This window comes from Vicia villosa, unplaced genomic scaffold (assembly GCF_029867415.1).
Source record: "Vicia villosa cultivar HV-30 ecotype Madison, WI unplaced genomic scaffold, Vvil1.0 ctg.001408F_1_1, whole genome shotgun sequence".
Classification (NCBI taxonomy): Eukaryota; Viridiplantae; Streptophyta; class Magnoliopsida; order Fabales; family Fabaceae; genus Vicia; species Vicia villosa.
The window spans coordinates 425,948-498,036 of record NW_026705606.1 but is presented as its reverse complement, the minus strand read 5'-3'; the positions used below and the strand labels follow the sequence as shown (position 1 = coordinate 498,036).

At 33.0% G+C, this 72,089-nt stretch overlaps 14 non-coding genes across 14 annotated transcripts; all 14 read right to left on the bottom strand.

Moving 5' to 3' along the window:
- Positions 1-1,777: 1,777 nt before the first annotated feature.
- Positions 1,778-1,859, bottom strand: TRNAS-GCU (transfer RNA serine (anticodon GCU)). The gene has a single exon. It is a non-coding gene; the product is annotated as a tRNA-Ser (tRNA).
- A 1,912-nt stretch (positions 1,860-3,771) lies between these two features.
- TRNAS-GCU (transfer RNA serine (anticodon GCU)) lies at positions 3,772-3,853 on the bottom strand. Its single transcript has one exon. It is a non-coding gene; the product is annotated as a tRNA-Ser (tRNA).
- Positions 3,854-5,765: 1,912 nt separating this feature from the next.
- TRNAS-GCU (transfer RNA serine (anticodon GCU)) lies at positions 5,766-5,847 on the bottom strand. Its single transcript has one exon. It is a non-coding gene; the product is annotated as a tRNA-Ser (tRNA).
- A 1,912-nt stretch (positions 5,848-7,759) lies between these two features.
- On the bottom strand, positions 7,760-7,841 carry TRNAS-GCU (transfer RNA serine (anticodon GCU)). Its single transcript has one exon. It is a non-coding gene; the product is annotated as a tRNA-Ser (tRNA).
- Positions 7,842-9,753: 1,912 nt separating this feature from the next.
- Positions 9,754-9,835, bottom strand: TRNAS-GCU (transfer RNA serine (anticodon GCU)). The gene has a single exon. It is a non-coding gene; the product is annotated as a tRNA-Ser (tRNA).
- A 1,912-nt stretch (positions 9,836-11,747) lies between these two features.
- On the bottom strand, positions 11,748-11,829 carry TRNAS-GCU (transfer RNA serine (anticodon GCU)). Its single transcript has one exon. It is a non-coding gene; the product is annotated as a tRNA-Ser (tRNA).
- Positions 11,830-13,741: 1,912 nt separating this feature from the next.
- Positions 13,742-13,823, bottom strand: TRNAS-GCU (transfer RNA serine (anticodon GCU)). Its single transcript has one exon. It is a non-coding gene; the product is annotated as a tRNA-Ser (tRNA).
- A 30,970-nt stretch (positions 13,824-44,793) lies between these two features.
- On the bottom strand, positions 44,794-44,875 carry TRNAS-GCU (transfer RNA serine (anticodon GCU)). Its single transcript has one exon. It is a non-coding gene; the product is annotated as a tRNA-Ser (tRNA).
- Positions 44,876-46,787: 1,912 nt separating this feature from the next.
- TRNAS-GCU (transfer RNA serine (anticodon GCU)) lies at positions 46,788-46,869 on the bottom strand. Its single transcript has one exon. It is a non-coding gene; the product is annotated as a tRNA-Ser (tRNA).
- Positions 46,870-48,780: 1,911 nt separating this feature from the next.
- Positions 48,781-48,862, bottom strand: TRNAS-GCU (transfer RNA serine (anticodon GCU)). The gene has a single exon. It is a non-coding gene; the product is annotated as a tRNA-Ser (tRNA).
- A 7,021-nt stretch (positions 48,863-55,883) lies between these two features.
- Positions 55,884-55,965, bottom strand: TRNAS-GCU (transfer RNA serine (anticodon GCU)). Its single transcript has one exon. It is a non-coding gene; the product is annotated as a tRNA-Ser (tRNA).
- A 6,607-nt stretch (positions 55,966-62,572) lies between these two features.
- Positions 62,573-62,654, bottom strand: TRNAS-GCU (transfer RNA serine (anticodon GCU)). The gene has a single exon. It is a non-coding gene; the product is annotated as a tRNA-Ser (tRNA).
- Positions 62,655-64,567: 1,913 nt separating this feature from the next.
- Positions 64,568-64,649, bottom strand: TRNAS-GCU (transfer RNA serine (anticodon GCU)). Its single transcript has one exon. It is a non-coding gene; the product is annotated as a tRNA-Ser (tRNA).
- Positions 64,650-71,257: 6,608 nt separating this feature from the next.
- On the bottom strand, positions 71,258-71,339 carry TRNAS-GCU (transfer RNA serine (anticodon GCU)). The gene has a single exon. It is a non-coding gene; the product is annotated as a tRNA-Ser (tRNA).
- Between the last annotated feature and the right edge of the window lie 750 nt (positions 71,340-72,089).

Genomic DNA, 72,089 nt, shown 5'->3' with positions numbered 1-72,089 from the left:
TTCCATAATATCGTATTAATAGTTCACATCTTGAAATATATTAAAACGTTGCATATTCATAACTTCTTCACGAGAATGTCGTCGAAACCACCTGACTGTAAAAATGTGGTACCACTAAAATTCAATTTTGATATTTTTATAAAAATCTACATTATCCACAAAATTTTTGTTCGAAACCAAAGAAAACACCAACGCACAAACTTTTACATTTATTTGGATATCGTACTACTATATGCTAAATTGTTGAAAATTCATATCTTGTCGCATTGCTTAGTAACACGGATCACAACACTTGTTTTTTGAAATATGAGGGAAACAATGTTGAACTTGAGCCTTCTCTCTTAAGAGCTTATTCAAGGACAAGAGGATTATTTAGTATGTCTATTCAGTTTTAGTTTACTATGGATTGAAGAAAGACTGAACATGATGGTTTGTTCCTTCAAAATGTAATTTCACATGTCAAGGTGGTGGCAAAAACTTCCTTTCCATAACTTAGATAACCCTTTTGCAAAAAGAACACCTTCAAAATTGGTTATATTCTTCCTTAACATGAATTTTAGTGCCTTCCATTTTTTAAATACTCTTCCCTGCACATTTTATTTGAATAGAATTGTATTAGAATATTTGAAAACAATTTCTACTCTAATTAAGATGTGTTTCTCAACATGTATTTTGTTTAACAAGCTGAAAAACTTCATCCAATTGGGGCACTCTTCAAAACATTCATTCCAAAATCATTAAAATAAGAATTGCCCGACCTTCATTTCTTTGTTGTTATACACTTAAATTTTTAGTTTAGGATATCTCGTGGCTCAATAGATAAAAACAAAAAGATGGTTTAAATCCAAATAACTTCATCATGAATGCGGTGTTGAGTGTCTTTTAAAACTTAGAAGCTTTGTGACTTGGATAGAAATTTCACACGTCCATAATTAGCTTGATGAAAGTAAAATCATTTCATGAACAATTAGTAAACAATGCATAACATTAGTAGTATGTGTAATATTTCTAGATATAGTGATCACTCAAATGCTTGCTTCAATTCCAATAGTAAAGTTAAATCTATGGAGTTTGAGGATACCATTTCAGAGGATTTTGTTGCATTTGTTCTTATTTCAATCAGCAAGCACACAAATATGGACTCACATGATCAAAGAAACTTTGTCATTGGCACAACTACAAAACTCAATCAAAGAGTGACATTAAGTGTTATGTGGGAGTGTGTTTTGGAGTGATACAAGACAAAGTTATTTTAAAACTTAATAGATTTGCTCTAGCCGTACCTAAACCTGATGTACTAAAAAAAACAGATTTCAAAGAAGATTCTAGATAGTAGATTTAAATTGATAGTTCTCAAAGAATTCTGAGTGTAATGAGGCTTGTGTAGCCAAAGCACAAAAGAAATCATCAAGAATTTTGGAATTTGGAATAATCTACGCAGAAGGGTATGTAAGTGATACTAGCTCTTCTGAATCATCTCTTTGAAACCATATTTGAGTAGTATGTTCTTAAACAAATGGTAAAATAAAGGATGATTTGAAAAGGATGGGAATTTTATATATGGTATATTTCATATGGGTGGTTTGTTTTTATGGCACGTAATGACTAATTAAGTTCTATGAGATTGAGTAGTTGATATAAACAACCACTCCAAGGCTCAAGATAGAAAACCATTGTAATGATAGGATTTAGTCAGTATTTTTCCGATTTTATGGTTGGTTTGAAAATTGAGATGGCACACTAGCGTCAATTTTTATATGTAATAAAAAGTAATACCCGTCGCCTGAGAGATTCGAACTCTCGCGGGGAAACCCCATGTACTTAGCAGGCACACGCCTTAACCACTCGGCCAAAGCGACTGCTTGTATTGTTGTGAAAATCATTTTCTTAAAATTTCTACTCAAAATGATTAAGTTGAACAAATATTATAATTTTATAAAATTTGAGTAAGTTTCACATTCATAAAAGATGTCAATTTAAGAAATTGGTTTTTTTTCCATAATATCGTATTAATAGTTCACATCTTGAAATATATTAAAACGTTGCATATTCATAACTTCTTCACGAGAATGTCGTCGAAACCACCTGACTGTAAAAATGTGGTACCACTAAAATTCAATTTTGATATTTTTATAAAAATCTACATTATCCACAAAATTTTTGTTCGAAACCAAAGAAAACACCAACGCACAAACTTTTACATTTATTTGGATATCGTACTACTATATGCTAAATTGTTGAAAATTCATATCTTGTCGCATTGCTTAGTAACACGGATCACAACACTTGTTTTTTGAAATATGAGGGAAACAATGTTGAACTTGAGCCTTCTCTCTTAAGAGCTTATTCAAGGACAAGAGGATTATTTAGTATGTCTATTCAGTTTTAGTTTACTATGGATTGAAGAAAGACTGAACATGATGGTTTGTTCCTTCAAAATGTAATTTCACATGTCAAGGTGGTGGCAAAAACTTCCTTTCCATAACTTAGATAACCCTTTTGCAAAAAGAACACCTTCAAAATTGGTTATATTCTTCCTTAACATGAATTTTAGTGCCTTCCATTTTTTAAATACTCTTCCCTGCACATTTTATTTGAATAGAATTGTATTAGAATATTTGAAAACAATTTCTACTCTAATTAAGATGTGTTTCTCAACATGTATTTTGTTTAACAAGCTGAAAAACTTCATCCAATTGGGGCACTCTTCAAAACATTCATTCCAAAATCATTAAAATAAGAATTGCCCGACCTTCATTTCTTTGTTGTTATACACTTAAATTTTTAGTTTAGGATATCTCGTGGCTCAATAGATAAAAACAAAAAGATGGTTTAAATCCAAATAACTTCATCATGAATGCGGTGTTGAGTGTCTTTTAAAACTTAGAAGCTTTGTGACTTGGATAGAAATTTCACACGTCCATAATTAGCTTGATGAAAGTAAAATCATTTCATGAACAATTAGTAAACAATGCATAACATTAGTAGTATGTGTAAAATTTCTAGATATAGTGATCACTCAAATGCTTGCTTCAATTCCAATAGTAAAGTTAAATCTATGGAGTTTGAGGATACCATTTCAGAGGATTTTGTTGCATTTGTTCTTATTTCAATCAGCAAGCACACAAATATGGACTCACATGATCAAAGAAACTTTGTCATTGGCACAACTACAAAACTCAATCAAAGAGTGACATTAAGTGTTATGTGGGAGTGTGTTTTGGAGTGATACAAGACAAAGTTATTTTAAAACTTAATAGATTTGCTCTAGCCGTACCTAAACCTGATGTACTAAAAAAAACAGATTTCAAAGAAGATTCTAGATAGTAGATTTAAATTGATAGTTCTCAAAGAATTCTGAGTGTAATGAGGCTTGTGTAGCCAAAGCACAAAAGAAATCATCAAGAATTTTGGAATTTGGAATAATCTACGCAGAAGGGTATGTAAGTGATACTAGCTCTTCTGAATCATCTCTTTGAAACCATATTTGAGTAGTATGTTCTTAAACAAATGGTAAAATAAAGGATGATTTGAAAAGGATGGGAATTTTATATATGGTATATTTCATATGGGTGGTTTGTTTTTATGGCACGTAATGACTAATTAAGTTCTATGAGATTGAGTAGTTGATATAAACAACCACTCCAAGGCTCAAGATAGAAAACCATTGTAATGATAGGATTTAGTCAGTATTTTTCCGATTTTATGGTTGGTTTGAAAATTGAGATGGCACACTAGCGTCAATTTTTATATGTAATAAAAAGTAATACCCGTCGCCTGAGAGATTCGAACTCTCGCGGGGAAACCCCATGTACTTAGCAGGCACACGCCTTAACCACTCGGCCAAAGCGACTGCTTGTATTGTTGTGAAAATCATTTTCTTAAAATTTCTACTCAAAATGATTAAGTTGAACAAATATTATAATTTTATAAAATTTGAGTAAGTTTCACATTCATAAAAGATGTCAATTTAAGAAATTGGTTTTTTTTCCATAATATCGTATTAATAGTTCACATCTTGAAATATATTAAAACGTTGCATATTCATAACTTCTTCACGAGAATGTCGTCGAAACCACCTGACTGTAAAAATGTGGTACCACTAAAATTCAATTTTGATATTTTTATAAAAATCTACATTATCCACAAAATTTTTGTTCGAAACCAAAGAAAACACCAACGCACAAACTTTTACATTTATTTGGATATCGTACTACTATATGCTAAATTGTTGAAAATTCATATCTTGTCGCATTGCTTAGTAACACGGATCACAACACTTGTTTTTTGAAATATGAGGGAAACAATGTTGAACTTGAGCCTTCTCTCTTAAGAGCTTATTCAAGGACAAGAGGATTATTTATTATGTCTATTCAGTTTTAGTTTACTATGGATTGAAGAAAGACTGAACATGATGGTTTGTTCCTTCAAAATGTAATTTCACATGTCAAGGTGGTGGCAAAAACTTCCTTTCCATAACTTAGATACCCCTTTTGCAAAAAGAACACCTTCAAAATTGGTTATATTCTTCCTTAACATGAATTTTAGTGCCTTTCATTTTTTAAATACTCTTCCCTGCACATTTTATTTGAATAGAATTGTATTAGAATATTTCAAAACAATTTCTACTCTAATTAAGATGTGTTTCTCAACATGTATTTTGTTTAACAAGCTGAAAAACTTCATCCAATTGGGGCACTCTTCAAAACATTCATTCCAAAATCATTAAAATAAGAATTGCCCGACCTTCATTTCTTTGTTGTTATACACTTAAATTTTTAGTTTAGGATATCTCGTGGCTCAATAGATAAAAACAAAAAGATGGTTTAAATCCAAATAACTTCATCATGAATGCGGTGTTGAGTGTCTTTTAAAACTTAGAAGCTTTGTGACTTGGATAGAAATTTCACACGTCCATAATTAGCTTGATGAAAGTAAAATCATTTCATGAACAATTAGTAAACAATGCATAACATTAGTAGTATGTGTAATATTTCTAGATATAGTGATCACTCAAATGCTTGCTTCAATTCCAATAGTAAAGTTAAATCTATGGAGTTTGAGGATACCATTTCAGAGGATTTTGTTGCATTTGTTCTTATTTCAATCAGCAAGCACACAAATATGGACTCACATGATCAAAGAAACTTTGTCATTGGCACAACTACAAAAATCAATCAAAGAGTGACATTAAGTGTTATGTGGGAGTGTGTTTTGGAGTGATACAAGACAAAGTTATTTTAAAACTTAATAGATTTGCTCTAGCCGTACCTAAACCTGATGTACTAAAAAAAACAGATTTCAAAGAAGATTCTAGATAGTAGATTTAAATTGATAGTTCTCAAAGAATTCTGAGTTTAATGAGGCTTGTGTAGCCAAAGCACAAAAGAAATCATCAAGAATTTTGGAATTTGGAATAATCTACGCAGAAGGGTATGTAAGTGATACTAGCTCTTCTGAATCATCTCTTTGAAACCATATTTGAGTAGTATGTTCTTAAACAAATGGTAAAATAAAGGATGATTTGAAAAGGATGGGAATTTTATATATGGTATATTTCATATGGGTGGTTTGTTTTTATGGCACGTAATGACTAATTAAGTTCTATGAGATTGAGTAGTTGATATAAACAACCACTCCAAGGCTCAAGATAGAAAACCATTGTAATGATAGGATTTAGTCAGTATTTTTCCGATTTTATGTTTGGTTTGAAAATTGAGATGGCACACTAGCGTTAATTTTTATATGTAATAAAAAGTAATACCCGTCGCCTGAGAGATTCGAACTCTCGCGGGGAAACCCCATGTACTTAGCAGGCACACGCCTTAACCACTCGGCCAAAGCGACTGCTTGTATTGTTGTGAAAATCATTTTCTTAAAATTTCTACTCAAAATGATTAAGTTGAACAAATATTATAATTTTATAAAATTTGAGTAAGTTTCACATTCATAAAAGATGTCAATTTAAGAAATTGGTTTTTTTTCCATAATATCGTATTAATAGTTCACATCTTGAAATATATTAAAACGTTGCATATTCATAACTTCTTCACGAGAATGTCGTCGAAACCACCTGACTGTAAAAATGTGGTACCACTAAAATTCAATTTTGATATTTTTATAAAAATCTACATTATCCACAAAATTTTTGTTCGAAACCAAAGAAAACACCAACGCACAAACTTTTACATTTATTTGGATATCGTACTACTATATGCTAAATTGTTGAAAATTCATATCTTGTCGCATTGCTTAGTAACACGGATCACAACACTTGTTTTTTGAAATATGAGGGAAACAATGTTGAACTTGAGCCTTCTCTCTTAAGAGCTTATTCAAGGACAAGAGGATTATTTATTATGTCTATTCAGTTTTAGTTTACTATGGATTGAAGAAAGACTGAACATGATGGTTTGTTCCTTCAAAATGTAATTTCACATGTCAAGGTGGTGGCAAAAACTTCCTTTCCATAACTTAGATACCCCTTTTGCAAAAAGAACACCTTCAAAATTGGTTATATTCTTCCTTAACATGAATTTTAGTGCCTTTCATTTTTTAAATACTCTTCCCTGCACATTTTATTTGAATAGAATTGTATTAGAATATTTCAAAACAATTTCTACTCTAATTAAGATGTGTTTCTCAACATGTATTTTGTTTAACAAGCTGAAAAACTTCATCCAATTGGGGCACTCTTCAAAACATTCATTCCAAAATCATTAAAATAAGAATTGCCCGACCTTCATTTCTTTGTTGTTATACACTTAAATTTTTAGTTTAGGATATCTCGTGGCTCAATAGATAAAAACAAAAAGATGGTTTAAATCCAAATAACTTCATCATGAATGCGGTGTTGAGTGTCTTTTAAAACTTAGAAGCTTTGTGACTTGGATAGAAATTTCACACGTCCATAATTAGCTTGATGAAAGTAAAATCATTTCATGAACAATTAGTAAACAATGCATAACATTAGTAGTATGTGTAATATTTCTAGATATAGTGATCACTCAAATGCTTGCTTCAATTCCAATAGTAAAGTTAAATCTATGGAGTTTGAGGATACCATTTCAGAGGATTTTGTTGCATTTGTTCTTATTTCAATCAGCAAGCACACAAATATGGACTCACATGATCAAAGAAACTTTGTCATTGGCACAACTACAAAAATCAATCAAAGAGTGACATTAAGTGTTATGTGGGAGTGTGTTTTGGAGTGATACAAGACAAAGTTATTTTAAAACTTAATAGATTTGCTCTAGCCGTACCTAAACCTGATGTACTAAAAAAAACAGATTTCAAAGAAGATTCTAGATAGTAGATTTAAATTGATAGTTCTCAAAGAATTCTGAGTTTAATGAGGCTTGTGTAGCCAAAGCACAAAAGAAATCATCAAGAATTTTGGAATTTGGAATAATCTACGCAGAAGGGTATGTAAGTGATACTAGCTCTTCTGAATCATCTCTTTGAAACCATATTTGAGTAGTATGTTCTTAAACAAATGGTAAAATAAAGGATGATTTGAAAAGGATGGGAATTTTATATATGGTATATTTCATATGGGTGGTTTGTTTTTATGGCACGTAATGACTAATTAAGTTCTATGAGATTGAGTAGTTGATATAAACAACCACTCCAAGGCTCAAGATAGAAAACCATTGTAATGATAGGATTTAGTCAGTATTTTTCCGATTTTATGTTTGGTTTGAAAATTGAGATGGCACACTAGCGTTAATTTTTATATGTAATAAAAAGTAATACCCGTCGCCTGAGAGATTCGAACTCTCGCGGGGAAACCCCATGTACTTAGCAGGCACACGCCTTAACCACTCGGCCAAAGCGACTGCTTGTATTGTTGTGAAAATCATTTTCTTAAAATTTCTACTCAAAATGATTAAGTTGAACAAATATTATAATTTTATAAAATTTGAGTAAGTTTCACATTCATAAAAGATGTCAATTTAAGAAATTGGTTTTTTTTCCATAATATCGTATTAATAGTTCACATCTTGAAATATATTAAAACGTTGCATATTCATAACTTCTTCACGAGAATGTCGTCGAAACCACCTGACTGTAAAAATGTGGTACCACTAAAATTCAATTTTGATATTTTTATAAAAATCTACATTATCCACAAAATTTTTGTTCGAAACCAAAGAAAACACCAACGCACAAACTTTTACATTTATTTGGATATCGTACTACTATATGCTAAATTGTTGAAAATTCATATCTTGTCGCATTGCTTAGTAACACGGATCACAACACTTGTTTTTTGAAATATGAGGGAAACAATGTTGAACTTGAGCCTTCTCTCTTAAGAGCTTATTCAAGGACAAGAGGATTATTTATTATGTCTATTCAGTTTTAGTTTACTATGGATTGAAGAAAGACTGAACATGATGGTTTGTTCCTTCAAAATGTAATTTCACATGTCAAGGTGGTGGCAAAAACTTCCTTTCCATAACTTAGATACCCCTTTTGCAAAAAGAACACCTTCAAAATTGGTTATATTCTTCCTTAACATGAATTTTAGTGCCTTTCATTTTTTAAATACTCTTCCCTGCACATTTTATTTGAATAGAATTGTATTAGAATATTTCAAAACAATTTCTACTCTAATTAAGATGTGTTTCTCAACATGTATTTTGTTTAACAAGCTGAAAAACTTCATCCAATTGGGGCACTCTTCAAAACATTCATTCCAAAATCATTAAAATAAGAATTGCCCGACCTTCATTTCTTTGTTGTTATACACTTAAATTTTTAGTTTAGGATATCTCGTGGCTCAATAGATAAAAACAAAAAGATGGTTTAAATCCAAATAACTTCATCATGAATGCGGTGTTGAGTGTCTTTTAAAACTTAGAAGCTTTGTGACTTGGATAGAAATTTCACACGTCCATAATTAGCTTGATGAAAGTAAAATCATTTCATGAACAATTAGTAAACAATGCATAACATTAGTAGTATGTGTAATATTTCTAGATATAGTGATCACTCAAATGCTTGCTTCAATTCCAATAGTAAAGTTAAATCTATGGAGTTTGAGGATACCATTTCAGAGGATTTTGTTGCATTTGTTCTTATTTCAATCAGCAAGCACACAAATATGGACTCACATGATCAAAGAAACTTTGTCATTGGCACAACTACAAAAATCAATCAAAGAGTGACATTAAGTGTTATGTGGGAGTGTGTTTTGGAGTGATACAAGACAAAGTTATTTTAAAACTTAATAGATTTGCTCTAGCCGTACCTAAACCTGATGTACTAAAAAAAACAGATTTCAAAGAAGATTCTAGATAGTAGATTTAAATTGATAGTTCTCAAAGAATTCTGAGTTTAATGAGGCTTGTGTAGCCAAAGCACAAAAGAAATCATCAAGAATTTTGGAATTTGGAATAATCTACGCAGAAGGGTATGTAAGTGATACTAGCTCTTCTGAATCATCTCTTTGAAACCATATTTGAGTAGTATGTTCTTAAACAAATGGTAAAATAAAGGATGATTTGAAAAGGATGGGAATTTTATATATGGTATATTTCATATGGGTGGTTTGTTTTTATGGCACGTAATGACTAATTAAGTTCTATGAGATTGAGTAGTTGATATAAACAACCACTCCAAGGCTCAAGATAGAAAACCATTGTAATGATAGGATTTAGTCAGTATTTTTCCGATTTTATGTTTGGTTTGAAAATTGAGATGGCACACTAGCGTTAATTTTTATATGTAATAAAAAGTAATACCCGTCGCCTGAGAGATTCGAACTCTCGCGGGGAAACCCCATGTACTTAGCAGGCACACGCCTTAACCACTCGGCCAAAGCGACTGCTTGTATTGTTGTGAAAATCATTTTCTTAAAATTTCTACTCAAAATGATTAAGTTGAACAAATATTATAATTTTATAAAATTTGAGTAAGTTTCACATTCATAAAAGATGTCAATTTAAGAAATTGGTTTTTTTTCCATAATATCGTATTAATAGTTCACATCTTGAAATATATTAAAACGTTGCATATTCATAACTTCTTCACGAGAATGTCGTCGAAACCACCTGACTGTAAAAATGTGGTACCACTAAAATTCAATTTTGATATTTTTATAAAAATCTACATTATCCACAAAATTTTTGTTCGAAACCAAAGAAAACACCAACGCACAAACTTTTACATTTATTTGGATATCGTACTACTATATGCTAAATTGTTGAAAATTCATATCTTGTCGCATTGCTTAGTAACACGGATCACAACACTTGTTTTTTGAAATATGAGGGAAACAATGTTGAACTTGAGCCTTCTCTCTTAAGAGCTTATTCAAGGACAAGAGGATTATTTAGTATGTCTATTCAGTTTTAGTTTACTATGGATTGAAGAAAGACTGAACATGATGGTTTGTTCCTTCAAAATGTAATTTCACATGTCAAGGTGGTGGCAAAAACTTCCTTTCCATAACTTAGATAACCCTTTTGCAAAAAGAACACCTTCAAAATTGGTTATATTCTTCCTTAACATGAATTTTAGTGCCTTCCATTTTTTAAATACTCTTCCCTGCACATTTTATTTGAATAGAATTGTATTAGAATATTTGAAAACAATTTCTACTCTAATTAAGATGTGTTTCTCAACATGTATTTTGTTTAACAAGCTGAAAAACTTCATCCAATTGGGGCACTCTTCAAAACATTCATTCCAAAATCATTAAAATAAGAATTGCCCGACCTTCATTTCTTTGTTGTTATACACTTAAATTTTTAGTTTAGGATATCTCGTGGCTCAATAGATAAAAACAAAAAGATGGTTTAAATCCAAATAACTTCATCATGAATGCGGTGTTGAGTGTCTTTTAAAACTTAGAAGCTTTGTGACTTGGATAGAAATTTCACACGTCCATAATTAGCTTGATGAAAGTAAAATCATTTCATGAACAATTAGTAAACAATGCATAACATTAGTAGTATGTGTAAAATTTCTAGATATAGTGATCACTCAAATGCTTGCTTCAATTCCAATAGTAAAGTTAAATCTATGGAGTTTGAGGATACCATTTCAGAGGATTTTGTTGCATTTGTTCTTATTTCAATCAGCAAGCACACAAATATGGACTCACATGATCAAAGAAACTTTGTCATTGGCACAACTACAAAAATCAATCAAAGAGTGACATTAAGTGTTATGTGGGAGTGTGTTTTGGAGTGATACAAGACAAAGTTATTTTAAAACTTAATAGATTTGCTCTAGCCGTACCTAAACCTGATGTACTAAAAAAAACAGATTTCAAAGAAGATTCTAGATAGTAGATTTAAATTGATAGTTCTCAAAGAATTCTGAGTGTAATGAGGCTTGTGTAGCCAAAGCACAAAAGAAATCATCAAGAATTTTGGAATTTGGAATAATCTACGCAGAAGGGTATGTAAGTGATACTAGCTCTTCTGAATCATCTCTTTGAAACCATATTTGAGTAGTATGTTCTTAAACAAATGGTAAAATAAAGGATGATTTGAAAAGGATGGGAATTTTATATATGGTATATTTCATATGGGTGGTTTGTTTTTATGGCACGTAATGACTAATTAAGTTCTATGAGATTGAGTAGTTGATATAAACAACCACTCCAAGGCTCAAGATAGAAAACCATTGTAATGATAGGATTTAGTCAGTATTTTTCCGATTTTATGTTTGGTTTGAAAATTGAGATGGCACACTAGCGTTAATTTTTATATGTAATAAAAAGTAATACCCGTCGCCTGAGAGATTCGAACTCTCGCGGGGAAACCCCATGTACTTAGCAGGCACACGCCTTAACCACTCGGCCAAAGCGACTGCTTGTATTGTTGTGAAAATCATTTTCTTAAAATTTCTACTCAAAATGATTAAGTTGAACAAATATTATAATTTTATAAAATTTGAGTATGTTTCACATTAGTAAAAGATGTCAATTTAAGAAATTGTTTTTTTTCCATTATACCTTATTAATAGTTCACATCTTGAAATATATTAAAACGTTGCATATTCATAACTTCTTCACGAGAATGTCGTCGAAACCACCTGACTGTAAAAATGTGGTACCACTAATATTCAATTTTGATATTTTTATAAAAATATACATTATCCACAAAATTTTTGTTCGAAACCAAAGAAAACACCAACGCACAAACTTTTACATTTATTTGGATATCGTACTACTATATGCTAAACTGTTGAAGATTCATATCTTGTCGCATTGCTTAGTAACACGGATCACAACACTTGTTTTTTGAAATATGAGAGAAACAATGTTGAACTTGAGCCTTCTCTCTTAAGAGCTTATTCAAGGACAAGAGGATTGTTTAGTATGTCTATTCAGTTTTAGTTTACTATGGATTGAAGAAAGACTGAACATGATGGTTTGTTCCTTCAAAATGTAATTTCACATGTCAAGGTGGTGGCAAAAACTTCCTTTCCATAACTTAGATAACCTTTTTTGCAAAAATAACACCTTCAAAATTGGTTATATTCTTCCTTAACATGAATTTTAGTGCCTTCCATTTTTTAAATACTCTTCCCTGCACATTTTATTTGAATAGAATTGTATTAGAATATTTGAAAACAATTTCTACTCTAATTAAGATGTGTTTCTCAACATGTATTTTGTTTAACAAGCTGAAAAACTTCATCCAATTGGGGCACTCTTCAAAACATTCATTCCAAAATCATTAAAATAAGAATTGCCCGACCTTCATTTCTTTGTTGTTATACACTTAAATTTTTAGTTTAGGATATCTCGTGGCTCAATAGATAAAAACAAAAAGATGGTTTAAATCCAAATAACTTCATCATGAATGCGGTGTTGAGTGTCTTTTAAAACTTAGAAGCTTTGTGGCTTGGATAGAAATTTCACACGTCCATAATTAGCTTGATGAAAGTAAAATCATTTCATGAACAATTAGTAAACAATGCATAACATTAGTAGTATGTGTAAAATTTCTAGATATAGTGATCACTCAAATGCTTGCTTCAATTCCAATAGTAAAGTTAAATCTATGGAGTTTGAGGATACCATTTCAGAGGATTTTGTTGCATTTGTTCTTATTTCAATCAGCAAGCACACAAATATGGACTCACATGATCAAAGAAACTTTGTCATTGGCATAACTACAAAAATCAATCAAAGAGTGACATTAAGTGTTATGTGGGAGTGTGTTTTGGAGTGATACAAGACAAAGTTATTTTAAAACTTAATAGATTTGCTCTAGCCGTACCTAAACCTGATGTACTAAAAAAAACAGATTTCAAAGAAGATTCTAGATAGTAGATTTAAATTGATAGTTCTCAAAGAATTCTGAGTGTAATGAGGCTTGTGTAGCCAAAGCACAAAAGAAATCATCAAGAATTTTGGAATTTGGAATAATCTACGCAGAAGGGTATGTAAGTGATACTAGCTCTTCTGAATCATCTCTTTGAAACCATATTTGAGTAGTATGTTCTTAAACAAATGGTAAAATAAAGGATGATTTGAAAAGGATGGGAATTTTATATATGGTATATTTCATATGGGTGGTTTGTTTTTATGGCACGTAATGACTAATTAAGTTCTATGAGATTGAGTAGTTGATATAAACAACCACTCCAAGGCTCAAGATAGAAAACCATTGTAATGATAGGATTTAGTCAGTATTTTTCCGATTTTATGTTTGGTTTGAAAATTGAGATGGCACACTAGCGTTAATTTTTATATGTAATAAAAAGTAATACCCGTCGCCTGAGAGATTCGAACTCTCGCGGGGAAACCCCATGTACTTAGCAGGCACACGCCTTAACCACTCGGCCAAAGCGACTGCTTGTATTGTTGTGAAAATCATTTTCTTAACATTTCTACTCAAAATGATTAAGTTGAACAAATATTATAATTTTATAAAATTTGAGTATGTTTCACATTAGTAAAAGATGTCAATTTAAGAAATTGTTTTTTTTCCATTATACCTTATTAATACTTCACATCTTGAAATATATTAAAACGTTGCATATTCATAACTTCTTCACGAGAATGTCGTCGAAACCACCTGACTGTAAAAATGTGGTACCACTAATATTCAATTTTGATATTTTTATAAAAATATACATTATCCACAAAAATTTTGTTCGAAACCAAAGAAAACACCAACGCACAAACTTTTACATTTATTTGGATATCGTACTACTATATGCTAAACTGTTGAAGATTCATATCTTGTCGCATTGCTTAGTAACACGGATCACAACACTTGTTTTTTGAAATATGAGAGAAACAATGTTGAACTTGAGCCTTCTCTCTTAAGAGCTTATTCAAGGACAAGAGGATTGTTTAGTATGTCTATTCAGTTTTAGTTTACTATGGATTGAAGAAAGACTGAACATGATGGTTTGTTCCTTCAAAATGTAATTTCACATGTCAAGGTGGTGGCAAAAACTTCCTTTCCATAACTTAGATAACCTTTTTTGCAAAAATAACACCTTCAAAATTGGTTATATTCTTCCTTAACATGAATTTTAGTGCCTTCCATTTTTTAAATACTCTTCCCTGCACATTTTATTTGAATAGAATTGTATTAGAATATTTGAAAACAATTTCTACTCTAATTAAGATGTGTTTCTCAACATGTATTTTGTTTAACAAGCTGAAAAACTTCATCCAATTGGGGCACTCTTCAAAACATTCATTCCAAAATCATTAAAATAAGAATTGCCCGACCTTCATTTCTTTGTTGTTATACACTTAAATTTTTAGTTTAGGATATCTCGTGGCTCAATAGATAAAAACAAAAAGATGGTTTAAATCCAAATAACTTCATCATGAATGCGGTGTTGAGTGTCTTTTAAAACTTAGAAGCTTTGTGACTTGGATAGAAATTTCACACGTCCATAATTAGCTTGATGAAAGTAAAATCATTTCATGAACAATTAGTAAACAATGCATAACATTAGTAGTATGTGTAAAATTTCTAGATATAGTGATCACTCAAATGCTTGCTTCAATTCCAATAGTAAAGTTAAATCTATGGAGTTTGAGGATACCATTTCAGAGGATTTTGTTGCATTTGTTCTTATTTCAATCAGCAAGCACACAAATATGGACTCACATGATCAAAGAAACTTTGTCATTGGCACAACTACAAAACTCAATCAAAGAGTGACATTAAGTGTTATGTGGGAGTGTGTTTTAGAGTGATACAAGACAAAGTTATTTTAAAACTTAATAGATTTGCTCTAGCCGTACCTAAACCTGATGTACTAAAAAAAATTAGATTTCAAAGAAGATTCTAGATAGTAGATTTAAATTGATAGTTCTCAAAGAATTCTGAGTGTAATGAGGCTTGTGTAGCCAAAGCACAAAAGAAATCATCAAGAATTTTGGAATTTGGAATAATCTAAGCAGAAGGGTATGTAAGTGATACTAGCTCTTCTGAATCATCTCTTTGAAACCATATTTGAGTAGTATGTTCTTAAACAAATGGTAAAATAAAGGATGATTTGAAAAGGATGGGAACTTTATATATGGTATATTTCAAATGGGTGGTTGCTTTTTATGGAACGTAATGACTAATTAAGTTCTACTGAGATTGAGTAGTTGATATAAACAACCACTCCAAGGCTCAAGATAGAAAACCATTGTAATGATAGGATTTAGTCAGTATTTTTCCGATTTTATGTTTTGTTTGAAAATTGAGATGGCACACTAGCGTCAATTTTTATATGTAATAAAAAGTAATACTCGTCGCCTGAGAGATTCGTACTCTCGTGGGGAAACCCCATGTACTTAGCAGGCACACGCCTTAACCACTCGGCGAAAGCGACTTCTTGTATTGTTGTGAAAATCATTTTCTTAAAATTTCTACTCAAAGTGATTAAGTCGAACAAATATTATAATTTTATAAAATTTGAGTAAGTTTCACATTCATAAAAGATGTCAATTTAAGAAATTGGTTTTTTTTCCATAATATAGTATTAGTAGTTCACATCTTGAAATATATTAAAACGTTGCATATTCATAACTTCTTCACGAGAATGTCGTCGAAACCACCTGACTGTAAAAATGTGGTACCACTAAAATTCAATTTTGATATTTTTATAAAAATCTACATTATCCACAAAAAATTTGTTCGAAACCAAAGAAAACACCAACACACAAACTTTTACATTTATTTGGATATCGTACTACTATATGCTAAACTGTTGAAGATTCATATCTGGTCGCATTGCTTAGTAACACGGATCACAACACTTGTTTTTTGAAATATGAGAGAAACAATGTTGAACTTGAGCCTTCTCTCTTAAGAGCTTATTCAAGGACAAGAGGATTGTTTAGTATGTCTATTCAATTTTAGTTTACTATGGATTGAAGAAAGACTGACATGATGGTTTGTTCCATCAAAATGTAATTTCACATGTCAAGGTGGTGGCAAAAACTTCCTTTCCATAACTTAGATAACCCTTTTTCAAAAACAATAACTTCAAAATTGGTTATATTCTTCCTTAACATGAATTTTAGTGCCTTCCATTTTTTAAATACTCTTCCCTTCACATTTTATTTGAATAGAATTGTATTAGATTATTTGAAAACAATTTCTACTCTAATTAAGATGTGTTTCTCAACATGTATTTTGTTTTACATGCTGAAAAATTTCATCCAATTGGGGCACTCTTCCAAACTTTCATTCCAAAATCATTAAAATAAGAATTGCCCGACCTTTATTTCTTTGTTGTTATACACTTAAATTTTAAGTTTAGGATATCTCGTGGCTCATCAGATAAAAACAAAAGGATGGTTTAAATCTAAATAACTTCATCATGAATGCGGTGTTGAGTGTCTTTTAAAACTTAGAAGCTTTGTGACTTGGATAGAAATTTCACACGTCCATAATTAGATTGATGAAAGTAAAATCATTTCATGTACAATTAGTAAACAATGCATAACATTAGTAGTATATGTAAAATCTCTAGATATAGTGATCACTCAAATGCTTGCTTCACTTCCAATAGTAAAGTTAAATCTATGGAGTTTGAGGATACCATTTCAGAGGATTTAGTTGCATTTGTTCTTATTTCAATCAGCAAGGACACAAATATGGACTCACATGATCAAAGAAACTTTGTCATTGGCACAACTACAGGAACTCAACAAAAGTGTGATATTAAGTGTTATGTGGGAGTGTGTTTTGGAATGATACAAGACAAAGTTATTTTAAAACTTAATGGATTTGCTCTAGCCGTACCTAAACCTGACGTACTAAAAAAAATCAGATTTCAAAGAAAATTCTAGATAGTAGATTTAAATTGATAGTTCTCAAAGAATTCTGAGTGTAATGAGACTTGTGTAGCCAAAGCAAAAAAGAAATCATCAAGACTTTTGGAATTTAGATTAATCTAAACAGAAGGGTATGCAAGTGATACTGGCTCTTCTGAATCATCTCTTTGAAACCATGTTTGAGTACTATGTTCTTAAACAAATGGTAAAATAAAGGATGATTTGAAAAGGATGAGAATTTTATATATGGTAAATTTTAGATGGGTGGTTGCTTTTTATGGCACATAATGACTAATTAAGTTCTACTAAGATTGTGTAGTTGATATAAACAACCACTCCAAGGCTCAAGATAGAAAACCATTGTAATGATAGTGTTGTACCCCAAAATTTGCCCGCATCTTTTTTTCAAACAGAAGGTAACAGACTTCTGTCTAAAATTTGGAGTTTCATATAATCTTGGATTTTATTTCATGAATATCCTGATTTTATGAATACTCAGTTTTTTAGAATATTCTTATACGGTATTTTGGTTGGCTGTTGAGTTTATTCTTACACAAACGCCAAGTACTGTTTATCACTTCACACATGCTGTTTATTTGAGATTTATTTGCAGATATATAGTACTGATGCAATTGGTACAGAATTAAATTTTGCAGGCACAGAGTCCGGGGATTCAGACTGTACTGGTAACAATTAAATTATTATTGTTTATTGTTTCCCACTAATTTTTGTACTATATTAGTGTTTTCAAATCTCTTTATTTCAAATCAAATCCTAACTTTATTCCATACATCTTTCTTTTCAAACCCTACCATACACTTTCTTTCAAAACCTACTATCATTCAAACTTTCCTTTTTTGTACGGTATCACTTCATTTCCCAACGTCTCCATCCTTCTTTTCTCTCTATAAATACCCCTCATTTTTTCCATAAAATCTCACATCAAATTTCACTCATCCCCCAAATTTCTATCATACTATCTCATAATTATTTTCTCTTCTTCCCCGACAAAAAATGGCAAAGTGGGTGGATACGTTTTTTCTTATGGTCATCACTGTTTTTACGGTGATCATGTCTTTCTTCTGTCTGCATAGTCCTGAGAAATGCGGACCTGGGATGCTTACACTTCTGTGCATCTATTTTCTGTTGTTTATAGCATGGGTCTTTAATCGTCATATTTAGAATTTGTCGTATCCTTCGCTTTCAAATAATGTACCGTTCATTATATTTGTCGTACTGTTCGCTGTATTTTTATGAAATATTCGTACTGTCAGTATTAAATATTATACTATTTGTTATACTGTTGTTTAATTATCGAGATAATATTACGTGTGTTTATTGCTAGTTAAATACTTATTTCTGTGCATTAAATCCTTTTCAATTTCATTATCGGTAATTTCGTTCGCGTACGGTATATTTTTATTATTTATTATGTTTGTGTTTTTCTAACAAATCATGTAAATAATTTTTCACCATTAACACAACAAAAACAAAAAGAAAAAATTAACTTTAACTGTTGAGTTTTCACTTTAACTATTACGTTAATGCCCGGACAGCTAGTTAACAGTCAAACCCGCTGACAGCACGATTCTCCGTGTTTTGTATCATCATTCAAATCAATCTTTCACATTTAAAAATTCCAAGATTTTTGTTCTAGAAGTCTTCTGATAATCACATGATCAGCAGAGACTCAACACTGCACAAAAATCAGGTACGCTTAACTGCCTCCTACACAAACAATCCCTAACTAGGGTTTTTGTTTTTTTTTTCAGGAGAACAAGTTTTTTGAGACCTCAAATGGATTTCATGGATCTCCATATGTCTCAAAGTACCACCAGACAAATTTTCAAACTTCGATGCGCTCGGACGCACAGTCAGCAGCTCAAACAAGCAACAGACGACCAGTTTGACCGAAAAGTCAACAGACAGTTAAAAATGCAATTTTTTGTCAACATCCATATTTTGTCAAAAGATTCATAGTTTGATCAATGGTTGATCATAATTCATCAAGAAACGTTCAGAAATCAACAAAACCCTAAGTTTCAAAATTAGGGTTTTCTCCTAAAAAGTCAACTGAACTTTGACCGGCCATAACTCTTTCCTCATTCATCCAAAAAATCCCAACCAAAGCTTATTTTGAAGGAAATTCAATTATCTTTCAAATGAAGTTGGTCCCATGGTCATTGGATTTACCATTTGGAAAATATGAGCTCAGGCATTACAGGTCATTTTCAAAGTCAACAAAAAGTGGTTTTTTGTCAAAGCCCATAACATCAAGATAACTTCTCCAAATGCAAAAAGGCTTCCAAAGTAGCTTGTAGAGGACATCTTGAGGTTTCTAAAAAGTATAAGAACTCCTTCATATGATCAAAATTGAGGGATTTATGCCTTGTTGAAGTTGGCTATTTTTTGGGAAAATGCATGAAACTAGCATTGACCAAAATTGTTTTTTTCCATAAGAGGCCAAGCATTCATGATCCAAACATGTTTCTAATGATGTTAAAGGGCTCCCATGACCAACATTAGGCCCATGACATTTTTGTTTCTTTTTTAATTTAATTTTATTACATTTAAAGTAAAATTAAAAAAGAAACGGTTCAAGACAATTATCCAAAGCTTTTGTCCTTAGCTTGAGTCACCAAGTTAGCTTAACTTCTGCAGCATAGAGGCACAGAGGACCTATGGCAAGAGGGGTGAAGAAAATTAAAGCCATGGCCAAGAAATTCAAAGCTTTTATATTAAAAAATTCAAAAGTTCAAAGACAATCAATGCTTGTTAGCTTAAGTTTGCAGCACCGCTATTGCCTATAAAATGCTTAGAATACTTCAGCAACAAGGGAGACACGAATTCAGAACCAAACATATGCTTGTATCACTCTTGTACCAACTTGAAAATTTCAAAGAAATTGAAAATTCGAATTTTTAGTTTGAGTTAGATTCAAATGCAAATAATTGTCCAAACACGACCCTCAAGTGATTCTAAAACTATTCCAATAGTTTCCATCAACCAAAACACCTTAAACCGAGCTCCATAGCTCACGGTTTGTTCAAACAAAAAGCTATAAAAATATAATCATACATGCATATTTAATAAGATGTAATCCCATATTTAAGTTTAGTTTGATGTTCTGATCATTTCTGGAAGTTTAATTGAGGTTTGGATGCTTGTACACGAAGTTGCCATTCTAGGGTTCTTGAGCTCCATTTTAGGATTATTCGATTTAGGCAAAATTAGGAGAAACTAAGGGCATATTTGAACTCAGGGGACAATTTTAAGTTGAACTATGGCCTCCTAATTAGTTTATATTGCTTGTGTAAAGTTTTGATTGTTTGCAGGTCTACAGCTACGCAAAAAAACCGTAGCTAAAAGCTTTAGCCACAGTTGCAGAAGCTTTAGCAACGGAAGGGAGGAAGAAGACGAAGCGTGGCAGGCTCTGATTGGCCAGAAAACGCGCGTCAGCAAGTTTAAATTCCTTGGATCCAGTGTTTGCGCGCTCATCATAAGCCATGCTTCCTTGCTTCAGCAGCCACATGATCAATCCTGCCAGCTCATCCAACGCATCTGAGCACGCATCCATACCATAGACCCTCCCATCAACCACACCAGATCGTATATTTAATATATTTTCTATTTTATTTGATTTTCCTTGTAAAATTAATTTAAAATAGTTTTAAAAATAAAAAAAATTATATATTATAAATATTTTTAGGGTGATAAAATGTTTAATTAATTTTTGACACAAAAATATTTTATTTTTCTTCATAATTAAAATATTTTGTTTAATTAATAAGTTAATATTGTTATATTTATCTTTTAATTAATTTTTAACCTATCAAAATATCAAAAAAATATTTTCTTTTATTTAAATTAGATTTATATATTATAAACTAATTTCCCACATATTTAGAATATTTTTATCTTTAAGTTTAATTTATGTGTATAATTATTTGTATAATTATATGTTAATTAACTTAATAATCTCCAAAACAATCTCAAAAATCCCAAAAAAAATTAATTTTATTTTAAAATTAATTAACAAACAATTTGGACATATTTTAGACTTAATTTTTTTAGGTTTAAATTTTATTTCTAAATTTATTTCCTTTTTAATTAAATTAATTATGCATTAATTTTAATTAAAATCAACCATCCAAAAATCCAAAAATATTTTCCCTTTATCTTATTGCCATTTAAATTCATAGATAAGTGTATAGGTTGTCAAGTTCATGTAAATAGCGTAGTTTACATTTCTCGCACAATCGATGTAATAGCGTAGATTTCCTTTCCGCATTTTACATTCCCGCACTTTAATTTCTGTACATATAAAGCTGCGTGTATGTCAAGAATAATAACTGAATCGCTAGATCACTAATTTCAAAGATAAAAAATATCTGAAAATAAAACACAATCACACTTGCACCTCTTAGGGTAATCCCTCTGTTACTCTTTTCAAAATCAAAACTTATTGTTTCAAATACAATTCAAATTTCTTCTGTACCCAGTCAAGGAAAGTTTTCTAAAGAAATAGAACCTTATAGACTTAGGCTATACCTCCTAATTGCTTGCTCAATCAAAAATAACAAAAGCTTTTCAACATCACTGTTTTTCAAAACAAACATTCAAAAGACTACACTTTGTATATATCCAAACAAGGATCATTACGAAGTTAAAAATCTTATTTAAACCATCAAAATATCTTTCGAAAGATAAACACTTTGTATACATCCGCACAAGGTTCATTACAAAGTTAACTCTCTACAAAATATTTAAAACCATATACAAGCATTTCAAAGCAAGACAAACGATTCAAACAAGTGAGCTAAGCAATTAAGAGCCCATGGATAACCATGGATACAAAGGGGTGCTAACACCTTCCCTTTGTATAACCTACCCCGAACCCAAAATCTCTTTAAGGTCTTTTTTTGTTTCTTTTATAAACCTTTCCTTAATTGGATAAAATAAAAGTCGGTGGCGACTCTCTGATTTTCACAATTCAAAAATAAAAAGAAGAGTCAGTTCGCATCCCACAAAAAACCGAGGACGACAGAACTGGCGACTCTGCTGGGGATTTCAAAAACAAAATGTTTTTAAAGGGGTTACCTTAGAGTTTAGATCACTTTGATGTTTTCAATTGCTTGTCTTGTTTGCTCTATTTTTCAAAGGTTTGTTTGGGTATTTACTTGTGTGAAAGATTCTATCCCGAATCTCGAGATACCTTAAGTATGTGACAATAGACCAAGGAAACTGTACGGCATGTACCGATACGGTTGATCTGGTAGTCACCGTTAGTGCGACACTTTGGTCTGTACTGATATCCCTTGAAAACGATCAAGGAGTATGTTAGGCTTCCAAAATGTCATCAAGAACTAATTTGCCTTAGAACCTTTAGTTGAACTTGACTTGTGGCCTATTAAGTGACTGACTTTGAAATTGATCGAAGTTAGTTATCCTCGAGGAATGTTTTGATCGGCCGTCCGAGTGCCGTATTCAGATGTTGTCTCCAAGGATCATAGAACCCGAATATCATTTTAAGACAGGTTTAAACCAACTAAACTTCAGTGGGGAGGGTATCACCTATGAACCTCATGCAAGCCTTTAAACCTAAGGCTACTGTGTGATTTGTGTGTGTTTGCCACATGTTTGACATCATAACATCATAAGCATATAATTTCTCACTAATCATTTCAAGGATCGAAAAGTTTATTTTTGTTCTGCTGATTGCAGGTAATGGCTCCCGCTACCAGAAATTATATCTGGATCAACATCTCAACAGTACCGTCTGAACTAAAGGACTTAATATCAGAATTTCCCAGAAATGCTCAATTCACCGAGAGGCACGGTCTCCTACTCCATTTGGTTACCTCAAAATTTGAAGAAGACATGATACGGGTTCTGTTCCAATTCTTTGATCCCGAACATCATTGTTTTACATTTCCCGATTACCAGCTAGTACCCACCTTGGAGGAATTCTCCGAACTAATTGGGTTACCTGTTCGAGATCAATTACCTTTCACTGGTTTAGAAAAGGTCCCAAAGCCTGAAATCATTGTCGCTGCCTTACATTTACGAAAGTCAGAAATCGAGTCTAATTGGGAAACAAGGAGTAGAGTTGAGGGTTTGCTTGCTAAATTCTTGATGGGAAAGGCTCAATCACTATTAAAGGATAAGAGTTACCAAGATTTTGAAGAAGTTGTGGCTCTTTTGATTTATGGGTTGGTTTTATTCCCTAATCCCGACCAATTCATAAGTGTGCACGCTATCAACATTTTCTTAACCCGCAATCCGGTACCTACTTTGCTGGGAGACATTTTACATTCTCTACACACTCGTACCATGAAAAAGTGAGGAACTCTTATGTGTTATGTACCACTACTGGCTAGATGGTTTACATTACACCTTCCCCGATCCGTGTTGAGAAACGAGCAAAGGATGCAATGGTCTCGCAGAATTATGTCTTTATCTCATTCAGATATCCGGTGGAACAACTTTTTTCAAAAAAACATCACTCTCATTGACCATTGTGGGGAGTACCCTAATGTGCCACTCCTTGGCATTAGCGGAGGCATATGGTCCTCACGACATGATCATCTGCGGCATTGTGTTCGACTATGAAGATGATTTCCAACGATATCGACGGAGGTTTATACATGCTTGGGGCAGTGTCTACAAAGTAGAAAGCAAGACTTTAGGACAATGGAATTCTATTCCCATGGAGCCTTACCTCAAATGGGTGCGTGCTCGTGCTCAGAAGTTCATCATGCCATATCCCGCTATCCTACCTGTGACCATTGAGCCAGAAGTCGAAGGGGAGGAACCTCGAGTTATTCTACATCCGGACATGCCAACTGACCTGGAAGAGTTGCAAAAATCTTGGGTTCAACTAAAAGGAGAAAGGGACACCTTCAAAGCACACTGTCAAGACTATGAGAGGAAAGTGTTGGAGCTCACCAGACAACTCCATGAAGAACAGCAGATCAACATGTTCCTGGGTGCAAAGAAAAAGCGTCCATGGGAGGCTTGAAGAATCCTTTATTTTCTTTATTTTTGCTTTATCTTGTAAGCCCGAAAGAGGCAAAGAAAAAGAGAAAAAAAATACAAAAAAAAAAAAGAAATAAAATGTTTGACTAATAAATGTTTGTTTCTCTTTTTTAAACAAATTTAAATTCTAAGATCCTTGAAAACATTGCATATACATTTCATTCATAAACATTGCATAACAGGTCCACATAACAGGTTTCTCATCTCCTCGCTGTTTATTTCAGTTAGAAGGGATGGATTCCGAAACAAGCATCAAGAATCTCGAGGCACAAAACGCCCAAGTTCAGATAGCAATTTTGGAGCTAGCAAAGGGGCAACAGGAACTGAAAGCCCTGATGACCAAGAAGAAAAAGAAGTCTAAGGGATCTGTAGGTTTAAGCCACCTCGTGAGGAAAGTCAGAGTCCCAGCCAGAATGCCTAGAAAAGCGCCAATCCCTGAAGTAGTCGGTGAAGGTGATCAAGAAGACAACCACAGCAACCAGGGTTCTGCCAAACTCTCTCTCTCTCCTGATGAAGAAGATTATCACTCCGAAGACGAACAGGGTAATAGCAAATACCAGCAGTTGGAAGAACGCATGAAAGCTATGGAGATATAGAAAATACCTGGTGTTATACCCCAAAATTTGCCCGCATCTTTTTCAAAAAAGAAGGCAACAGACTTCTGTCTAAAAATTGAGAATTTCATATAATCTTGGATTTTATTTCATAAATATCCTGATTTTGTGAATACTCGGTTTTTAGAATTTTTCTTATACGGTATTTTGGTTCGCTGTTGAATTTATTCTTACACAAACGCCAATCACTGTTTATCACTTCACACACGCTGTTTATTTGAGATTTATTTGCAGATAAATAGTACTGACGCAATTGGTACAGAATTAAATTTTGCAGGGGCAAAGTTCGGGGATTCAGACTGTACTGGTAACAAGTAAATTATTATTAATTTTTTGTTTCTCACTAATTTTTGTACTATATTCTATTATTTTCAAAATCTTTTCCTTTCTTTTCAAATCTCTTTCTTTCAAAATCAAATCCTAACTTTATTCTACACATCTCTCTTTTTCAAACCCTACCATACACTTTCTTTCAAATCCTACTACCACTCAAATTTTCCTTTTTTTGTACGGAATCACTTCATTCCCCAACGTCTCTATCCTTCTTTTCACTCTATAAATACCTCTCATTTTTTCCACAAATACTCACATCAAATTTCAACTCATCTCTCAAATTTCTACCTCATATTTATTTTCTCTTCTTCCCCGGCAAAATGGCAAAGTGGATGGATACGTGTTTGCTTATGGTCATCACTGTCTTGGTGGTGATCATGTCCTTTTTCTGTCTGCATAGTCCTGAAAAATGCGGACCTGGGTTGTTTACGCTCCCAATCATCTATACGTTATTATTCATAGCATGGGTTTTTAATCGTCATTTTTAAAGTTTTTCGTATCTTTTGTTCTCAAATAATGTACCGTTTATTTGTCGTACTGTTCATTATATTATGTAATATTTGTACTGTCAGTATTAAATGTCGTACTATTTGTCGTACTGTAGCTTAATTATCCAGATAATATTTTGTGTGTTTTCTGCCAGTTAAATAATTATTTTTCTGTGCCTTAAATATTTTTCAAGGTTATTATCGGTAATTTCGTTCGCGTACAGTATATTTTATTTATTTATTATTTCTGTGTTTTTCTAACAACTCATGTAAATAAATTTTCACCATTAACACAACAAAAAAAAAACAAAAAGAAAAAATTAACTTTAACTGTTGAATTTTCACTTTAACTGTTACGTTAATGCCCGAACAGCCAGTTGACAGTCAAACCCGCTGACAGTGCAATTCTCCGTGTTTTGTACCATCAATCAAATAAATCTTTTTGCATTTAAAAATTCGAAGATTTTTGTTCTAGAAGTCTTCTGAACATCACATGATCAACAGAGACTCAGCACTGCACAAAAATCAGGTACGCTTAACTGTCTCCTACACAAAGTCCCTAACTAGGGTTTTTTGTTTTTTTTCATGAGAACAAGTTTTTTGAGACCTCAAATGGATTTCATGGACCTCCATATATCTCAAAGTACCAGCATACAAATTTTCAAACTTCAATTCGCTCAGACGCACAGTCAGCAGCTCAAACAGTCAACAGACGACCAGTTTGACCAAAAAAGTCAACAGACAGTCAAAAATGAAATTTTTTGTCAACATCCATATTTTGTCAAAAGATTCATCATTTGATCATTGGTTGATCATAATTCATCAAGGAAAGATCAAAAATCAACAAAACCCTAAGTTTCAAAATTAGGGTTTTCTCCTAAAAAGTCAACTGAACTTTGACTGACCATAACTCTATCCTCAGTCATTCAAAAAATTCCAACCAAAGCTTGTTTTGAAGGAAATTCAATTATCTTTCAAATGCAATTGATCCCATGGTCATTGGATTCACCATTTGAAAAATATGAGCTCAGACATTACAGGTCATTTTCAAAGTCAACAAAAAGTGGTCTTTTGTCAAAGGCCATAACATCAACATAAATTCTCCAAATGAAAAAAATTTTCCAAAGTAGCTTGTAGAGGACATCTTGAGGTTTCTAAAAAGTACCAGAACACCTTCATATGATAAAAATTGAGGGATTTATGCCTTGTTGAAGTTGGCTATATTTTGGGAAAATGCATGAAACCAACATTGATCAAAAGTGTTTTTTTTCCAAAAGGGGCCAAGTTTTCATGATCCAAACATGCTTCTAACAATGTTAAGGGCCTCCCACGACCAACCTAAGGCCCATAGCATTTTTATTTCTTTTTTGGTTTAATTTTATTACATTTAAAGTTAAATTGAAAAAGAAATGGTGAAGGATAATGGTGCAATGCTTGATTCTTAAGATAAGGCCACCAAGAATGATTCAACTCTGCAGCAAGAGAGGTACAAAGCAGGCCTAAGACAAGAGGTTGAAGAAAAATCAAGCCATGGTCAAGAATTCAAGCTTTTTTATATTAAAGAATTCTAAAGTTCAACAAAGATCATCAATGCTTCTTAGCTTAGTTTTGAAGCACTTCATTGCTTATAAATGAAGTAGGATACTTCAGTAACATAGACACACAAGTTCAGCACCAATACTATGCATATACCACTCTTGTAACAACTTGTAATTTTGAAGAAAATTTAGAATTCGAATTTTAAATTTCAGCTAGTTTCAATCCAAACCAAGTATTCAAACATCATCTCTGAACTTCATTGAACATATCCAAACAAATTCTAAGCATCAAAACCTCACAAACCGAGCTACACAAGCCACGGTTTGTTCAAACAAAAATCAACTCGTATCTGATCATTCATGCATGTTTAACAAGATGTAGACATATATTTGTGTTTAGATTGGTGCTCTGGTCGTTTCTGGAGCTCTAATTGAGTTTTAATGGTCGTTTGTAGAATATACCATTTTAGGGTTCTTAAGCTAAAATTTGGGATTTTTCGCTAGAGGCAAAATTAGACAAAACTAATGGCATATTTGAACTCAGTGGATCAAGGCTAGTTGATTACATAGGTCGCGAAATTTTTTTGCATGAGTTTACCCCTATTCGCTATTTTGCGGGTTTGAGACTCACTTATTACAGCGCTTTTTTTAAGAAAACGCTGTTAAAAGTGGTGGCGAGAGGTTGAAGACGAAGACGTGGCCTCTCCCTATTGGCCAGAACGCGCGCGTGTTTTTTTAAATTGATTTGTGATTCAGTGTTTTGCAGGTGATACACGTGCCATGCACCTTCGCTTCCAAGCCATCTGATCTCGTTAATTCCATCATCTAACGCTTATGACCTGCCAGTCCATACCATAGACTCTACCATCCACCACACATGATCATATTATTATATAATAAAAATATTTTTAGGTTTATAAAATAATCTATTAATTTTTGACACAAAAATATTTTATTTTTCTTAATAATTGAAATATTTTGTTTAATTAATTAGTATATATTTATATATTTGCTTTTTAATTATTTCAACCAATCAAAAAATCAGAAAAAATTTGTTCTTTTTATTAAATTAGGTTTATATATTATAGATTAATTTTGTACATATTTAGAATGTTTTTCTCTTTAAGTTTTAATTATTTGTATAATTATTTGCATAATTATATGTTAATTAACTTAATAATTTCAAAAACATCTTCAAAAAAACCAAAAAAATTAGTTTTACTTTAAAATTAATTAATAAGAAATATGAACATATTTTAGACTTAATTTTTAGGTTTAAATTTTATTTCTACCTTTTCTCATTTTAATTAAATTAATTATGCATTAATTCTAATTAAAATCAACCATACAAAAAATCCAAAAAATTTTCTTTTATCTTATTGCAATTTAAAATTCCTAGATAAAGTGTATAGGTTGTCAAAATTATGTAAATAGCGTAGTTTACATTTCCCGCACAATCGATGTAATAGCGTAGATTTATTTTCCGCATTTTACTTTCCCGCACTTTAAATTCTGTACATATAAAACTGCATGTATGTCAAAGATAATAACTGAAGCGTTAGGTCACTAACTTCAAAGATAAAAATATCTGAATCAGAACACAATCACATTTGCACCTTTGTTACTCTTTTCAAAATCAAATTCTACTGTTTCAAATACAAATTCAAACTTTTGTTTACATCCGGTTAAAAGAGAATTTTCTAAAAGAAATAGGAAAGGACCTTATAAACTTAGGGTAGATCTCCTAATTGCTGCCTCAAATCAAAACAACAAAATGTCTCATATATCATTGTTTTTCTAAATAAAACTTTCAAAAAAAAGACAACACTTGGTATATATCCAAACAAGGATCATTACGAAGTTAAAGCTCTTTTTCAAAACATCTTTCAAAAGATGTAAATGCAAGCTTCTCAAGTATAGTGTGTTTCGATGAAGACAATATGGACATCAAGCTTTTATAAAGGATGTGCAAAAAGAATTTCAAGTATCAAGCAAAAATACATCATTTCAAAGTCTTGAAGAAATTGTGAAGATTCAAGAATCAAGCTAAAATGTCAAAGGTATAAACAATACTTACTTTGACATATAATTGTTCACAAATATATTTCCATGCATATCATAAACATACTACAAAGTGTCATCCTTCAAAAGTTCATTTAAAACCTTTTTCAAAGTTAAAATTCAAAATAAAGGTTTTAGGAACCGGGTTGTCCCTATGGGAGAACCGGTTCCCAGCATTCTAAGTTTTCAGTTCTCTGTGTTTTACTATGGGGAACCGGGTTGTCCCTAGGTGGGAACCGGTTCCTCAGTTCAAAATTTGAAATTTCTGCTGTAACGTTCAGCAGGAACCGGGTTGTCCCAGGTAGGAACCGGTTCCTACTGAACCAGTGTGTTTTTTCATTGCATGATCTTATTCAAACGAATCCATTTTCTTACCACTTGATCATTGCATTGTTTCATGGAAAAATAACCATTCAAAGAGGTGTTTGACACATTATAAATACTACATATTTCAGAATCATTATTCAACTTCTTCATTAACAATTCATACTCATAAATTTCATTATTTTAAAGTGTCCACAAACCAGAATTTTTATATGAAACTTTCTACACACATTTTCATTAAGAATTCATTTAAAGTTTCATGCATACATTGTGAACACTTATATTCATTTTGAGAATTGTTTATTTGAAGAAGAAGATCAATACAAGATTGATAGTGCTATACAAACTTCATCTAAATCTCTTGTAAAAATTCAAAGAAAATTATCTCCTTACTATCCAGGATTGTTGGAAGTAAGTGGTGTGTTTGAAGAGGATTGTTCTTCATTCACATTAGTGTTGATTGATCTTAAAGGTGTTAAGAACCTTTGATCACCCTATAGGTTAGATAGTAGGCATAGGCTTGTACAATAATTCTAACTATAGTGAAATCTCTTTCGTGTTTGAAAGGGGACTGGAGTACTCTCGGATTGTGAGGGGAACCAGTATATATCGTTGCGTTCTTTACTTTTCCGCACTTTATCGCTTTCATCACCATTACCAAAGAAAAGAAAAGAACCTTACAAAAACCTTCAAACACTTAACCAAAAATTATTAGAAGTATTCTCATAAAACCGATTAAATTTTTGAAAACCTAATTCACCCCCCCTCTTAGGCGCACTCTTATACTTACAATAAACACTTTGTATACATTCGCACAAGGATCATTACAAAGTCAATTTACAAAATGAATTTTAAAACCACATACAAGCATTTCAAGGCAAGACAAATGATTCAAACAAGTGAGCTAAGCAATTAAGAGCCCATGGATAATCATGGATACAAAGGGGTGATAATACCTTCCCTTTGTATAACCAACCCCCGAACCCAAAATCTCTTAAAGGTCTTTTTCTGTTTCTTTTATAAACCTTTCCTTAATTGGATAAAATAAAAGTCGGTGGCGACTCTGATTTTCAAAAACTCAAAAGCAAAAGAAGAGTCAGTTCGTATCTCTCATGAGAGATATAAAAAACTGAGGGCTTACACCTGGTTTAGACTTCAATGATCTTGGACTTGTCTCAAATGTTGTTATCCCTCCAGAGTTTAAAGTTCCTGTCTTTGCAAAGTATGATGAAGTCTCTTGCCCAAAGCTGCATCTAAGGTCCTATGTGAGGAAGATACTACCTCATACGGCAGATAACAAATTGTGGATTCATTTCTTCCAAGAAAGTCTGTCGGGTACTCAACTCGAGTGTTACTACCAACTGGAAAGTGCAAAAGTTCACACTTGGGAAGATCTGGCTGCTGCATTCTACAAGCAGTATCAATACAACGCTGACCTTGCACCAACCCGTACTCAACTACGAGGCATGACCATGGCACCAAAAGAAAGTTTCAAAGAGCATGCAAAAAAGTGGAGAGATCTAGCTGGAAGGGTTCAACCTCCCTTATCTGATCGCGAGCTGGTCGACATGTTCATGGGCACTTTAACTGGCCCTTTTTACAGTCATTTGCTGGGAAGCTCATCGTCAGGTTTCACTGACCTGATATTAACTGGAGAGCGTGTCGAAAGCGGCATACAAAGTGGAAAAATTCAAGTAGGCTCCTCCTCTGGTACTACAAAGAGGCCCATCAGTGGGAGAAATAGTCAATACAGTGCACAGTCAGAAAAGTCGCAAAAGTGAGCATCACCAATCTGTAGGGGCTGTTCCGATCTTTGCATCTGCACCTCAAAAAGATCAACCACCGAAGTATACGCGTCGACCTGACGCACCGAGAAGAAACTTCACCAAAATCAACATGCCGATCTCTCAAGCATTGCAGCACTTGTTAAAAGCAAATCTAATTACATTGAAAGATCCTCCAAAGAATGTCAACACTTCCTCTCCTAGTTATCGCCCCGACGCAACATGTGCATACCATTCCAACTGTCCAGGACATGACGCAGATCACTGTTGGGCCTTGAAAAATAAAATCCAAGACATGATAGATGCTGGGGAAATTGAATTTGATCCTCCAGAGACTCCAAATGTCATCACTGCGCCTAGGCCAAAACACGACAAGACCGTTAATGCTATCATAGACACTGTTTATATCTATGATGTGAGAGAACTGTCAACTCCGCTCCTTGAAATCAAAAGAAAGCTAATACAAGATGGTTTATTTCCAGGTTGTAACCCTGATTGCTTTTATTGCGCACACCTACCCAATGGTTGTGAAGATCTGAAAAGAGGAATTCAAAAGTGGATGGATCGTCGTATCATTATGTTTGAGAAACTTCCTTCTATAGACAATTTGTGCGAAGTTTTTTCAAATGGGATGAAGATAGAGGATGTCTCAGTGGTTTCTAACATACCATTGAAAATCCCTACCAAGGCTCCCTTCAAGATTTCTGCTGCACCCAGAGTAGCATCTGTAATCATTACCAATCCGGCTCCATTTCCATATTCCTCAGATAAAGCTGTCCCGTGGAGTTATGGCACTAATGTTTATGTCCATGGAGTTAAACAAGACACCTTAACTGAAGAGGCCGTGAATTTTACTAATCCAGCTATTGATAATATTGTTGGAACTAGTAAGATTACAAGAAGTGGAAGGATCTTTTTGCCAGAAATTTCTCCAAATGTTACTACTACTCCAGTCTAGGTCCCGATTCCTAATCAAAATGTTAATGCTCGAGGCAAAGAGCCACTAGTTGAACCAGTTCAAGTACCTGTTGAAGTCACTATTGAAGATCCTTCGAGGCAAGAAATGGAGGAGATATTGAAAATCATCTGCAAAAGTGATTACGATATTGTTGAACAACTGGGGCACACTGCTTCGAAGATTTCAATGCTATATCTGCTAAGGTATTCAGAAGCTCATGCCAAAGCTCTGATGAAATTCTTGAAAGCTGCACATGTACCACAGGAGATTTCAGTCGACCAATTTGAAAATTGTGTTGCCAGTCTAACATTGGATATAGGTCTCGGTTTCTCTGACTCTGATTTAACCCCTGCTGAGGAAGATCACAATAAAGCCCTGCACATCTCTATTGAATGTAACGGCACCACTTTATCTCATGTGCTGGTAGACAATGGTTCCTTGTTAAATGTGTTACCAAAAGTAGTACTGGAAAAACTTAACTTCGAAGGAGTTGTGTTACAACCAAGCGATGTTGTGGTAAGAGCCTTCGACGGGTCAACAAGGACAGTATACGGAGAAGTTAAGCTCCCAATCAGAGTGGGCTCTCAGATCTTTGATTCTACCTTTTATATGATGGAAATTCATCCAGTGTACTCCTGTTTACTAGGACGCCCTTGGATACATGGGGCAAGCGCTGTAACTTCTACCCTACATCAGAAGTTAAAACATCCGGTAAAAGGCAAGGTCGTCACAGTTTATGGCGAAGAAGAATATGTGGTTAGCCACCTGAGTAACTCCAAGTATGTTGAGATGGATGGTGAATTCATCGAAACCCCCTGCCAATCTTTTGAGGTAGTCCCTCCAGATGTCTCTACTGCCAAACATACTTCTGCTACTCCTGCTACAAGAATAACTCCAACTATGGCTTCTCTCAAAGATGCTAAAGGTGTGATCGAAGAGGGTGGTTGCACAGTATGGGTACAACTCCTTGACGTACCTTACAAGTTCGATAAGCTAGGTCTGGGCTATGCTAATGGAACTCAGAAGAATGATCAAAGTCCTCGTTCTGGAGGATTAATGTCACATTTCATCAGCCAAGGAGTGAATGCTATTGAAGACGACAAAGTTCCACCCGTTTCCAAGGAGGTTTGGGATACTTTGGGAGAACCAAGCGGTAAGTACGACTTTCTAGTGAAGTACACTGCTCCTCAGAGTTCTTTGATTGCCATTGAAGACATTGTCCCAACTGGATGGGATGATCAGTTCGAAGATGACATAAGTCTCACAAGTTCCATTACTGAGCAATACCAAAGTCCACCTAAAGAAGTATGGGATACACTGGGAGAACCAAGTGGCAAGTATGACTTTATGGTGAAGTATTCCGCTCCCCTGAGCTCGCAAATCGCTATCGAAGACATTACCCCAACTGGATGGGATGAACATTTCGAAGACAATATGACAATCACAAGCCCTGTCACTCCTGAAGAATTCTGGGAAACACCAAATGGCGAGAATGATTTTCCGGTGGAATACACTGCTCCCCAGAGTGCACAAGTCTCTATCAAAGATATCATTCCAACTGGATGGGACGATCTTATCGAGTATCTCTCTCAGCCAACAGAGGTATCTCAGCCTGGGCTCTCATATCCAGCAGAGCATCTTGCTCGTCCTGTAGGATCAACAGCTCATTTCATCACCAAAGAAGTCAATGCTGTGGAAGAAGAAGAAGACAACTGCAACTGGAGCAACTGGATATTCCCTACTCACAACAATGGATTGAACAAGTGGGAAGCTGAAGATGTTATCTCCTTTGATCAGGAGTAAATGCAATTTCCTATTTTCGTTGTTTATATGTTCAAAAATAAAAATGGTTCCTGTACTATCAAACCATGAACTTAAAAGCCAGGTGCCTTGCCCGGAGTACACTGGTCCTTTTTATAAGGGTTTGTCATATCATGATCATATGTTCATTCAATAAAATCATGGGACGTTTGCATATTCAAATTTTGCGATCCTTTTTGTTTCTTCCTTTACTTTATTCATTTTCAAATAGCTATGTGTTCTTACACACACCCACATAATAAATGCAGATTCACATTTACTCTAGATCCTGTTGATAACGATTCTGCTATTGCCAGTCATGACTTTGAAAATCCGATCTACCAAACTGAGGACGAAAGTGAGGAAGATTGTGAAGTACCTAGGGAACTTGCAAGGCTATCAGAGCAGGAAGACAAGACCATACAGCCACATGAAGAGCCAATTGAGGTTATCAACCTGGGCAATGACGAAGAAAAGAAAGAAGTCAAGATAGGGGCTGATTTAGAAGACAGTGTCAAGCAAAGACTGATTCAAATGTTACAAGACTACGTTGAGATATTTGCTTGGTCCTATGAAGATATGCCTGGTCTCGACACAGATATTGTGGTCCATCGCCTGCCAATCAAAGAAGGTAGCACTCCAGTTAAGCAGAAGCTGCGAATAAGTAGGCCCGACATGTCCAAGAAGATTAAAGACGAGGTTGAGAAGCAATTCAATGCTGGTTTTCTAAAAGTTGTGAGTTATCCTCCATGGATAGCTAACATCGTGCCTGTGCCTAAAAAAGACGGGAAAGTCAGAATGTGTGTAGATTACAGAGATCTAAATCGGGAAGGCCCCAAAGATGATTTCCCTTTACCTCACATCGATGTACTGGTTGACAATACTGCACAATGCAAGGTATTTTCCTTTATGGACGGATTCTCAGGTTACAATCAGATCAAGATGGCGCCAAAAGACATGGAAACGACAACCTTCACAACACCCTGGGGAACCTTTTGTTACAAAGTGATGCCCTTTGGTTTAAAGAATGCAGGAGCAACGTATCAGCGTGCAATGGTAGCTTTGTTCCATGATATGATTCATCAGGAAATAGAGGTTTATGTGGATGATATGATTGCAAAGTCCAACACCGAAGAAGAACATTTGGGTCATCTGCACAAGCTATTTAACAGACTCAAGAAATACAGATTGCGACTGAATCCTAACAAGTGTACCTTTGGAGTAAGATCCGGTAAACTCTTAGGTTTCATTGTCAGTTGCAAGGGTATTGAATTTGATCCTGCCAAGGTCAAAGCCATTCAAGAAATGCCCATACCCCGTACCGAGAAACAAGTCAGAGGATTCTTGGGACGTCTGAACTACATCGCCAGATTTATTGCCCATATGACTACTACTTGTGTGCCAATATTCAAATTGTTGAAGAAAGATCAAGTAGAAAGATGGAACGACAAATGCCAATTAGCCTTTGACAAAATCAAAGAATATCTTCAAAAACCACCAATCTTGTTACCACCAGTGGAAGGAAGACCTCTGATAATGTACCTAACATTGTTAGAAGATTCAATGGGGTGTGTACTAGGGAAACATGACGAGTCTGGCCGAAAAGAGCATGCAATCTACTATCTTAGAAAAAAATTTACCGATTGTGAAACAAGATACTCACTGCTCGAGAAAACTTGTTGTGCCTTGGCATGGGCGGCTCGCCGACTAAGACAGTATATGCTAAAGCATTCCACTTTGCTGATCTCCAAAATGGATCCTATCAAATATGTGTTTGAAAAACCTGCTCTCTCTGGAAGAATAGCAAGATGGCAAATGATCTTAACAGAGTATGACATTCAATACATTTTGCAAAAGGCGATCAAGGGAAGTGTGGTAGCTGATCATCTGGCTCATCAAGCAGTGGATGATTATCAAGCATTGAACTTTGACTTCCCAGATGAAGACATTATGCTAGTTACTGACTACGAACAACCCGGTCCGGAGGAAGGACCCGAGCCAGGGTCTCGATGGACTATGGTTTTTGATGGAGCCTCTAATGCGCTTGGCAATGGCATCGAAGCTGTGATCATTTCTCCTGCAGGAGGACATACACCATTCACTGCCAGATTAGGTTTCAACTGCACTAACAATATAGCCAAGTACGAAGCATGCATTTTGGGTCTCAAAGCTGCAATCGATCTGAGAATCAAGTTCCTGGAGGTTTACGGAGACTCGGCCCTTGTAATTTATCAAGTTAAGAGAGAATGGGACACAAAGCACCCGAATCTAATTCCTTACAAAGAACATGTGCTGAGTTCGATTCCTTACTTTGAAGAAATCACTTTTGAACATATCCCGCGAGAAGAAAATCAACTGGCTGATGCTTTAGCTACCATGTCATCTATGTTCAAATTCAGGTGGGACAATGAGGTGCCTATGATCACCACATACCGACAGGATGAACCAACCTATTGCAATGAGATTGATACCGAAGGAGTGGAAGAAAAACCATGGTTCCATGAAGTAAAAAGATATCTCGAAGCCCAGGAATATCCTGAAGGGGCATCCATTAATGATAGAAAGTTTCTAAGAAGATTTGCTGCCAAATTCTTTCTAAGTAATGGAATCCTGTACAAGCGCAACCATGACTCGACTCTGCTTCGTCGTGTGAACAAGAAGGAATCGGAACAGATTATGGAAGATATACACGATGGTGCCTTTGGTACTCATTCAAGTGGACATACAATGGCTAAAAAGATTCTGAGAGCAGGTTACTATTGGTTTACCATGGAGACAGACTGCCATCATCACTCCAGAACTTGCCACAAATGCCAGATATATGCCGACAAAGTACATGTACCTCCAGTCCCATTAAACATTCTGACAGCTCCTTGGCCTTTTGCAATGTGGGGTATTGATATGATTGGAGAAATCAAGCCTACTGCCTCCAACGGACATCGTTTTATCCTGGTCTCTATTGACTACTTCACAAAATGGGTAGAGGCAGCTTCGTTTGCTTCTGTCACCAAGAATGTTGTGGCCCGGTTTATCAAGCATAATCTCATTTGTCGGTATGGCATCCCTGAAAGGATCATCACAGACAATGGCACAAATTTAAATAACAGGATGATTACCGAACTCTACTCGTAGTTCTAGATCAAACATCATAATTCATCCCCATATCGACCAAAGATGAATGGCGTCGTGGAAGCTGCCAACAAGAACATCAAGAAGATCATACAAAAGATGACAGTAACCTACAAAGACTGGCATGAGATGTTACCTTTTGCTCTCCATGGTTATCGCACATCAGCGCGTACTTCAACAAGGGCAACTCCATTTTCCCTAGTCTATGGTATGGAGGCAGTTCTTCCAATTGAAATTCAGATTCCTTCCCTAAGGATTATGAAAGAAGCCGATCTAGATGAAGACGATTAGATTCAGACTCGGTTGGACCAGATAAATTTGATTGATGAGAAGAGGCTTGCGGCTATTTGTCATGGCCAGTTGTACTAGAAACGTATGATCAAAGCCTTCAACATGAAAGTCAGGAGTCAGGCATATCAAATCGGTGATTTGGTTGTAAAACGCATCATCTTACCACAGGGTGACCCCAGGGGCAAGTGGACTCCCACTTATGAGGGACCATTTGTAATCAAGAAAGTATTCTCCGGCGGAGCCATGTTGCTTACCACTATGGATGGCGAGGATTTCCCACACCCTGAAAATGCGGACATAGTCAAAAAATACTACGCTTAAAGAAAAGCTCGCTAAGTTGAAAACCTGAAAGGGAGACTTAGGCCAAAATGAGCGTCTCGGTGGATTGAACCCCTGAAAGGGCGATCCAGGCAAAAATTAGAGACTAAAATATAATAATAATTATCCCGTTAGGCTGGAAACCTGAAAGGGCAGCCTAAGCAAAAGTTAGGGAATAAAGCATACGACTATGTCCCGTTTGGCTACCTACTCACCTTCAAGGTTCAACACATCAAAGGCACCAATCAGTCCAAACATTTTCTTCCAACAAGTGAGGGATGAGATACTCAAGGACAGATTGGCAATAGCAGAATTGAAACTTGACTGGATTGTTTTCACATAGCTATTTTCCTTTATAATTACTTTTCAAAGTTTTATGACAAATTCCTACTACTAGGATTTTTTGTCCCCTCGTACTAATTATCCTATTATGGCTCTCTTTCAAAATCAATACAGTTCATGCTCAAAGTCAATGTTTTCACTTTTTCTGTTTTGAACGCATAAACGTCCCAATGATAATTTTGAATGAACATATGCATTTGAATATGATTGATGTTTATAAGAAAAACAGGAATAACATTCAGGTAATGTCCCAATCATCTGGACATCATCCCCAAACCAGCAACATGGTAATATCCCTCCACAGAGTAATCTTCAAGGAGTTATCTCCAGATATGCAAGGCCCAATTAATTCCCCGACGGAATGTTTCATCACAGACACCGAGTACGGGCATCAGAAGAAACAGTTCCCCAACAGAGATATGTTTCTCAGCAGAATCCTCAATGAGATTTTTCTCTCCAAAAAAATGATTCGAGAAACCTTATTCCCCAGCAGGGCTGTTCAAGATCACTATCCCCAGAAGGTGTGATCCTCCACACCAAGGCTTGATCAAATAGTGCATCGGAGGATTACACATCTTTCTTATTCCCATTCAAGGTGCATCAAAATCAGAACCTTCAAAGTTACCTTCATCCCCAAGCGGTAATCAAAGATCCCTCAACAGAGCATCCTGGTCCGTAAGGAAGTTCCCCAGCTGAGTATACTCGAACTAGATAGCAAATATCATCAATGGTCATAATGTCATCGTTTCCAAAAATAACAAGCAGGGATTTATTTTCCCAACCAGAAGTTTGATACGATCTAAACTGCATAATTCATGTCCATACATCTTACGCATATTCATACATAGCATATAATGTTTCATGACGCATACATAACATGCACGGTTCTCATTCAGGTTGAGAATCTCAACATATACATTACATACATCATGACATTGCATGTCACTAACTTGGTTTTTCAGGTGGACGAATATCCTCAGCAAGTTATTCTCAATCACATGCAGTATTCTCCTGGATTCTGTTCGGACGAGCATTCCTCTCAGATATAATCAAACCAAAGATTCATTCTGAAGAGATCTCTCTTTCAAAACAACTTATCAACCCTAAACAAGCAAAGCAGATACAGTCTAATGGTGACTCATTCTGACGCTCCCAGACTATACCACAGTCGAATAAACAACTTCAAATCCTTTGGATCTAAGTCGATACCTTGGAAGGTTCCTTAATCATTTACCTTCAGATCTAAGTCGATACCTTGGACGGTTCCTTAATCATCTACCTTCAGATCTAAGTCGATACCTTGGACGGTTCCTTAATCATCTACCTTCAGATCTAAGTCGATACCTCAGACGGTTCCTTAAAGCAATCAATCTTCAAGATCTAAAAGCGGACACCTCAGACGGTTCCATAACGATCAATATTCAAAATCTAAAGCAGAAACTTTGGACAGTTCTGTAAGGATCAACCTCCAAGATTTAAAACGGTAACCTCGGACGGTTCCGTAACGGTCAACACAGAGATTTAAATCCTTCATCAAGATATAATCAATGGATTCATTCTGATGAACAAACCATCAACACATTCACTAGATGGCATCTGAAAGCCCATCTCAGGTAATGCTTTGATCCGCCAACGATATTTCTCAAGCCGCATTCAATGCAAATTCCAACATTACTTTCGGTGGAGGTAAGTGCAAATTTCAGGGCATCTAAATATTCAATCATCTTCTACCTTCAGATTCCAATCGGTCTCTTCAGGTTTAAGAAGATTGAATAGGGGCAACTGTTGTACCCCAAAATTTGCCCGCACCTTTTTTTCAAAGAGAAGGTAACGGACTTCTGTCTAAAATTTGGAGTTTCATATAATCTTGGATTTTATTTCATAAATATCCTGATTTTATGAATACTCAGTTTTTTAGAATATTCTTATACGGTATTTTGGTTGGCTGTTGAGTTTATTCTTACACAAACGCCAAGTACTGTTTATCACTTCACACACGCTGTTTATTTGAGATTTATTTGCAGATAAATAGTACTGACGCAATTGGTACATAATTAAATTTTGCAGGCACAGAGTCCGGGGATTCAGACTGTACTGGTAACAATTAAATTATTATTGTTTTTTGTTTCCCACTAATTTTTGTACTATATTATTGTTTTCAAATCTCTTTCTTTCAAATCAAATCCTAACTTTATTCCATACATCTTTCTTTTCAAACCCTACCATACACTTTCTTTCAAAACCTACTATCATTCAAACTTTCCTTTTTTGTACGGTATCACTTCATTTCCCAACGTCTCCATCCTTCTTTTCTCTCTATAAATACCCCTCGTTTTTTCCATAAAATCTCACATCAAATTTCACTCATCCCCCAAATTTCTATCATACTATCTCATAATTATTTTCTCTTCTTCCCCGACAAAAAATGGCAAAGTGGGTGGATACGTTTTTTCTTATGGTCATCACTGTTTTTACGCTGATCATGTCTTTCTTCTGTCTGCATAGTCCTGAGAAATGCGGACCTGGGATGCTTACACTTCCGTGCATCTATTTTCGGTTGTTTATAGCATGGGTCTTTAATCGTCATATTTAGAATTTGTAGTATCCTTCGCTTTCAAATAATGTACTGTTCATTATATTTGTCGTACTGTTCGCTGTATTTTTATGAAATATTCGTACTGTCAGTATTAAATATTATACTATTTGTTATACCGTCGTTTAATTATCGAGATAATATTATGTGTGTTTATTGCTAGTTAAATACTTATTTCTGTGCATTAAATCCTTTTCAATTTTATTATCGGTAATTTCGTTCGCGTACGGTATATTTTAATTATTTATTATGTTTGTGTTTTTCTAACAAATCATGTAAATAATTTTTCACCATTAACACAACAAAAACAAAAAGAAAAAATCAACTTTAACTGTTACGTTAATGCCCGGACAGCCAGTTAACAGTCAAACCCGCTGACGACACGATTCTCCGTGTTTTGAATCATCATTCAAATCAATCTTTCACATTTAAAAATTCTAAGATTTTTGTTCTAGTAGTCTTCTGATAATCACATGATCAGCAGAGACTCAACACTGCACAAAAATCAGGTACGCTTAACTGTCTCCTACACAAACAGTCCCTAACTAGGGTTTTTGTTTTTTTTCAGGAGAACAAGTTTTTTGAGACCTCAAATGGGTTTCATGGATCTCCATATGTCTCAAAGTACCACCAGACAAATTTTCAAACTTCGATTCGCTCGGACGCACAGTCAGCAACTCAAACAGTCAACAGACGACCAGTTTGACCGAAAAGTCAACACACAGTCAAAAATGCAATTTTTTGTCAACATCCATATTTTGTCAAAAGATTCATCATTTGATCAATTGTTTATCATAATTCATCAAGAAAAGTTCTGAAATCAACAAAACCCTAAGTTTCAAAATTAGGGTTTTCTCCTAAAAAGTCAACTGAACTTTGACCGGCCATAACTCTTTCCTCATTCATCCAAAAAATCCCAACCAAAGCTTATTTTGAAGGAAATTAAATTATCTTTCAAATGAAATTGGTCCCATGGTCAGTGGATTTACCATTTGGAAAATATGAGCTCAGGCATTACAGGTCATTTTCAAAGTCAACAAAAAGTGGTTTTTTGTCAAAGCCCATAACATCAAGATAACTTCTCCAAATGCAAAAAAGCTTCCAAAGTAGCTTGTAGAGGACATCTTGAGGTTTCTAAAAAGTACAAGAACTCCTTCATATGATCAAAATTGAGGGATTTATGCCTTGTTGAAGTTGGCTATTTTTTGGGAAAATGCATGAAACTAGCATTGATCAAAATTGTTTTTTTTCCAAAAGAGGCCAAGCATTCATGATCCAAACATGTTTCTAATGATGTTAAAGGGCTCCCATGACCAACATTAGGCCCATGACATTTTTGTTTCTTTTTTAATTTAATTTTATTACATTTAAAGTTAAATTAAAAAAGAAATGGTTCAAGACAATTATCCAAAGCTTTTGTCCTTAGCTTGAGTCACCAAGTTAGCTTAACTTCTGCAGCATAGAGGCACAGAGGACCTATGGCAAGAGGGGTGAAGAAAATTAAAGCCATGGCCAAGAAATTCAAAGCTTTTATATTAAAAAATTCAAAAGTTCAAAGACAATCAATGCTTGTTAGCTTAAGTTTGCAGCACCTCTATTGCCTATAAAATGCTTAGAACACTTCAGCAACAAGGGAGACATGAATTCAGAACCAAACATATGCTTGTATCACTCTTGTACCAACTTGAAAATTTCAAAGAAATTGAAAATTCGAATTTTTAGTTTGAGTTAGATTCAGTTGCAAATAATTGTCCAAACACGACCCTCAAGTGATTCTGAAACTATTCCAATAGTTTCCATCAACCAAAACACCTTAAACCGAGCTCCATAGCTCACGGTTTGTTCAAACAAAAACCTATAAAAATATAATCATACATGCATATTCAATAAGATGTAATCCCATATTTAAGTTTAGTTTGATGTTCTGATCATTTCTGGAAGTTTAATTGAGGTTTGGATGCTTGTACACGAAGTTGCCATTCTAGGGTTCTTGAGCTCCATTTTAGGATTATTCGATTTAGGCAAAATTAGGAGAAACTAAGGGCATATTTGAACTCAGGGGACAATTTTAAGTTGAACTATGGCCTCCTAATTAGTTTATATTGCTTGTGTAAAGTTTTGATTGTTTGCAGGTCTACAGCTACGCAAAAAAACCGTAGCTAAAAGCTTTAGCCACAGTTGCAAAAGCTTTAGCAACGGAAGGGAGGAAGAAGACGAAGCGTGGCAGGCTCTGATTGGCCAGAAAACGCGCGTCAGCAAGTTTAAATTCCTTGGATCCAGTGTTTGCGCGCTCATCATAAGCCATGCTTCCTTACTTCAGCAGCCACATGATCAATCTTGCCAGCTCATCCAACGCATCTGAGCACGCATCCATACCATAGAACCTCCCATCAACCACACCAGATCGTATATTTAATATATTTTCTATTTTATTTGATTTTCCTTGTAAAATTAATTTAAAATAGTTTTAAAAATCAAAAAATTATATTAAAAATATTTTTAGGGTCATAAAATGTTTAATTAATTTTTGACACAAAAATATTTTATTTTTCTTCATAATTAAAATATTTTGTTTAATTAATTAGATAATATTGTTATATTTATCTTTTAATTAATTTTTAACCTATCAAAAAATCAAAAAAAAATTTTCTTTTATTTAAATTAGATTTATATATTATAAACTAATTTCCCACATATTTAGAATATTTTTCTCTTTAAGTTTAATTTATGTGTATAATTATTTGTATAATTATATGTTAATTAACTTAATAATCTCCAAAACAATCTCAAAAATCCCAAAAAAAATTAATTTTATTTTAAAATTAATTAACAAACAATTTGGACATATTTTAGACTTAATTTTTTTAGGTTTAAATTTTATTTCTAAATTTTTTTACTTTTTAATTAAATTAATTATGCATTAATTTTAATTAAAATCAACCATCAAAAAATATTTTCCCTTTATCTTATTGCCATTTAAATTCATAGATAAGTGTATAGGTTGTCAAGTTCATGTAAATAGCGTAGTTTACATTTCTCGCACAATCGATGTAATAGCGTAGATTTACTTTCCGCACTTTAATTTCTGTACATATAAAGCTGCGTGTATGTCAAGAATAAAACTGAAGCGCTAGATCACTAATTTCAAAGACAAAAAATATCTGAAAATAAAACACAATCACACTTGCACCTCTTAGGGTAATCCCTCTGTTACTCTTTTCAAAATCAAAACTTACTGTTTCAAATATAATTCAAATTTCTTCTGTACCCAGTCAAGGAAAGTTTCCTAAAGAAATAGAACCTTATAAACTTAGGGTATACCTCCTAATTGCTTGCTCAATCAAAAATAACAAAAGCTTTTCCACATCACTGTTTTTCAAAACAAACTTTCAAAAGACTACACTTTGTATATATCCAAACAAGGATCATTACGAAGTTAAAAATCTTTTTTAAACCATCAAAATATCTTTCGAAAGATAAACACTTTGTATACATCCGCACAAGGTTCATTACAAAGTTAACTCTCTACAAAATATTTAAAACCACATACAAGCATTTCAAAGCAAGACAAACGATTCAAACAAGTGAGCTAAGCAATTAAGAGCCCATGGATAACCATGGATACAAAGGGGTGCTAACACCTTCCCTTTGTATAACCTACCCCCGAACCCAAAATCTCTTTAAGGTCTTTTTCTGTTTCTTTTATAAACATTTCCTTAATTGGATAAAATAAAAGTCGGTGGCGACTCCTGATTTTCACAATTCAAAAATAAAAAGAAGAGTCAGTTCGCATCCCACAAAAAACCGAGGACGACAGATAGGATTTAGTCAGTATTTTTCCGATTTTATGTTTGGTTTGAAAATTGAGATGGCACACTAGCGTCAATTTTTGTATGTAATAAAAAGTAATACTCGTCACCTGAGAGATTCGAACTCTCGCGGGGAAACCCCATGTACTTAGCAGGCACACGCCTTAACCACTCGGCCAAAGCGACTGCTTGTATTGTTGTGAAAATCATTTTCTAAAACTTTCTACTCAAAATGATTAAGTTGAACAAATATTATAATTTTATAATATTTGAGTAAGTTTCACATTCATAAAAGATGTCATTTTAAGAAATTGGGTTTTTTTTCCATAATATCGTATTAATAGTTCACATCTTGAAATATATTAAAACGTTGCATATTCATAACTTCTTCACGAGAATGTCGTCGAAACCACCTGACTGTAAAAATGTGGTACCATTAAAATTCAATTTTGATATTTTTATAAAAATCTACATTATCCTCAAAAAATTTGTTCGAAACCAAAGAAAACACCAACGCACAAACTTTTACATTTATTTGGATATCGTACTACTATATGCTAAACTGTTGAAGATTCATATCTTGTTGCATTTGTTAGTAACACGGATCACAACACTTGTTTTTTGAAATATGAGAGAAACAATGTTGAACTTGAGCCTTCTCTCTTAAGAGCTTATTCAAGGACAAGAGGATTGTTTAGTATGTCTATTCAGTTTTAGTTTACTATGGATTGAAGAAAGACTGAACGTGATGGTTTGTTCCTTCAAAATGTAATTTCACATGTCAAGGTGGTGGCAAAAACTTCCTTTCCCTAACTTAGATAACCCTTTTTCAAAAACAATACCTTCAAAATTGGGTATATTCTTCCTTAACATGAATTTTAGTGCCTTCGATTTTTTAAATACTCTTCCCTGCATATTTTATTTGAATAGAGTTGTATTAGAATATTTGAAAACAATTTCTAGTCTAATTAAGATGTGTTTCTCAACATGTATTTTGTTTTACAAGATGAAAATTTTCATCCAATTAGGGCACTCTTCCAAACTTTCATTCCAAAATCATTAAAATAAGAATTGCCCGACATTTATTTCTTTGTTGTTATGCACTTAAATTTTTAGTTTAGGATATCTCGTGGCTCATCAGATAAAAAAAAAGATGGTTTAAATCCAAATAACTTCATCATGAATGCGGTGTTGAGTGTCTTTTAAAACTTAGAAGCTTTGTGACTTGGTTAGAAATTTCACACGTCCATAATTACATTGATGAAAGTAAAATCATTTCATGAAAAATTAGTAAACAATGCATAACATTAGTAGTATATCTAAAATCTCTAGATATAGTGATCACTCAAATGCTTGCTTCACTTCCAATAGATAAGTTAAATTTATGGAGTTTGAGGATACCATTTCAGAGGATTTTGTTGCATTTGTTCTTATTTCAATCAGCAAGCACATAAATATGGACTCACATGATCAAAGAAACTTTGTCATTGGCACAACTACAGGAACTCAATCAAAGAGTGACATTAAGTGTTATGTGGGAGTGTGTTTTGGAGTGATACAAGACAGTTATTTTAAAACTTATTAGATTTGCTCTAGCCGTACCTAAACCTGATGTAGTAAAAAAAATCAGATTTCAAAGAAGATTCTAGATAATTGATTTAAATTGATAGTTCTCAAAGAATTCTGAGTGTAATGAGACTTGTGTAGCCAAAGCACAAAAGAAATCATCAAGAATTTTGGAATTTGGATTAATCTAAACAGAAGGGTATGCAAGTGATACTAGCTCTTCTGAATCATCTCTTTGAAACCATACTTGAGTAGTATGTTCTTAAACAAATGGTAAAATAAAGGATGATTTGAAAAGGATGGGAATTTTATATATGGTATATTTCAGATGGGTGGTTGCTTTTTATGGCACGTAATGACTAATTAAGTTCTACTGAGATAGAGTAGTTGATATAAACAACCACTCCAAGGCTCAAGATAGAAAACCATTGTAATGATAGGATTTAGTCAGTATTTTTCCGATTTTATGTTTGGTTAGAAAATTGAGATGGCACACTAGCGTCAATTTTTATATGTAATAAAAAGTAATACCCGTCGCCTGAGAGATTCGAACTCTCGCGGGGAAACCCCATGTACTTAGCAGGCACACGCCTTAACCACTCGGCCAAAGCGACTGCTTGTATTGTTGTGAAAATCATTTTCTTGAAATTTCTACTCAAAATGATTAAGTTGAACAAATATTATAATTTTATAATATTTGAGTAAGTTTCACATTCATAAAAGATGTCAATTTAAGAAATTGGTTTTTTTTCCATAATATCGTATTAATAGTTCACATCTTGAAATATATTAAAACGTTGCATATTCATAACTTCTTCACGAGAATGTCGTCGAAACCACCTGACTGTAAAAATGTGGAACCATTAAAATTCAATTTTGATATTTTTATAAAAATCTACATTATCCTCAAAAAATTTGTTCGAAACCAAAGAAAACACCAACGCACAAACTTTTACATTTATTTGGATATCGTACTACTATATGCTAAACTGTTGAAGATTCATATCTTGTTGCATTTCTTAGTAACACGGATCACAACACTTATTTTTTGAAATATGAGAGAAACAATGTTGAACTTGAACCTTCTCTCTTAAGAGCTTATTCAAGGACAAGAGGATTGTTTAGTATGTCTATTCAGTTTTAGTTTACTATGGATTGAAGAAAGACTGAACGTGATGGTTTGTTCCTTCAAAATGTAATTTCACATGTCAAGGTGGTGGCAAAAACTTCCTTTCCCTAACTTAGATAACCCTTTTTCAAAAACAATACCTTCAAAATTGGGTATATTCTTCCTTAACATGAATTTTAGTGCCTTCCATTTTTTAAATACTCTTCCCTGCATATTTTATTTGAATAGAGTTGTATTAGAATATTTGAAAACAATTTCTAGTCTAATTAAGATGTGTTTCTCAACATGTATTTTGTTTTACAAGATGAAAATTTTCATCCAATTAGGGCACTCTTCCAAACTTTCATTCCAAAATCATTAAAATAAGAATTGCCCGACATTTATTTCTTTGTTGTTATGCACTTAAATTTTTAGTTTAGGATATCTCGTGGCTCATCAGATAAAAAAAAAGATGGTTTAAATCCAAATAACTTCATCATGAATGCGGTGTTGAGTGTCTTTTAAAACTTAGAAGCTTTGTGACTTGGTTAGAAATTTCACACGTCCATAATTACATTGATGAAAGTAAAATCATTTCATGAAAAATTAGTAAACAATGCATAACATTAGTAGTATATCTAAAATCTCTAGATATAGTGATCACTCAAATGCTTGCTTCACTTCCAATAGATAAGTTAAATTTATGGAGTTTGAGGATACCATTTCAGAGGATTTTGTTGCATTTGTTCTTATTTCAATCAGCAAGCACATAAATATGGACTCACATGATCAAAGAAACTTTGTCATTGGCACAACTACAGGAACTCAATCAAAGAGTGACATTAAGTGTTATGTGGGAGTGTGTTTTGGAGTGATACAAGACAGTTATTTTAAAACTTATTAGATTTGCTCTAGCCGTACCTAAACCTGATGTAGTAAAAAAAATCAGATTTCAAAGAAGATTCTAGATAATTGATTTAAATTGATAGTTCTCAAAGAATTCTGAGTGTAATGAGACTTGTGTAGCCAAAGCACAAAAGAAATCATCAAGAATTTTGGAATTTGGATTAATCTAAACAGAAGGGTATGCAAGTGATACTAGCTCTTCTGAATCATCTCTTTGAAACCATACTTGAGTAGTATGTTCTTAAACAAATGGTAAAATAAAGGATGATTTGAAAAGGATGGGAATTTTATATATGGTATATTTCAGATGGGTGGTTGCTTTTTATGGCACGTAATGACTAATTAAGTTCTACTGAGATAGAGTAGTTGATATAAACAACCACTCCAAGGCTCAAGATAGAAAACCATTGTAATGATAGGATTTAGTCAGTATTTTTCCGATTTTATGTTTGGTTAGAAAATTGAGATGGCACACTAGCGTCAATTTTTATATGTAATAAAAAGTAATACCCGTCGCCTGAGAGATTCGAACTCTCGCGGGGAAACCCCATGTACTTAGCAGGCACACGCCTTAACCACTCGGCCAAAGCGACTGCTTGTATTGTTGTGAAAATCATTTTCTTGAAATTTCTACTCAAAATGATTAAGTTGAACAAATATTATAATTTTATAATATTTGAGTAAGTTTCACATTCATAAAAGATGTCAATTTAAGAAATTGGTTTTTTTTCCATAATATCGTATTAATAGTTCACATCTTGAAATATATTAAAACGTTGCATATTCATAACTTCTTCACGAGAATGTCGTCGAAACCACCTGACTGTAAAAATGTGGAACCATTAAAATTCAATTTTGATATTTTTATAAAAATCTACATTATCCTCAAAAAATTTGTTCGAAACCAAAGAAAACACCAACGCACAAACTTTTACATTTATTTGGATATCGTACTACTATATGCTAAACTGTTGAAGATTCATATCTTGTTGCATTTCTTAGTAACACGGATCACAACACTTATTTTTTGAAATATGAGAGAAACAATGTTGAACTTGAACCTTCTCTCTTAAGAGCTTATTCAAGGACAAGAGGATTGTTTAGTATGTCTATTCAGTTTTAGTTTACTATGGATTGAAGAAAGACTGAACGTGATGGTTTGTTCCTTCAAAATGTAATTTCACATGTCAAGGTGGTGGCAAAAACTTCCTTTCCCTAACTTAGATAACCCTTTTTCAAAAACAATACCTTCAAAATTGGGTATATTCTTCCTTAACATGAATTTTAGTGCCTTCCATTTTTTAAATACTCTTCCCTGCATATTTTATTTGAATAGAGTTGTATTAGAATATTTGAAAACAATTTCTAGTCTAATTAAGATGTGTTTCTCAACATGTATTTTGTTTTACAAGATGAAAATTTTCATCCAATTAGGGCACTCTTCCAAACTTTCATTCCAAAATCATTAAAATAAGAATTGCCCGACATTTATTTCTTTGTTGTTATGCACTTAAATTTTTAGTTTAGGATATCTCGTGGCTCATCAGATAAAAAAAAAGATGGTTTAAATCCAAATAACTTCATCATGAATGCGGTGTTGAGTGTCTTTTAAAACTTAGAAGCTTTATGACTTGGTTAGAAATTTCACACGTCCATAATTACATTGATGAAAGTAAAATCATTTCATGAAAAATTAGTAAACAATGCATAACATTAGTAGTATATGTAAAATCTCTAGATATAGTGATCACTCAAATGCTTGCTTCACTTCCAATAGTAAAGTTAAATTTATGGAGTTTGAGGATACCATTTCAGAGGATTTTGTTGCATTTGTTCTTATTTCAATCAGCAAGCACATAAATATGGACTCACATGATCAAAGAAACTTTGTCATTGGCACAACTACAGGAACTCAATCAAAGAGTGACATTAAGTGTTATGTGGGAGTGTGTTTTGGAGTGATACAAGACAAAGTTATTTTAAAACTTATTAGATTTGCTCTAGCCGTACCTAAACCTGATGTAGTAAAAAAAATCAGATTTCAAAGAAGATTCTAGATAAGAGATTTAAATTGATAGTTCTCAAAGAATTCTGAGTGTAATGAGACTTGTGTAGCCAAAGCACAAAAGAAATCATCAAGAATTTTGGAATTTGGATTAATCTAAACAGAAGGGTATGCAAGTGATACTAGCTCTTCTGAATCATCTCTTTGAAACCATACTTGAGTAGTATGTTCTTAAACAAATGGTAAAATAAAGGATGATTTGAAAAGGATGGGAATTTTATATATGGTATATTTCAGATGGGTGGTTGCTTTTTATGGCACGTAATGACTAATTAAGTTCTACTGAGATTGAGTAGTTGATATCAACAACCACTCCAAGGCTCAAGATAGAAAACCATTGTAATGATAGGATTTAGTCAGTATTTTTCGATTTTATGTTTGGTTTGAATATTGAGATGGCTCACTAGCCACTACGCCAAAATTAAGATACTAAAGCGCAGCTACTAAAGCGCTTTTACATAAAAGCGCTCTCGTAGGTTTCGCATAAAAAAAAATTAATAAACAAAGGGAAAATGATGAAAAAAGCGCTCTGGTAGGGGGGGTATGAGAGCGCTTCTGAAAAGCGCTCTGGTAGGGGGGGTGTATGAGAGCGCTTTTAAAAAGCGCTTTGGTAAGGGGGGGGGGGGGTATGACAGCGCTTTTCAAAAGCGCTTTGGTAAGGGGGGGGTATGAGAGCGCTTTTCAAAGCGCTGCTGTAGGGGGGTTTAATGAGAGCGCTTTTTAGTCAAAAGCGCTGGTATAGACCAGGCTATGAGAGCGCTTTTCAGAAGCGCTTTAGTAGCCTTTATTACTAAACTTAAAAACCAAAACACGCGTTACTGTTTCTCATTTCTCTCTTTCGTTTTCTGCAGAACCCTTCCGTCCACCACTGTTCTTCATCCACAAACCCTCACTGCACGTGAAACCCTTCCGTCCACCACCATCGGCAACCACCGTCGGCGTCCCTCCGTCGGCTTCTCCTCCGTCACTCGTTTTATCCACCGCCGGTGAGTTTTAGGTTTAATTTTCAGTGAAAATTTTATTTGGTATCTAAGATTGAACTTCTGCCTGCAACTTGTTTGATGAAATGCCTGAAAGAAATGATTTGAGTTGATAATTGATGAAATGCCACAATCCTTAGTAGGTATTTTTAAATTCTAAGTTGATTTACTTCCGCTTTTCATGATTCAAAAATCCATGGTTTTTTGGCTGTAGTGTTGATAAAATTCTGAAGTTACTGAATACAAAATAGACTTGCCACTGTTTATCACAAAATTTTGGCATTTCATCAAACAATAGTAACATAGTACGGCTAAACTTGCACCATGAGTATCACAAAATTTTGGCATTTCATCAAACAATAGTATCACAAAATTTGTACAGGAAATTTTGAAAACAAAAAAGAAGTTTATCAAGTGTTTCTTGTACAAATCGTTGGAAATTAGCATCCGTTTTATAATTAAAAATGAAAACGTGAAATAAAAACAAATCACTTTTTCCTCTAAGTAAACAGATCCTGATGTTTCATTTCAACCATTAATTGTGTCATTTTGTGGGGCTCGTACCAAGGTTTATATATTTGTTTCATTTTAAAGGGCCTCCAGGATTGATCGCTTTTTACATGATCTTTTCTGGACATAAAGCATAGGACTTTTTGTTTTATTAGCCACTATTACGAGTTCCAATGTGGAACGTGTTGAGAACATTCATTTCTAGGGAACTTTTGAACTCTTTTAGCTTTCACATTCTAATTTTTTTTTCAATATAATGTATCTGGAAATTAACATGATTCAAGATTTTCTATATGTAGTTAGTAATAATCACGTTTTTCTATTGTAGGTTGAGCTTCAAACAGTGGATGGACTGGTAAAGGATAGAACACAATGTGCCCCTGCCGATTATGTTCCACAGAATATGAATCAAGTATTGTACCCCGAAGTCTTCTGTGGCAGGATCCTTCGGGGTACAGTTATTTGATTCATATTCTGTGACACAATACAACTTCAAATTTCTAGTATGCAGGTTAAGTCCAACAAAACCTTCAAATTTCTAGTCCAACAACCCCTTCTCATTATTGCAACATTTATTGATTGAGTAAACATACACCCCTAGCTTACACCAACACCGTAATTTTCTACATACAAGGTATACAATTCATTTTTTATTAATTTATTCTATCTTAATTTCTGTGCACAAGTATCTATCTGTGTTAAAATATACGGTGTAATATACAAGTGTAGGAAAATAAGTGTAGATATAGCATAGCTCAAAGATGAAGGAAAACGCTGAAGGGTAAGTAGTAGTAACTAGTTGTCATGTATTATTTGTCATAGAAATTAATATTCAACTTTTATTTGTGTCTAATTTTTCCTGTCAATTGGTTGTGAACTTTACATTAATTGTTGTTGCAGAGAAACTTCTTATATTGCTAAGAGATAGTAGAAAGCTCACAAGGATACTGGGCTCTTTTGATCAATTTGGTAACAACTTCTCAAATTCTGTAATTGTTTGACATGCTGTTGGTTGAGTTTCTAATAGTGTTCCTATCAATAACATGTAGCTAATGTTGTTCTTGAGGGTGTCTGTGACAGGATTATTGTTAGTGATCTATATTGCTTTATCCCTCTGGGCTATATGACGTGGCTGTGTTAAATTTAAGGTAAACTTTATGTACAAAATTTGTTGAACTAATTTACAATAAATGATATTCCATTCCATGTATTCAAGTTAGATATATAAAGTCCTAAATATTAATAAATTAATTTGTATTTATTGATATATTTAATTTGATTATTCTTTTTACACGACATATATATATATATATATATATATATATATATATATATATATATACCCGTTCTACTCTTTACCTTCTTATTTTAGAGCCTTTATATAATAATAATGTTATTTTGATTATATTATTTTTATTTTGCAGATTGTGAAGATTTTCAGTCATTTGAAGATGTTCAGACTTTGCAGGACTAGGACCGATTTAGTTGATTTAGTTGTTTAGGGATGATTTTCTTATTGTTATAATGTCATGTGAATTGGTTTAGTTGTTTTCATGTTAGAAATATGTGAATCGGTGTATATATATTTTGGATTAATTACAATGGTATAATTATAATGCATGTTTAGTATATAATCGAAATCGCTTCTTTGTTGAATAATGAGATTACTGAAATAATGGGATTACGATTGTAAATTATAGGTTTATGGGATAACAATGGTAAATTACAGGTTCATGAAAGAATGCTGCCATAAATGCAGGTTTAGAAATTATAAAAATAATAGGTTTATAAAAAAAAAAGCATAAAAAATAAAATAAAAAACGCAACCTACGAAAGCGCTTTTGAAAAAGCGCTCTTATAGGTGGGGCTATCAGAGCGCTTTCTCCAGAAAAAGCGCTCTAATAGGGGGGGATACCAGAGCGCTTTTTCCAGAAAAGCGCTCTTATAGGGGGGTCTACCAGAGCGCTTTTAGAAGCGCTTTCGTAGCCTACGCCAGCGCTGGCTTTCACAGCGCTTTAAAGCGCTTTTAAAGCCCAAAATAAGCGCTTTCGTAGGCCTTCCGTGTTGTAGTGAGCGTCAATTTTTATATGTAATAAAAAGTAATACCCGTTTCCTGAGAGATTCGAACTCTCGCGGGGAAACCCCATGTACTTAGCAGGCACACGCCTTAACCACTCGGCCAAAGCGACTACTTGTATTGTTGTGAAAATCATTTTCTTAAAATTTCTACTCAAAATGATTAAGTTGAACAAATATTATAATTTTATAAAATTTGAGTAAGTTTCACATTCATAAAAGATGTCAATTTAAGAAATTGGTTTTTTTCCATAATATCGTATTAATAGTTCACATCTTGAAATATATTAAAACGTGGCATATTCATCACTTCTTCACAAGAATGTCGTTGAAACCACCTGACTGTAAAAATGTGGTACCACTAAAATTCAATTTTGATATTTTTATGAAAGTCTACATTATCCACAAAATTTTTGTTCGAAACAAAAGAAAACACCAAACACACAAACTTTTATATTTATTTGGATATCGGACTACTATATGCTAAACAGTTAAAGATTCATATCTTGATTCATTGCATAGTAACACGGATCACAACACTTGTTTTTTGAAATATGAGATACACAATGTTGAATTTGAGCCTTCTCTCTAAAGAGCTTATTCAAGGACAAGAGGATTGTTTAGTATGTCCATTCAGTTTTAGTTTACTATGGATTGAAGAAAGACTGAACATGATGGTTTGTTCCTTCAAAATGTAATTTCACATGTCAAGGTGGTGGCAAAAACTTCCTTTCCATAACTTAGATAACGCTTTTTCAAAAACAATACCTTCAAAATTGGTTATATTCTTCCTTAACATGAATTTTAGTGCCTTCCATTTTTTAAATACTCTTCCCTGCACATTTTATTTGAATAGAATTGTATTAGATTATTTGAAAACAATTTCTACTCTAATTAAGATGTGTTTCTCAACATGTATTTTGTTTTACAAGCTGAAAAATTTCATCCAATTGGGGCACTCTTCCAAACTTTGTTGTTATACACTTAAATTTTTAGTTTAGGATATCTCGTGGCTCATCATATAAAAACAAAAAGATGGTTTAAATCCAAATAACTTCATCATGAATGCGGTGTTGAGTGTCTTTTAAAACTTAGAAGCTTTGTGACTTGGATAGAAATTTCACACGTCCATAATTAGACTGATGAAAGTAAAATCATTTCATGTAGAATTAGTAAACAATGCATAACATTAGTAGTATATGTAAAATCTCTAGATATAGTGATCACTCAAATGCTTGCTTCACTTCCAATAGTAAAGTTAAATCTATGGAGTTTGAGGATACCATTTCAGAGGATTTTGTTGCATTTGTTCTTATTTCAATCACCAAGCACACAAATATGGACTCACATGATCAAAGAAACTTTGTCATTGGCACAACTACAGGAACTCAATCAAAGAGTGACATTAAGTGTTATGTGGGAGTGTGTTATGGAATGATACAAGACAAAGTTATTTTAAAACTTAATGGATTTGCTCTAGCCGTAACTAAACCTGGCGTACTAAAAAAAAATCAGATTTCAATGAAAATTCTAGATAGTAGATTTAAATTGATAGTTCTCAAAGAATTCTGAGTGTAATGAGACTTGTGTAGCCAAAGCACAAAAGAAATCATCAAGACTTTTGGAATTTAGATTAATCTAAGCAGAAGGGTATGTAAGTGATACTAGCTCTTCTGAATCATCTCTTTGAAACCATATTTGAGTAGTATGTTCTTAAACAAATGGTAAAATAAAGGATGATTTGAAAAGGATGGGAATTTTATATATGGTATATTTCAGATGGGTGGTTGGTTTTTATGGAACGTAATGACTAATTAAGTTCTACTGAGATAGAGTAGTTGATATAAACAACCACTCCAAGGCTCAAGATAGAAAACCATTGTAATGATAGGATTTAGTCAGTATTTTTCCGATTTTATGTTTGGTTAGAAAATTGAGATGGCACACTAGCGTCAATTTTTATATGTAATAAAAAGTAATACCCGTCGCCTGAGAGATTCAAACTCTCGCGGGGAAACCCCATGTACTTAGCAGGCACACGCCTTAACCACTCGGCCAAAGCGACTGCTTGTATTGTTGTGAAAATCATTTTCTTAAAATTTCTACTCAAAATGATTTAGTTGAACAAATATTATAATTTTATAAAATTTGAGTAAGTTTCACATTCATAAAAGATGTCAATTTAAGAAATTGGTTTTTTTTCCATAATATCGTATTAATAGTTCACATCTTGAAATATATTAAAACGTTGCATATTCATAACTTTTTCACGAGAATGTCGTCGAAACCACCTGACTGTAAAAATGTGGTACCACTAAAATTCAATTTTGATATTTTTATAAAAAATCTACATTATCCCCAAAAATTTTGTTCGAAACCAAAGAAAACACCAACGCACAAACTTTTACATTTATTTGGATATTGTTATACCCCAAAATTTGCCCGCATCTCTTTTCAGAAAGAAGGCAATAGACTTCTGTCTAAAAATTGGGAGTTTCATATGATCTTGGATTTTATTTCATAAATATCCTAATTTTTGAACACTCGGTTTTTAGAATTTTTTCTTATACGGTATTTTGGCTCGCTGTTGAATTCATTCTTACGCAAACGCCAATTACTGTTTATCATTTCACACACGCTGTTTATTTGAGACTTATTTGCAGATAAATAGTATTGACGCAGTTGGTACAGAATTAAATCTTTTGCAGGCGCAGAGTCCGGGGATTCAGACTGTACTGACAACAAGTAAATTATTCTTAACTTTTGTTTCCCACTAATTTTTGTACTATATTCTATTGTTTTCAAAATCTTTTTCTTTCTCTTTCTTTCAAAATCAAATCCTAACTTTATTCTACACATCTATCTTTTCAAACCCTACCATACACTTTCTTTCAAATCCTACTACCACTCAAATTTTCTTTTTTTGTACGGAATCACTTCATTCCCCAACGTCTCTATCCTTCTTTTCACTCTATAAATACCTCTCATTTTTTCCATAAAATCTCACATCAAATTCTAACTCATCTCTTAAATTTCTACATCATATTCATTCTCTCTTCTTCCCCGGCAAAAATGGCGAAGCGGATGGATACGTGTTTTCTTATGGTCATCACCGTCGTGGTGGTAATCATGTCCTTCTTCTGTCTGCATAGTCCTGAAAAATGCGGACCTGGGTGGTTCACACTCCCAATCATCTATATGTTATTATTTATAGCATGGGTTATTAATCGTCATTCTTAAAGTTTGTCATATCTTTTATTTTTAAATAATGTACCGTTTACTCGTCGTACTGTTCATTATATTATGTAATATTTGTACTGTCAGTATTAAATGTCGTACTATCTGTCGTACTGTTGTTTAATTATTAAGATAATATTTTGTGTGTTTTCTGCCAGTTAAATATTTATTTTCTGTGCATTAAATGTTTTTCAGGGTTATTATCGGTAATTTCGCTCGCATACAGTATATATTATTTACTTATTATGTCTGTGTTTTTTCTAACAACTCATGTAAATAAATTTTCACCATTAACACAACAAAAAAACAAAAAAAAGAAAAAATTAATTTTGACTGTTGAATTTTTACTTTAACTGTTACATTAATGCCTGAACAGTCAGTTGACAGTCAAACCCGCTGACAGTGCAATTCTCCGTGTTTTGTACCATCAATCAAATCAATATTTTGTATTTCAAAATTCCAATATTTTTGTTCTAGAAGTCTTCTGAATATCACATGATTAGCAGAGACTCAACACTGCACAAAAATCACGTACGTTTAACTGTCTCCTACACGAACAGTCCCTAACTAGGGTTTTTTGTTTTTTTCAGGAGAACAAGTTTTTGAGACTTCAAATGGATTTCATCTACCTCCATATATCTCAAAGTACCACCATACAAATTTTCAAACTTCAATTCGCTCAGACGCACAGTCAGCAGCACAAACAGTCAACAGACGACCAGTTTGACCGAAAAGTCAACAGACAGTCAAAAATGAAATTTTTTGTCAACATCCATATTTTGTCAAAAGATTCATCATTTGATCATTTGTTGATCATAATTCATCAAGGAAAGATCAAAAATCAGTAAAACCCTGAGTTTCAAAATTAGGGTTTTCTCCTAAAAAGTCAACTGAACTTTGACTGGTCATAACTCTCTCATCCTTCATCCAAAAAATTCTAACCAAAGCTCATTTTGAAGTAAATTCAATTATCTTTCAAATGCAATTGGTCCCATGGTCATTAGATTCACCATTTGGAAAATATGAACCAAGACATTACAGGTCATTTTCAAAGTCAACAAAAAGTGTTTTTTTGTCAAAGGCCATAACATCAAGATAACTTCTCCAAATGAAAAATAAATTCCAAAGTGGCTTGTAGAGGACATCTTGAGGTTTCTAAAAAGCACAAGAACTCCTTCATATGATAAAAATTGAGGGATTTATGCCTTGTTGAAGTTGGCTATTTTTTGGAAAATGCATGAAATCAATATTGATCAAAAGTGTTTTTTTTTCCAAAAGAGACCAAGTTTCCATGATTCAAACATGCTTCCAACAATGCTAAGGGCCTCCCACGACCAACCTAAGGCCCATAACATTTTATTTCTTTTTTTGGTTTAATTTTATTACATTTAAGATTAAATTGAAAAAGAAATGGAAGGATAATGTTATGTAGCTTGGATCTTAAGCATGAGTCATCAAGAAACATTCAAAGTTCTGCCCCAAAGAGATGGTACAGCAAAAGATTGAAGAAAATTGAGCCATGGTTGCTTGAATTCAAAGCTACATATTATTAAAAAAGTCAAAATTCAACAAAAGCACTTATTGCTTCTTAGCTTAGTTTTTAAGTGCTTCTCTGCCTATAAATGAAGTAGAACACTTCATCAATGAGAGAGGCCACGAAATCAGAACCAAAATCTTGCTTGTATCACTCTTGAATCTAATTGAAATTTTCAAAGAAACTTGAAATTCGACTTTTTAGTTCAAGTCATTTTTAATCCAAACTAAACACTCAAATACAATCCCCAAGCATCACTGTATCTATTCAAATCAGTTTTAAGCTTTGAAACTCAAAGAATCGAGCATTACACCTCACGGTTTGCTCGAACTAAAACTTACAAAAATCTCATCATACATGCATGTTTAACAAGATGTAGACATATATTTGAGTGTAGTGTGAGGTTCTGATCATTTTTGGAAGTTTAATTGAGATTTGGATGCGTGTACACGAAACCACCATTTTAGGGTTCTTCATCTCAAAATTAGGGCTTTTCAAATTAGGCAAAATTACAGGTTCAAATAGGTCCCATTGAATTCGTATGGACCAGACGAGTTAAACCATGGCATCGCGCCAAATTTATATTATGTTTTGCTCGTATTCGCTATTTTTGCAGGTGTAATAGGTTGGAGCTTTTTACACCACCTGCAAATGAACGGTGTAAAAGAGTGGTTCTGATGAAGAAGATGATGCGTGGCTCCTTCCCATTGGTTGGAGGGCGCGCGCGTGTTTTTTTAAAATAACTTTGGATTCAGTGCTTTGCAGGTTCTGTACACATCATGTTCCTCAAAATCTGAACCATCAGATCATGCCAGCTGCTCATCCAACGCACCAACACACGCTAGTCCATGATATAGACTCTTAAGCCAACCACACATAATCATTTGTTTTATATTTTCTATTTTATTTTATTTTCTTTGCAAAATTAATTAAAAATAGTTCTAAAAATCAAAAAAATATAATAAAAATATTTTTAGGCTTATAAAATAATCTATTTTTTTTGACATAAAAATATTTTCTTTTTCTTAATAATTAGAATATTTTGTTTAATTAATTAGTATATATTTATATATTGGCTTTTTAATTATTTCAACCAATCAAAAAATCAGAAAAATTGTTCTTTTTTTTATTAAATTTAGTTTATATATTATAGACTAATTTTGTACATATTTAGAATATTTTTCTCTTTAAGTTTTTATTATTTGTGTAATTATTTGCATAATTATATGATTATTTAACTTAATAGTTTTCAAAACAATTTCAAAAATTCCAAAAAAATTAGTTTTATTTAAAAATTAATTAATAAGCATTTTGAATATATTTTAGACTTAATTTTTAGGTTTAAATTTTATTTCCACCTCTTTCTCATTTTAATTAAATTAATCATGCATTAATTCTAATTAAAATCAATCATACAAAAAATCCAAAAATATTTCTTTTATCTTATTGCAATTTAAATTCTTAGATAAAGTGTATAGGTTGTCAAATTCATGTAAATAGCGTAGTTTACATTTCCCGCACAATCGATGTAATAGCGTAGATTTACTTTCCGCATTTTACATTCCCGCATTTTAAATTTCAGTACATATAAAAACTGCGTGTATGTCAAAAATAAAAACTGAAGCGTTAGGTCACTAACTTCAAAGATAAAATATCTGAATCAAAACACAATCACACTTGCACCTCTTAGGGTAATCCCTCTGTTACTCTTTTCAAAATCAAATTCTACTGTTTCAAATACAAATTCAAACTTTTGTTTACATCCGGTAAAGGAGAATTTTCTAAAAGAAATAGGAAGGGACCTTATAAACATAGGGTAGATCTCCTAATTGCTTGCTCAAATCAAACAAACAAATGTCTCATATACCGTTGTTTTTCAAAATAAAACTTTCAAAAAAGACAATACTTGGTATATATCCAAACAAGGATCATTACGAAGTTAACGTTTTTTTTTTTAAATACATCTTTCGAAAGATAAAACACTTTGTATACATCCGCACAAGGATCATTACAAAGTCAAATTACAAAGGTATTTTTGAAACCACATACAAGCATTTCAAGGCAAGAGAAAAATGAATCAAAACAAGTGAGCTAAGCAATTAAGAGCCCATGGATAACCATGGATACAAAGGGTGCTAACACCTTCCCTTTGTATAACCTACCCCCTTACCCAAAATCTCTTAAAGGTCTTTTTCTGTTTCTTTTATAAACCTTTCCTTAATTGGATAAAATAAAAGTCGGTGGCGACTCTCTGATTTTCAAAAACACAAAAGCAAAAAGAAGAGTCAGTTCGTATATCTCTCCCACGAGAGGTATGGTAAAAAACCGAGGGCGACAGATATCATACTACTATATGCTAAACTGTTGAAGATTCATATCTTGTCGCATTGCTTAGTAACACGGATCACAACACTTATTTTTTGAAATATGAGAGAAACAATGTTGAACTTGAGCCTTCTCTCTTAAGAGCTTATTCAAGGACAAGAGGATTGTTTAGTATGTCTATTCAATTTTAGTTTACTATGGATTGAAAAAAGACTGAACATGATGGTTTGTTCCTTCAAAATGTAATTTCACATGTCAAGGTGGTGGCAAAATCTTCCTTTCCATAACTTAGATAACCCTTTTTCAAAAACAATACCTTCAAAATTGGTTATATTCTTCCTTAACATGAATTTTAGTGCCTTCCATTTTTTAAATACTCTTCGCTGCACATTTTATTTGAATATAATTGTATTAGATTATTTGAAAACAATTTCTACTCTAATTAAGATGTTTTTCTCAACCTGTATTTTGTTTTACAAGCTGAAAAATTTCATCCAATTGGGGCACTCTTCCAAACTTTCATTCCAAAATCATTAAAATAAGAATTGTCCGACCTTTATTTCTTTGTTGTTATACACTTGAATTTTTAGTTTAGGATATCTTGTGGCTCATCATATAAAAACAAAAAGATGGTTTAAATCCAAATAACTTCATCATGAATGCGGTGTTGAGTGTCTTTTAAAACTTAGAAGCTTTGTGATTTGGATAGAAATTTCACACGTCCATAATTAGACTGATGAAAGTAAAATCATTTCATGTACAATTAGTAAACAATGCATAACATTAGTAGTATATGTAAAATCTCTAGATATAGTGATCACTCAAATGCTTGCTTCACTTCCAATAGTAAAGTTAAATCTATGGAGTTTGAGGATACCATTTCAGAGGATTTTGTTGCATTTGTTCTTATTTCAATCACCAAGCACACAAATATGGACTCACATGATCAAAGAAACTTTGTCATTGGCACAACTACAGGAACTCAATCAAAGAGTGACATTAAGTGTTATGTGGGAGTGTGTTATGGAATGATACAAGACAAAGTTATTTTAAAACTTAATGGATTTTCTCTAGCCATAACTAAACCCGACGTACTAAAAAAAATCAGATTTCAATGAAAATTCTAGATAGTAGATTTAAATTGATAGTTCTCAAAGAATTCTGAATGTAATGAGACTTGTGTAGCCAAAGCACAAAAGAAATCATCAAGACTTTTGGAATTTAGATTAATCTAAGCAGAAGGGTATGTAAGTGATACTAGCTCTTCTGAATCATCTCTTTGAAACCATATTTGAGTAGTATGTTCTTAAACAAATGGTAAAATAAAGGATGATTTGAAAAGGATGGGAATTTTATATATGGTATATTTCAGATGGGTGATTGCTTTTTATGGAACGTAATGACTAATTAAGTTCTACTGAGATAGAGTAGTTGATATAAACAACCACTCCAAGGCTCAAGATAGAAAATCATTGTAATGATAGGATTTAGTCAGTATTTTTCCGATTTTATGTTTGGTTAGAAAATTGAGATGGCACACTAGCGTCAATTTTTATATGTAATAAAAAGTAATACCCGTCGCCTGAGAGATTCGAACTCTCGCGGGGAAACCCCATGTACTTAGCAGGCACACGCCTTCACCACTCGGCCAAAGCGACTGCTTGTATTGTTGTGAAAATCATTTTCTTAAAATTTCTACTCAAAATGATTAAGTTGAACAAATATTATAATTTTATAATACTTGAGTAAGTTTCACATTCATAAAAGATGTCAATTTAAGAAATTGGTTTTTTTTTCCATAATATCGTATTAATAGTTCACATCTTGAAATATATTAAAACGTTGCATATTCATAACTTCTTCACGAGAATGTCGTCGAAACCACCTGACTGTAAAAATGTGGTACCATTAAAATTCAATTTTGATATTTTTATAAAAATCTACATTATCCTCAAAAAATTTGTTCGAAACCAAAGAAAACACCAACGCACAAACTTTTACATTTATTTGGATATCGTACTACTATATGCTAAACTGTTGAAGATTCATATCTTGTTGCATTTCTTAGTAACACGGATCACAACACTTGTTTTTTGAAATATGAGAGAAACAATGTTGAACTTGAGCCTTCTCTCTTAAGAGCTTATTCAAGGACAAGAGGATTGTTTAGTATGTCTATTCAGTTTTAGTTTACTATGGATTGAAGAAAGACTGAACGTGATGGTTTGTTCCTTCAAAATGTAATTTCACATGTCAAGGTGGTGGCAAAAACTTCCTTTCCCTAACTTAGATAACCCTTTTTCAAAAACAATACCTTCAAAATTGGGTATATTCTTCCTTAACATGAATTTTAGTGCCTTCCATTTTTTAAATACTCTTCCCTGCATATTTTATTTGAATATAGTTGTATTAGAATATTTGAAAACAATTTCTAGTCTAATTAAGATGTGTTTCTCAACATGTATTTTGTTTTACAAGCTGAAAATTTTCATCCAATTAGGGCACTCTTCCAAACTTTCATTCCAAAATCATTAAAATAAGAATTGCCCGACATTTATTTCTTTGTTGTTATGCACTTAAATTTTTAGTTTAGGATATCTCGTGGCTCATCAGATAAAAAAAAAGATGGTTTAAATCCAAATAACTTCATCATGAATGCGGTGTTGAGTGTCTTTTAAAACTTAGAAGCTTTGTGAATTGGTTAGAAATTTCACACGTCCATAATTACATTGATGAAAGTAAAATCATTTCATGTAGAATTAGTAAACAATGCATAACATTAGTAGTATATGTAAAATCTCTAGATATAGTGATCACTCAAATGCTTGCTTCACTTCCAATAGTAAAGTTAAATCTATGGAGTTTGAGGATACCATTTCAGAGGATTTTGTTGCATTTGTTCTTATTTCAATCACCAAGCACACAAATATGGACTCACATGATCAAAGAAACTTTGTCATTGGCACAACTACAGGAACTCAATCAAAGAGTGACATTAAGTGTTATGTGGGAGTGTGTTATGGAATGATACAAGACAAAGTTATTTTAAAACTTAATGGATTTGCTCTAGCCGTAACTAAACCTGGCGTTCTAAAAAAAATCAGATTTCAATGAAAATTCTAGATAGTAGATTTAAATTGATAGTTCTCAAAGAATTCTGAGTGTAATGAGACTTGTGTAGCCAAAGCACAAAAGAAATCATCAAGACTTTTGGAATTTAGATTAATCTAAGCAGAAGGGTATGTAAGTGATACTAGCTCTTCTGAATCATCTCTTTGAAACCATATTTGAGTAGTATGTCTTAAACAAATGGTAAAATAAAGGATGATTTGAAAAGGATGGGAATTTTATATATGGTATATTTCAGATGGGTGGTTGGTTTTTATGGAACGTAATGACTAATTAAGTTCTACTGAGATAGAGTAGTTGTTATAAACAACCACTCCAAGGCTCAAGATAGAAAACCATTGTAATGATAGGATTTAGTCAGTATTTTTCCGATTTTATGTTTGGTTAGAAAATTGAGATGGCACACTAGCGTCAATTTTTATATGTAATAAAATGTAATACCCGTCGCCTGAGAGATTCGAACTCTCGCGGGGAAACCCCATGTACTTAGCAGGCACACGCCTTAACCACTCGGCCAAAGCGACTGCTTGTATTGTTGTGAAAATCATTTTCTTAAAATTTCTACTCAAAATGATTAAGTTGAACAAATATTATAATTTTATAAAATTTGAGTAAGTCTCACATTCATAAAAGATGTCAATTTAAGAAATTGGTTTTTTTTCCATAATATCGTATTAATAGTTCACATCTTGAAATATATTAAAACGTTGCATATTCATAACTTTTTCACGAGAATGTCGTCGAAACCACCTGACTGTAAAAATGTGGTACCACTAAAATTCAATTTTGATATTTTTATAAAAAATCTACATTATCCCCAAAAATTTTGTTCGAAACCAAAGAAAACACCAACGCACAAACTTTTACATTTATTTGGATATTGTTATACCCCAAAATTTGCCCGCATCTTTTTTCAGAAAGAAGGCAATAGACTTCTGTCTAAAAATTGGGAGTTTCATATGATCTTGGATTTTATTTCATAAATATCCTAATTTTTGAACACTCGGTTTTTAGAATTTTTTCTTATACGGTATTTTGGCTCGCTGTTGAATTCATTCTTACGCAAACGCCAATTACTGTTTATCATTTCACACACGCTGTTTATTTGAGACTTATTTGCAGATAAATAGTACTGACGCAGTTGGTACAGAATTAAATCTTTTGCAGGTGCAGAGTCCGGGGATTCAGACTGTACTGACAACAAGTAAATTATTATTAATTTTTGTTTCCCACTAATTTTTGTACTATATTCTATTATTTTCAAAATCTATTTCTTTCTATTTCTTTCAAAATCAAATCCTAACTTTATTCTACACATCTATCTTTTCAAACCCTACCATACACTTTCTTTCAAATCCTACTACCACTCAAATTTTCTTTTTTTGTACGAAATCACTTCATTCCCCAACGTCTCTATCCTTCTTTTCACTCTATAAATACCTCTCATTTTTTCCATAAAATCTCACATCAAATTCTAACTCATCTCTTAAATTTCTACATCATATTCATTCTCTCTTCTTCCCCGGCAAAAATGGCGAAGCGGATGGATACGTGTTTTCTTATGGTCATCACCGTCGTGATGGTAATCATGTCCTTCTTCTGTCTGCATAGTCCTGAAAAATGCGGACCTGGGTGGTTCACACTCCCAATCATCTATATGTTATTATTTATAGCATGGGTTATTAATCGTCATTCTTAAAGTTTGTAATATCTTTTATTTTTAAATAATGTACCGTTTACTCGTCGTACTGTTCATTATATTATGTAATATTTGTACTGTCAGTATTAAATGTCGTACTATCTGTCGTACTGTTTTTTAATTATTAAGATAATATTTTGTGTGTTTTCTGCCAGTTAAATATTTATTTTCTGTGCATTAAATGTTTTTCAGGGTTATTATCGGTAATTTCGCTCGCATACAGTATATATTATTTACTTATTATGTCTGTGTTTTTTCTAACAACTCATGTAAATAAATTTTCACCATTAACACAACAAAAAAACAAAAAAAAGAAAAAATTAATTTTGACTGTTGAATTTTTACTTTAACTGTTACATTAATGCCTGAACAGTCAGTTGACAGTCAAACCCGCTGACAGTGCAATTCTCCGTGTTTTGTACCATCAATCAAATCAATATTTTGTATTTCAAAATTCCAATATTTTTTTTCTAGAAGTCTTCTGAATATCACATGATTAGCAGAGACTCAACACTGCACAAAAATCAGGTACGCTTAACTGTCTCCTACACGAACAGTCCCTAACTAGGGTTTTTTGTTTTTTTCAGGAGAACAAGTTTTTGAGACTTCAAATGGATTTCATCTACCTCCATATATCTCAAAGTACCACCATACAAATTTTCAAACTTCAATTCGCTCAGACGCACAGTCAGCAGCACAAACAGTCAACAGACGACCAGTTTGACCGAAAAGTCAACAGACAGTCAAAAATGAAATTTTTTGTCAACATCCATATTTTGTCAAAAGATTCATCATTTGATCATTGGTTGATCATAATTCATCAAGGAAAGATCAAAAATCAGTAAAACCCTGAGTTTCAAAATTAGGGTTTTCTCCTAAAAAGTCAACTGAAGTTTGACTGGTAATAACTCTCTCATCCTTCATCCAAAAAATTCTAACCAAAGCTCATTTTGAAGTAAATTCAATAATCTTTCAAATGCAATTGGTCCCATGGTCATTAGATTCACCATTTGGAAAATATGAACCAAGACATTACAGGTCATTTTCAAAGTCAACAAAAAGTGTTTTTTTGTCAAAGGCCATAACATCAAGATAACTTCTCCAAATGAAAAATAAATTCCAAAGTGGCTTGTAGAGGACATCTTGAGGTTTCTAAAAAGCACAAGAACTCTTTCATATGATAAAAATTGAGGGATTTATGCCTTGTTGAAGTTGGCTATTTTTTGGAAAATGCATGAAATCAATATTGATCAAAAGTGTTTTTTTTCCAAAAGAGACCAAGTTTCCATGATTCAAACATGCTTCCAACAATGCTAAGGGCCTCCCACGACCAACCTAAGGCCCATAACATTTTATTTCTTTTTTTGGTTTAATTTTATTACATTTAAGATTAAATGGAAAAAGAAATGGAAGGATAATGTTATGTAGCTTGGATCTTAAGCATGAGTCATCAAGAAACATTCAAAGTTCTGCCCCAAAGAGATGGTACAGCAAAAGATTGAAGAAAATTGAGCCATGGTTGCTTGAATTCAAAGCTACATATTATTAAAAAAGTCAAAATTCAACAAAAGCACTTATTGCTTCTTAGCTTAGTTTTTAAGTGCTTCTCTGCCTATAAATGAAGTAGAACACTTCATCAATGAGAGAGGCCACGAAATCAGAACCAAAATCTTGCTTGTATCACTCTTGAATCTAATTGAAATTTTCAAAGAAACTTGAAATTCGACTTTTTAGTTCAAGTCATTTTTAATCCAAACTAAACACTCAAATACAATCCCCAAGCATCACTGTATCTATTCAAATCAGTTTCAAGCTTTGAAACTCAAAGAATCGAGCATTACACCTCACGGTTTGCTCGAACTAAAACTTACAAAAATCTCATCATACATGCATGTTTAACAAGATGTAGACATATATTTGAGTGTAGTATGAGGTTCTGATCATTTCGGGAAGTTTAATTGAGATTTGGATGCGTGTACACGAAACCACCATTTTAGGGTTCTTCATCTCAAAATTAGGGCTTTTCAAATTAGGCAAAATTACAGGTTCAAATAGGTCCCATTGAATTCGTATGGACCAGACGAGTTAAACCATGGCATCGCGCCAAATTTATATTGTGTTTTGCTCGTATTCGCTATTTTTGCAGCTGTAATAGGTTGGAGCTTTTTACACCACCTGCAAATGAACGGTGTAAAAGAGTGGTTCTGATGAAGAAGATGATGCGTGGCTCCTTCCCATTGGTTGGAGGGCGCGCGCGTGTTTTTTTAAAATAACTTTGGATTCAGTGCTTTGCAGGTTCTGTACACATCATGTTCCTCAAAATCTGAACCATCAGATCATGCCAGCTGCTCATCCAACGCACTAAGACACGCTAGTCCATGATATAGACTCTTAAGCCAACCACACATAATCATTTGTTTTATATTTTCTATTTTATTTTATTTTCTTTGCAAAATTAATTAAAAATAGTTCTAAAAATCAAAAAAAATATAATAAAAATATTTTTAGGCTTATAAAATAATCTATTATTTTTTGACATAAAAATATTTTCTTTTTCTTAATAATTAGAATATTTTGTTTAATTAATTAGTATATATTTATATATTGGCTTTTTAATTATTTCAACCAATCAAAAAATCAGAAAAATTGTTCTTTTTTTTATTAAATTTAGTTTATATATTATAGACTAATTTTGTACATATTTAGAATATTTTTCACTTTAAGTTTTTATTATTTGTGTAATTATTTGCATAATTATATGATTATTTAACTTAATAGTTTTCAAAACAATTTCAAAAATTCCAAAAAAATTAGTTTTATTTTAAAATTAATTAATAAGCATTTTGAATATATTTTAGACTTAATTTTTAGGTTTAAATTTTATTTCCACCTTTTTCTCATTTTAATTAAATTAATCATGCATTAATTCTAATTAAAATCAATCATACAAAAAATCCAAAAATATTTCTTTTATCTTATTGCAATTTAAATTCTTAGATAAAGTGTATAGGTTGTCAAATTCATGTAAATAGCGTAGTTTACATTTCCCGCACAATCGATGTAATAGCGTAGATTTACTTTCCGCATTTTACATTCCCGCATTTTAAATTTCAGTACATATAAAAACTGCGTGTATGTCAAAAATAAAAACTGAAGCGTTAGGTCACTAACTTCAAAGATAAAATATCTGAATCAAAACACAATCACACTTGCACCTCTTAGGGTAATCCCTCTGTTACTCTTTTCAAAATCAAATTCTACTGTTTCAAATACAAATTCAAACTTTTGTTTACATCCGGTAAAGGAGAATTTTCTAAAAGAAATAGGAAGGGACCTTATAAACATAGGGTAGATCTCCTAATTGCTTGCTCAAATCAAACAAACAAATGTCTCATATACCGTTGTTTTTCAAAATAAAACTTTCAAAAAAGACAATACTTGGTATATATCCAAACAAGGATCATTACGAAGTTAACGTTTTTTTTTTTAAAAACATCTTTCGAAAGATAAAACACTTTGTATACATCCGCACAAGGATCATTAAAAAGTCAAATTACATAGGTATTTTTGAAACCACATACAAGCATTTCAAGGCAAGAGAAAAATGAATCAAAACAAGTGAGCTAAGCAATTAAGAGCCCATGGATAACCATGGATACAAAGGGTGCTAACACCTTCCCTTTGTATAACCTACCCCCTTACCCAAAATCTCTTAAAGGTCTTTTTCTGTTTCTTTTATAAACCTTTCCTAAAATGGATAAAATAAAAGTCGGTGGCGACTCTCTGATTTTCAAAAACACAAAAGCAAAAAGAAGAGTCAGTTCGTATATCTCTCCCACGAGAGGTATGGTAAAAAACCGAGGGCGACAGATATCATACTACTATATGCTAAATTGTTGAAGATTCATATCTTGTCGCATTGCTTAGTAACACGGATCACAACACTTGTTTTTTGAAATATGAGAGAAACAATGTTGAACTTGAGCCTTCTCTCTTAAGAGCTTATTCAAGGACAAGAGGATTGTTTAGTATGTCTATTCAATTTTAGTTTACTATGGATTGAAAAAAGACTGAACATGATGGTTTGTTCCTTCAAAATGTAATTTCACATGTCAAGGTGGTGGCAAAATCTTCCTTTCCATAACTTAGATAACCCTTTTTCAAAAACAATACCTTCAAAATTGGTTATATTCTTCCTTAACATGAATTTTAGTGCCTTCCATTTTTTAAATACTCTTCGCTGCACATTTTATTTGAATATAATTTTATTAGATTATTTGAAAACAATTTCTACTCTAATTAAGATGTGTTTCTCAACCTGTATTTTGTTTTACAAGCTGAAAAATTTCATCCAATTGGGGCACTCTTCCAAACTTTCATTCCAAAATCATTAAAATAAGAATTGTCCGACCTTTATTTCTTTGTTGTTATACACTTAAATTTTTAGTTTAGGATATCTCGTGGCTCATCATATAAAAACAAAAAGATGGTTTAAATCCAAATAACTTCATCATGAATGCGGTGTTGAGTGTCTTTTAAAACTTAGAAGCTTTGTGACTTGGATAGAAATTTCACACGTCCATAATTAGACTGATGAAAGTAAAATCATTTCATGTAGAATTAGTAAACAATGCATAACATTAGTAGTATATGTAAAATCTCTATATATAGTGATCACTCAAATGCTTGCTTCACTTCCAATAGTAAAGTTAAATCTATGGAGTTTGAGGATACCATTTCAGAGGATTTTGTTGCATTTGTTCTTATTTCAATCACCAAGCACACAAATATGGACTCACATGATCAAAGAAACTTTGTCATTGGCACAACTACAGGAACTCAATTAAAGAGTGACATTAAGTGTTATGTGGGAGTGTGTTATGGAATGATACAAGACAAAGTTATTTTAAAACTTAATGGATTTGCTCTAGCCGTAACTAAACCTGGCGTACTAAAAAAAATCAGATTTCAATGAAAATTCTAGATAGTAGATTTAAATTGATAGTTCTCAAAGAATTCTGAGTGTAATGAGACTTGTGTAGCCAAAGCATAAAAGAAATCATCAAGACTTTTGGAATTTAGATTAATCTAAGCAGAAGGGTATGTAAGTGATACTAGCTCTTCTGAATCATCTCTTTGAAACCATATTTGAGTAGTATGTTCTTAAACAAATGGTAAAATAAAAGATGATTTGAAAAGGATGGGAATTTTATATATGGTATATTTCAGATGGGTGGTTGGTTTTTATGGAACGTAATGACTAATTAAGTTCTACTGAGATAGAGTAGTTGATATAAACAACCACTCCAAGGCTCAAGATAGAAAACCATTGTAATGGTAGGATTTAGTCAGTATTTTTCCGATTTTATGTTTGGTTAGAAAATTGAGATGGCACACTAGCGTCAATTTTTATATGTAATAAAAAGTAATACCCGTCGCCTGAGAGATTCGAACTCTCGCGGGGAAACCCCATGTACTTAGCAGGCACACGCCTTAACCACTCGGCCAAAGCGACTGCTTTTATTGTTGTGAAAATCATTTTCTTAAAATTTCTACTCAAAATGATTAAGTTGAACAAATATTATAATTTTATAAAATTTGAGTAAGTTTCACATTCATAAAAGATGTCAATTTAAGAAATTGGTTTTTTTCCATAATATCGTATTAATAGTTCACATCTTGAAATATATTAAAACGTTGCATATTCATAACTTTTTCACGAGAATGTCGTCGAAACCACCTGACTGTAAAAATGTGGTACCATTAAAATTCAATTTTGATATTTTTATAAAAAATCTACATTATCCCCAAAAATTTTGTTCGAAACCAAAGAAAACACCAACGCACAAACTTTTACATTTATTTGGATATTGTTATACACCAAAATTTGCCCGCATCTTTTTTCAGAAATAAGGCAATAGACTTCTGTCTAAAAATTGGGAGTTTCATATGATCTTGGATTTTATTTCATAAATATCCTAATTTTTGAACACTCGGTTTTTAGAATTTTTTCTTATACGGTATTTTGGCTCGCTGTTGAATTCATTCTTACGCAAACGCCAATTACTGTTTATCATTTCACACACGCTGTTTATTTGAGACTTATTTGCAGATAAATAGTACTGACGCAGTTGGTACAGAATTAAATCTTTTGCAGGCGCAGAGTCCGGGGATTCAGACTGTATTGACAACAAGTAAATTATTATTAACTTTTGTTTCCCACTAATTTTTGTACTATATTCTATTATTTTCAAAATCTTTTTCT